Below are 72,089 nucleotides of genomic sequence, written 5' to 3' on the forward strand. Positions count from 1 at the left end.
TCCACAGACATATTTGAATCATAAATGTTGGTGATATTTTGATACCCACGCTTAATATCTTTACGCCACCGGTCCATTATATAATATATTGGTACCTCATTCACCCTCATTTTTTTCAACACAGCCATGATATGCCTACACAAAATACCTCTGAACTCAAACAATCGACATTGACATTTCACATTGCAATCCATTTCGGTGTAATGTACTTTGTAAAAAACATCTCTTACATGTTCTCCATTAACCCCCAAAATAATTTCCTCAACTCTAAATATACAAGCTGACCCTTCCTCTTCAATGACTGAGATGTCGCACAACATCAAACCTATAACTTCTTTTGAACCAATCTAAATATATCTGAAGTGTAGAAGGTTTGATATTGCCTTTCAAAGGCAAATCCACTGACAGTTGGTATTAAAGAATTAAACGATTGGAAATCCAATTTCTTTTCTCTCTCGATATTTCTCAACAGAGCCCTATCATATTGCTCGACGAATTGTTTGAGGGATGTTTTGGACTGCACGTAGTCATCAAAGAAGACGTTCATACTTTCACTCCGTTGAGATGTTGACATCCCGTCCCAAAATTGTCCTTTCACATAAACATGTATCCATTTAGATCTTTCCAAATACAAAGATTTCAACCAAACATTATCTTCCAACTGATAATCTTCAATTAGTCTATTCTAATCATCTTCGCATTGTTGAATATTTATGGAGTTGTATACTATGTTTTTCAGCCTCTTCTTTATTAGATGGTATTCAGTATGGCTTCCAAGTTTTATAGGAAGTTTCTTCATTATATGCCACAAACAAAATCGATTATGAGATTTAGGAAATACCTTCTCAATTGCAATCGCCATGGATCGACATTGGTCTATGATTATGGCATTAGGAGGTCTATCATCCATACATTCCAACCAAGTTCTAAACAACCAAGTGAAAGAATTTGAATATTCACTTGACAATAACCCACATCCAAGAAAAATGGATTGACCATGATGATTAACACCAACAAACGGAGTGAACGACATGTCATAGCGATTTGTCAAATAGGTTGTATCGAAAGAGATAACATCATAAAAATCTTCAAAGGCAGCCCTGCACCTACCATCTGCCCAAAACATGTTTTTAATTCGAGATTTCTCTTCCAAATCAACAAGGTAGAAGAAGTTTGAGTTCCTGGTTTGCATTCTTAAGAAATAATTAGTGAGTGCTTCAGCATCCTCACTCCCTAACCTCAACCTTCGTGCTTCTGTAACGTAATTTCTACATGTTCTCTCATCGAAAGACATGTTTTCATACCCTCCAGCTTCAACTACAAGTGATTGAAATGTTTTGGCCACAGTTATTCCAGCTTCATCGTTTGTATCCAATCTTTTCTTTACATTTCCGTCAATTACTTTGTAGGATCTAACATGACGTATTCTCTTAGGGCTTAATGTATGGTTGTGCTCAAGAGAAATACTTGTTATCACATATTCCCCTTCATTTCGAACAACAACATTAATCTTTGCTTTACAATATGTCTTCGTTATTGGTCTAGGCTGATGAAACTTATTTTTGGCCTTCGATTCTTTCATAAAACTCTTGGCACAACCAACGCTGAAGTATTTCCTCTTACCACCTGCATTTTTGCTCCCTAACTTGGTAATGCCGAATCCGGTTAAGTGGGCATATGATGTGTAGAATTCAAGAAGTTATTCTTCGGAGGAAAATGTCATTCCAACACTAGGAATGTGACTGCAAAAATTAAGTGCAACCGTAAGAAATAAGTCCATAAACCACCTTTTCGGGTCCCTAAACCACCCTTTCAGGTTTCGAAATCACCCTTTCGGGTCTTGAAACCACAATTTCGGGTCCCGAAACCACCTATTTCGGGTCCCAAAACACAACATTTTGGCTCTTGAAACACAACATTTCGGGTCCCGAAACACAACATTTTTTGTCCCGAAACACAATATTTTTTGTCTCGAAACCATTTTGGGACAAGGAATGACCCTTTCTTGTCCCGAAACCACCCATTTTGGGACAAATTTTGGTCCCGAAACCACTTATTTCGGGTCCCGAAACACAACATTTCGGGTCCCAAAACCAACCATTTCGGGTCCCAAAACCAACCATTTCGGGACAAGGAAGGACCCTTTCTTATCCAGAAACCACTCATTTCGGAACAAGAAAGGGTCCCGAAACTACCTATTTCGGGTCCCGAAACTAACCATTTCGGGACAAGGAAGGACCCTTTCTTGTCCCGAAACCACCCATTTCTGGACAAGGAATGACCCTTTTTTGTCCTGAAACCAACCATTTCGGAACAAGGAAGAACCCTTTCTTGTCCCGAAACCAACCATTTCAGGACAATGAAGGACCCTTTCTTGTCCTGAAACCACCCATTTTGGGACCCGAAATAACCCTCTAAGGTCCCTAAACGACCCTCTTTGGTTCCGAAACCATAATTTCAGGTCTAGAAATGGTAGATTTCGGGACATTTTGACACATTGAAATGTCATTTTTTATACCAATCGAGCAATCGGGTACATTTCGAGTTTAACAGGGGTGGATCTGTTTAGGTTAAGTTCTTCATCTACTAGGTTGTTCAAGTTCGGTGTTTCGGTTTCCTGAAAGTTCAAACAGTTCTGAAATAAATCCATAAACCTTTAGATATGTAAATAAATACATCTATAAAATGTAAACCCTAGATTTGTAAAATCTAAACCCTAGATATATAAAAACAAATAATAAAGATCCTTAAAAAGGATACCATGGAGAAGTAAATGTAGCTGGAAAAAAAAAATGCAGCCGGAGAAAAAAATAAATGCAGCCGGAGAAGAGAAATAAATGGAGCTGGAGAAGAGAAATAACTGATGCTGGATACGTTTCAGAGAGAGAAAGAAATGCAGAAATATGAAGCTATTGAAGAAATAATATTTTTTTTTGGCTTTTTCTCTCTATAGGTAGCAAGAACACTTAGGATTCGTGGCTTTGATTTCGCTAAAGAGTAGAGAATATATATATATATATATATATATATATATATATATATATATATATATGAGGAGTGAAATGATAGGGGGAGGGAATTGAGGGAAGAAATGATGTCACTACATCACTTGTTGGAAAAAAGAAAAAAAAGATAAAATGTGAGGAGAGAGAAGATAGAGAAATTTTGTTATTTTTTTTTGGCTAATCATTGCGCAACATCATTCCTTCTCTATTCCTTCCCTCAAATTCTCTCTTCCAATCATTTCTCTCTATATATTAATAAACTATTATTTTATTTTTTTTATCTAATTTCTCATTAACTTTTTTTTCTTATTTCATAAGATTTATTAAAATTTAATTCAACTAGCACATAATATTATAACTTATATAATATGCTTTTCTTTTTATTTAGGTTGAAAATTAGTAATTTGAGTTCTATGAATTAATTTATAATTTAAGTTGAATAATTTATCTAATCCAATTTCAAATTAAATAAAAAAAATAAAAATTTTATAATAAAAAAAATTTAGAGAGAAAATTATTAATTTTTTTCTCTTAATTTTTGTGTAAAATAATAAAAAGCTGATGAAAGAGAAATTATTACATGTTTTTAGGTGACATATACAATTTAAAATTAAAGAAAGAAAAAATGATACGCGTCCTATTTCTTTGGTGACATGTGCATTGTCACATTATTCACTGCCCAATTTATTTATTTGAGCAATGATAGAGGAGCAAAATTGTTTGTAACGAATGTGGGCAATGGGAGCACTAATTAGACTTGTTGACTCAATATATATATATATATTTTTTTATATTCATTAATAATTTTATCTCTCTTTTATAATATATATATATATATATATAATATATATATATATAATATTTGATTTTTTTTTAATTTTAATTCTTTTTCAAATTTGTTATTGAATGTTATATAACTAATTAGGAGAAATTCTAAATTGGCTCGTTTCAAAGACGTTAGAGCTGGTTATAAATAGGTTTTATAACTATAAGTCATAAGTGAGAAGATTTGAATAGTTAGAGGGAGAAAATTGATAGAATCCCGATTTGCCATTGACAGGTTTGAGTTGATTTCAATGATTGTAAGTTGTCTCTAGGAAGTTTGTAAAGTTGTTAGAATCATTTAGAGACAGTCATTTACCGGTTATTTTGTAAAAATCCAATTGCAATGTAAATTCTCAAATTGTGTGTTGAAAGTTGTTCTTGAATTAATTGATGTTTTGAATATGTTCATCATATGTTAATTTTGGATTGATAAAATTGATTAAAATCATCTAAAACAAAAATGCCTAAATTTGAAAATTCAACTTTTAGTTTTTACATTTATTCTTGATGTTTGGTTGTTGATCTTTAGTTTTTAATAGTGATTTGATCGAGTTTTGAGAATTTAAAGTTTTCAAATATGCATGATGGTTTATTTAGACCACCTGTGATTATTATTATTATTTTTTTAATTTTGTGTATGAATATATTTTATAAATAAAATTTTGAAACACATGTTATTGTGTACTCATTTATATTCAAATAAAGATCCAAATCATTTGAGTGCATGACCAGATAGTTGGGGGAAATTTGAGGAAATGACCCTAAAGAGGGGCCTAATTATGGATGGTGACCCCTAATTTAATAGCGCTGGTGACCCCTAAACTTTTTTCTGACGAAAATGCCCCTATTGCGTCACGCATCCTCCAGTTGCGTGACGCACCCGAGTGCATTGTGAAAAGTCCACAATTCCCTTGCTATATAATTAAAAAATTTCCAATTTTTCCCATTTCTTTCTTTTTTGTTCTCTCTCTTCACTTCCCATTCTTCCATTCTCTTCCTTCTCTCTAAAAAGACGACTCCCGACGACGACCCCCGACGAAGACGTCGGAATCCCAACGAAGGAGATGTCCGCTACTACTGGTATTCTTCCTCCTTCCTTTATTTCTTTCGCATTGTTTTGTTAGGGTTTAGGGATTAGAGATTGATTAGATAAATGCCACCGGCGGCGAAATACGGGTACGTCACGCAGTTTGGATATTTGTTTGGTTTTTCTCCAAAATCAATGGAGCCCAATCTATGATGTAACTGCTATACTTACCTCCATCCAGGTATGGGTTTGTCTGATTTTGAAGTTGGAACTAACTAAACCAAGCTCACACTAAAAAATACAAAAAGTTATACCTAATTAGTTACATTGCTAACAACAACATGAGTCATGGATAGCATCTGATCAGGATTACATCGAAACTTATAAGGGTTCTATTTTTTCTGCAGTCGTTGCTTTGTGACCCGAACCCAAACTCACTTGGCAACTCAGAAGCTGCAAGGATGTTCAGCGAAAACAAATGCGAGTACAATATGAAAGTAAGGGAGGTTGTTGAGCAGAGTTGGACTGCAGACTAATTCTTTCCGAGGTGGTAGGGTGGTTGGTCCCTATAATAGAGATACTGGGATTTTATTAGAACTTGAAAAATGTTTTCAACACTTTGTGAACTCTTGAATGGTGAACTACCAACAACATCACATATTTTCTTGGGTTCATTTTGGGGTATTCAGTTTCAGACAAATCTTGTGCATATATTGTTGATGATCCCCTCTGCCTATTAAGGTTGATTGCTTCAATTCTGCTACTCATTATTGTACTGAATTATGCTTATATCAGTTTTAGTGTTTGTGTCTTTTATATTTGAATGAGATATTCTACTACATATTTTAACTTTAAATAATAACAATTTAACTATCTTGGAACTCTGTTACAATTTATTTGTAAACTTTTATATTGTAAAGCATTACATTTACCTCAAATCATAACTTCTGGTTCACAAATCACAATTTATTTGTAACTATCCAGACTTGTTTAACCCTCTATAACTTGAAACTAAACCATTAAATCATTTCGTTCAAAATTCAAAGATTTACCTCAATCACACTTCTCTTATCAAATAACAAAAAAAAAATTAATTTACTTTTCTGCTATTTCTCCAATTATCGTGACTATGATTGTGACCGAGATAAATAAATTAAATGCTTGAGCCAACTTAAATGAAGAAGAATCTATAGCAAAGGTGTTGTATATATACAAAGTACAGAGTTTACAACAAAACTCAAATTGGCACAACATATAAGACAATTCTAACAAAAAAAAAAGATTTGTTCATCGTACTCGAGGCTGCTGCCGGTGGGCTGCTAATGGAGAGGCAGCAGAAGGTGTCGTATTCATGGGCGAGCGATGATGCGTTTTTGGTGGTAAGTTACTTTTCGAGTCATTAGCAGTTCGAGTTTTGGATGTGTTTTTCAAGGACTGGATCTCTTCTAAGGTGGCTAAAACCAGTGACATTTTTGGGCGTGCTTTAGGCTCTGATTTTAGACATTGCAGAGCAAGGTTAGCAGCCATAAAAGCTCCCTTTTGAGGATATTGTCCTTCTAATTTTGTGTCCATAATCCTGAATAGTTTTCGTTTGTCCCCTAAATAAAGAATAGCCCACTCCACTAGATTCTGTTCTACACCCATTCTTGACTTGTCAACAGCTAGACGACCAGATAGCAATTCGAGTAACACTACTCCAAAACTATACACATCACTTTTTGTCGTCAACCCGACCTGTTTGTTGATTGACAAAATTACAAAATAATGTATGAAAGTTGATTCTATATATAAGAAAAAAACAGAATCTTGCAAAAGTTCTAATCTATACCCGTGGCAACATATTCCGGTGCTGCATAACTGTGGGTACCCATCACTTTAGTCGATACGTGTGTCCTATCTCTAGTTGGTCCTGCCTTGGCCAATCCAAAATCCGACAATTTTGCATTGAAATCCTACACAACACATTCTCTAAGTAATAATTTTCTAAGTGAAAAGTAAAAAATTCAAAATTTTATTGGCATATGTTGAAAACTAACTCACTTTTGAAAAGATGATTCTCCAAACTCCCTTTTGGCAAAAACTCATAAACCAAGAGCTTATCCTTATCACCTATCACCTTCTGAACAATACCCAATAAGCTTAACCAGATTCGGATGAAGAAGTTGGCCAAGATAGTTAACTTCCGTCTGTATATAATAATACTTAGAAGAAGTCAAAAACAGATCAAAATAATTACAACCTGAAAAAAAACATACCAACCACTCCTTGTGACCTTGGAAGCCTTCAGGTTTAAGTTTCTTGACAGCAACAACGATGCCAGAACCTGGCCTGAAGTAGTGAACAATTGTTCATCAATCCAACCTTTGAATACATAACCGAATCCACCTTCGCCAAAAAGACTGTCAGGGCGAAAGTTTCTAGTGGCGTTCCTTAGCTCGTTATATGAGAATGCCTTGGCATGAGTTGATGAAAGGATTTCACTCTCTAATCTTGGAGATGGGATAATCATATCATTGTTTTCTCTACAACAAGATGGGACTGTAATATTATTCATAAAAACAAACAAACAAACAAACCAATTGATTAAACCTCAAAAACAAATTATTATTATTATTTGGATCCTAAAAACAAACAAACAAACAAATAAATAAATTTCCTTTCTTGGACGCTGTTAGAGGTTATACCAAATCAGGAAACTACATAAAAGATTTCTAGATAACTAAAGATATCAAATCGAACAGAATGGATTAACTAACTCTACAAGAAACACATTTGTTTGTTACCTGAATTGTTGGAAGGGATTTGAGCTGAATCCTGCGTGACGCATCCTGCGTGACGCATCCAACCAACCAACCAACCAACCTGCATTCAACGAATAAGGGCGAATCAATAATGTTCTGTAAAGGAAATCAACACAAACAATCACATATAAAGGAAATCAACACAAACAATCATATGTAAACGAAATCAACACAAAATATAAACGAATATAGTGGAAATTTTATCTTCGGTCATCGTCGTTCGCCGTTGGAAGTTCTTCGCAGCTATAGGCCATTGAATATGGTGGAATGGTCCACGGTGCCTCTTCGATTGGTTCTTCAGCGATGAAAAAGAGAGAAAGTCTTCTCCGCCACCGTTAGGGTTCACGGCGGAGAAGAAATGGAAGAATGGATGAGAGAGAAAATGAATCGAAAATGAAAAAAAAAATTATGACCTTATAGGGTTTAGGGTGCGTCACGCATCTGGAGGTGCGTGACGCAGGGGTATAATGGTCATTAAAAAATTTGGAGGTCACCAGCGCTATTAAAATTATGGGCCCGCACCCTCGGCTATTTGACCCCTCTTTAGGGTCATTTCCTCAAATTCCCCGATAGTTGGCCATTAACCCATTAATAATATAAGTTATAACATCACTTATATGTTGGTGTACACCAATATTTCAACTTTTCAGCTTAGACATGTCATGTTTGTTTGTAAGTAAATGCCAAGATTTATGATTAAAATTTTGATATAATTCTCGAATAACACTTTAGTATATATATAGTCTATAAATATGTTGAAACTCCTTTTAAGTAGATAAAAAAAACAATAAATAAAGATTCTTAAATTTGCACTAGTTGGAATTCGAAGCATGTCCCCTTACATATCATTTTCTTAAATTTGCACCCACATATATCACAATTATTCTTATTTAAATTTTTATAACCCTTTCAAATTTGTAGAGCTCAAACCTTAATTTTGAATTTTAAACACTTTAATAATTAATTAAATTACTTGCAATTCTTGAATTTCTTTTATAATTTGTGTACAAATATATTTTTTTAAGTAAGTTTTTCACCTGTGAGTTGATCGATATATTAACTAATGAGTTACACAACAATTCGATGGTCTTTCGTTAACAAATAATAATATAACATGACTTTTATGCATGTGTAAATCAATGTATATATTTCAAATATTCAATTTAGACTTACTAAATTTATTTCTAAATAAAATATCAAGATTTTGAAAAATAACTTGATATATTTTACGAATAACATTTCACTCTCTATATATACTTTCAAGTATTAAAATAAATTTATTAATTCCTTATTATTTAAAATTCGCATTGAAAAATGATATATACCAATTCAAAATAAACTCCTCAATTCACGTCGTCCTTCATTTAATTCCTTATAATTTTTAAGTATTCCCTTAAATTCGCACTAATATATACTAGAAGAGTTACTTAGATTTGCATTAACGGTGGCCAGCATTGTATTTTTCTGAGCATCAGAAACAGAGGCCATTTTCCCTCTTAACTATAGATCAGATCCACTATACAAGAAAGTAAATTCCGCACTGCTGCTGAGTCGTCGAACTTATCCACCAAGGAATTCGAGGAATTTTTGTGGATTGCGTTGAGGAAATCTACCAAACCTAGACAAATAAATAGACTCCCTTCCTGTTTCTAATGGAATACATATTTATACTCACATTAAAATCTAAATTGGTGGAGTACAAGACCCGTTAGCCTTCTATAACCATTAACAGTATAATATAAATATGATTTATATGTACTTGTCAACCAATGTAAAATTTTGACATTTTAGATTTATTTGTAAATAAAATACCAAGATTTTGAAAAGAAATTTGATATACTTAACAAATAATATTTCACTGTATATGAAAATATTAAACTATTTTTTAAGTATAAAAGAAATTAGGAATCCTCTATCATATCAAATTTACATTTAAAACAGATATATAACAATTCCAAATAAATTCATCAACTCAATATCCCACTATCACTCCTCATTTAATTCTTTATAATTTTCCTAATAACCACCTCAAATTTATAACATTTGAGATTCGCACCATAGTCTCCGCACATATAATTTCTTCAAATTCGCTGATATTTGAATTATGACATCAATTATAAAATATGAACACTTTAACTATTAAATCACTTTTAATTGCTCAATTACCTCTATAATATATCTTCAAAATCAATACATTTCTTTGACCAAACCCTTTAACAACAAACTTGTCTTGTATCTTGGTTGTGAATTGTTATTTTCGGTCTTAATATTGTAAATTCATCTACTCTTGATTGTCTTCTTGCCTTGTGACAACTTTACCAAGTCATAAGTGTAGTTATCATTAGTGGTTGCATTTCTTCTTCCATAGCTTTCAACCATGACTTTTTCTCATCAATAGAAATAGTCTTTTGGTATGTTTATGGCTCCCCTATATCTGTGAGCATCACATACTCACCTGAAGGATACCTTGTGGAGGAACGACGCTCTTTCATAAATCTTCTCGAAAAAGGTTTAACTAGTTTCTTTTGAACTTTTTCATCATTTTTTTCAGTTGGATCAACATTATTGGTCAGTGAAATTTCATCATTAGTGATACCATCAGAAACAGTGCAGAATATATTATAAGTCAACTTTTAATTTATAGGTTGATCCTCATATTGATCAACGAGTTATCCATACTCATATGCACTAACACTTACGAGTGTGTAAACCCCGGAAAATCCCTTTTTGTAAAGGATTTGCGGAAAAGCTCGAAGTTCAATAATATCAACCTCGATTTGCGTGTTATGATTTTTTTAAAATAAATTATTATTTAAAAGATTTTTAATGATTCCTGATAGCTTTTGAAATTAATAAAAATAATTAATTTCGGGGTTCAATTTTAAATAATCCGAGAATTTGTAATAATCAAATCACAATTTGATTTTTTAAGAAATCATTTAGTTTAAATTAATTAAACATAATTAATTTAAAAAATTATTTATTTTGAAACAGAGTCGCCAATTAATTTTTGAAAATCAATAAAAGTTGGCATACGTATTGACTAGAGTTTTCTTTTAGTTCGCAGTTTGATGATACTTGGGAAATGGTCTTCGTGCTTCATCCTCTGTACCTGTTTTAGAAATGGTGTTTACTTATAAAGTTGACTTTTGAAAATCGGTTTTTTAACGTTTAAGTTTTAACCAATTACTTTCTGGTCCTAGTCATGTTTCTAAATTTTAGCGTTATTTAAATTATTGAAACAACAATATTTAAATACTAGTACATGTTGCTGATAATAACTATGGAGGATTATACTTGAAAAATATTAGTCATTTTTAAGGGTGTTAGAGTTTAGAAATAAACACAAAATATGTCTTAGTCAAAATATGTTTTTGAGAAAATATCCCAAAAATATTTTGAAATCATTTTCTAATTTTTCGAGATTTTTAAAAAATGGTTAGGGGGTCCAATATTACAAAAATAATTTTAGGTTTTTGAAAAGTGGAACCAAATAGGCCTTAGGACCGGAGCCTTAGGCCCTTCATCCGTTTTTATAGGTTGGGGTTCGGAGACCCCTAGTCTGGGTCGAGGAGCCTCTTGGTCGAGGTTCGGGATTTTCGGTTGGAGTGTCGAAGTCCCTCAGTCTAGGTGTAAAGGACTCTCGATTAGGAATGACAACGGGTACCCTACCCGTCGGGTAGTGAAGTACCCATCCCTGAACCCAGTTTTTATTTTATTACCCATCCCCGACCCCGAACCCGATGGATATATCTATTTGTATCCCCATCCCCGATTCGTCGGGTACCCAATACCCGACGGGTACCCCATTACCCGATTTAAATATGAATTTTTATTTATTATATTCTAAATATACTAAGTACTACATATTAAAAATACATATAAAAATATTACTTACTTGTATAGTTATATTGTAGAAATTGAACAATATACATACATGAACTTGAACAAGAATTAGAAGAAGTTATGTTGGGTGTGAATGTGATTGGAGTTTGACTCAGTCCTCTTGTTTATCGATTTCGTTGCACCACTATCTCACACAAAAGAGGCAACCCTCTCTCTAGCATCCAAACACCACAAAAGAATTTGACCTCTGTCTCCCATCAATAGAGTAATATCTATTTATATTATTAAGTCAAGTCCAATAAGCGGGTTACTAGAGATTGGGCCACAATGTTGGGCCAACCAATACCCAACAATCTCCACCTTTAGCCCAAAACAGTGCAAAACAAAATCACGGAATCACAAGACACATCATCGCCAATTTATTACCACCGAGGCAACAAAGCGAATACCCAAGGTAAACTCGTGTCAGAAAAACCAGGGGCAAAGGCACAAAGTATGCGAAAATCACAAAGATTAGACGCAAGAGCACAAAGCATGAGAAAATCACAAAGATCTAACGCAAGAGCACAAAGCATACGAAAATCACAAAGATCAAATGCAAGAGCACAAAGCATGCGAAAATCACAAAGATCAAACGCAAGAGCACAAAGCATGTGAAAATTACAAAGATTGGAGGCAAAATCACAAAGCATGCCATGTCCACAAAGGACGAACCTCAAAGAGTTTTCTCTAAGTCAAAGTTTAAAATCCGTTGACACGAAATAAATTTTTCAGCAGGTAGACACTTAGTACCCATATCAGTAGGATTAAATTCTAAAGGAATTTTCTCTAACTTAACAATGCCCTTTTCAACAATATCCCGAATGTAATGAAACCTAACATCAATATGTTTAGTTCTATCATGAAAAACAGGATTTTTACATAGTTGAATAGTAGATTGATTATCATAAAATACAACCACATTTTTGTCAAGAAAACCAATTTCAGACAAAACAACCCTAAGCCAAATTGCTTCCTTAAAAGCTTCAGTGGCAGCTACATACTCAGATTTTGTAGTAGATAAAGTAACGATGTGTTGAAGTTGAGACTTCCAACTTATGCAAGAGCCACACAAAGTAAACACATAGGAAGTAGTAAACTTTCTATTATCCCTATCATTAGCATAATTGGAATCTACAAAACCAACCAACTTTGTACCTACAAAACACTTAGAGAAAGTCAAGCCAACATCAACAGTGGTTTTTAGATATCTCAAAAGTCATTTCAAAGCATTCCAATGAGGCATACCAGTATTGGACATAAATCTACTCAATCAACTAATTGTATATGCAATAGCAGGCCTAATACTAATCATGAGATACATAACATATCCTATAACATTGGAATAAGGAACATTCTTCATTTCAGTTATTTTAGTTTCAGTCTTAGTAGACTGATCCTTACTTAACACAAAGTGGGAAGCAAGAGGCACATTCACATATTTAGCATCAGACATAGAAAATTTACTCTAAATTTTAGCAACATATGCACTTTGATTCAACACAGGAGAAAATTTTGTTCTATCTCTAATGATATTCATGCCCAAAATCTTCTTAGCATCACCTAAGTCTTTCATGTCAAAATTTTTACAAAGCAATTTTTGCACATGCATAACAGACTTCAAACATGGGCTAACAATCAATATGTCATCCACATACAATAAAAGAAATACAGGCACATAGTCTATATTCTTGAAGTACAGGCAATGATCAAGAGAACTTCTTTTAAACATCAAAGATTGCATGCACATATCGAACTTGATATTCCATTGCCTAGGAGATTGTTTTAAACCATACAAGGCTTTTTTTAACAAAAAAAAAACATGATCAGGCAACCGGGGGTCAATAAACCCCTCAAGTTGATGCATATAAATATTCTTATCAAGTTCACCATGTAAGAAAAGTAGTAACATCCATTTGCTTCAATTCCCAATCAAAGTGAGCAACTAAAGCAAGCATAATTCTAACAGTAGTGAATTTGACAACATGAGCGAAAATTTCAGTATAATCTATTCCCTCCTTTTAAGTAAATCCCTTGGCTACTAACCTGGCCTTAAATCTAACTTTTTTAGACTCTTTCTTCACCTTATACAACCACTTGCAATCCACTAAGTAGCAATTATGAGGTTTAGGAACAAGTTTCCAAGTATCATTGATTCTTAGGGAATTCATCTCATTATTCATAGCAACAATCCATTCAATAGAAAACTTAGACCTCAAAGCTTCTTTGTAAGAGTTAGACTCATTACAGTCTAGGGATTCAAACATGTTAAAAGAAAATTCAGACATATTGCAATCATTCAAATTATCATCCCTAAATCTAGTAGGCATTCTAACATTTCTTCTCCTTCTATCCCTAACAAGTTGATAGTCATGCAAATCATCAGATAAATCACGTGAATCAGACAACACATTTGAATCATTCAAATTATCAAGAAAATCATGTGAATCAGACAAAACATTTGAATCGTGCAAATCATCAATATCATGCACATTATCATGTTCCACCTCATTGAGAACATTCACATCATGTTCAGCAGGTTGATCAAAAACTACAGGTACATGCTCCACCTCATTAGGAGCATCATTAACAGGAGTGGGGGACATAGACAAGCAAGGGAAATCATTCTCATTAAAGACAACATCTCTACTTATCACAATCCTAAGCCCAAGTTCACTCCTATCCCAAAGCCTATAACCTTTTATCCCTTCAGGGTAGCCTAAAAACACACATTTCTTGGACCTAGGCTCCAACTTGTCAACCTTCTGATGCACATAGCCAACACAACCAAAAACTTGAAGTTGCTCAAATCAAAAGGTTTACCTGAAAACACAGATTCAGGACATTTCCCTCATAAGGGAACACTAGGGGACCTATTTATTAAATAAGCAGTAGTATGCAAAGCATCCCCCTAAAACTTCTTAGACAACCCAGATGATGCTAACATAGCTCTCACCCTCTCTAGAAGTGTCCTATTCATTCTCTCAGCAACATCATTCTACTGTGGTATGTACGGCACAAACCTATGTCTTTTAATACCACAGGTAGTACATAAATCATTCATCTATTTATTACAGAACTTAAGACCATTATCTGTTCTAAGATTTTTGATTCTCTTACCTGTTTGATTCTCAATCAAAATCTTCCACTCTTTAAACTTTTCAAAAATATCATTCTTATGTTTCAATAGTAACACCCAAACATTCATAGAATAATCATCAATGATGGACATAAAATATTGGTTCCCTCCATGTGTAGCAACACTAAAGGGACCCCACACATCATTATGTAAATATTCAAGGATATCAGTACACTTAGACACATTTGAGTAAAAGGAGATGGGAAAACTCACCTTATGTTGTTTTCCTAGCACACATGATTCATAGAAGGGGATGAGGGACAATTTATCACTACCAAAGTGACCACCTTTATGCAAAATTTCTAGACCTTTGTTACTCATGTGACCTAATCTATTATGCCAAAGAACAGATTTATCATCAATCACAGAGTTCAAAGAGTCACAAGTAGTCTTAGCATGACACACATATAGATTGTTCATTTTTTTAGCAGTAAAGTTAACAAGAGACCCACGTAAAATTTTCATAACACCCTTCCCCCACTTTCCCTCCAAACCATCATTCTCAAGAGATGCACAAGACAATAAATTATAACGCAAATCAGAAACATGCCTCACATTCTTCAAAGTAAACACAGAACCACAAGAAAACCTTAGGCATACATCACCTATTCCTAACACACTGCAATTTTTCAAATTTGCCATAGACACAAAACCATGTTCAATCTCTTTATAGTTCGAAAACAAATCTCTAAATGGAGTCACATAGAAAGTACAATCAGAGTCAACTAGCCAATCAGATTTGCACAAAGAATCAGATAACACAGAGTTCAAGCTAGCATAATCACATAGATTATTAAACAAATTAGTTTTTTCGTCAAACGGAACCATACCATATTGATTAACACCATACATGCTATCAAACAAATTAAAAGCAATCAACAATCAATTGACAGAAATTAATAGGAGGGTTCAAGCTATGATACCTTGCGAAACTCAAAGAAAGTTTCGACTTACCCACCCCGCTCGGGGATTTGCTGCTTCGTCTTCTCAGAAGCGGCACGGCAGCGGCACGGCGACAACTTTGATTTTCAACGGTCGCGACAAACGCTACACCGACAACGGTTAAACAGGACAACAACGACTTCTTCTCTAGAGGCGGCAGTGACTTTCTTCTTCCTCCAGTAGCAGCAGAAGCAGAGAATAAAAGCAAAAGGATTAAAGAAAAAACAGAGGATAGATCTATGCTTATTGGTGAAGATAACTTATATCCTCCAACCTAATCTCAAACTTCAATTACAAACCCTAAACCCTAGCTTTGATATCACTGTTGGGTGTGAATGCGATTGGAGTTTGGCTCAGTCCTCTTATTTATCGATTATGTTGCACCACTATCTCACACAAAGGAGACAACCCTCTCTCTAGCATCCAAACACCACAAATGAATTTGACCTCTGCCTCCCACCAAGAGAGTAGTATCTATTTATATTATTAGGTCAAGTCCAATAAGCGGGTTACTAGAGATTGGGTCACAATGTTGGGCCAATCAATACCTAACAAGTTCAACAAAAGTTAGAGAATATATAAACAAAAGAGAGATAAGAGATGTTAATCTTGAAAATAAGAAATGAATAGAGGGAAAATTTTTATTATTAAAGAAATGGAAGATTAAGAGTAATGGAGAATATAAATTAAATTAATTATGACTTAGTGAAGTGGGTGGTTAAGTGTTGGTATAACTAATTAATTAATATATTTAATGTAAATTTATAATGATGGTATTGATTTGAAATTTGAGAAGTCAATTTAATTTTTAATATATATATATATATTTAATATTAATATTTCGGGTATCGGGTATTGGATTTGGGTTTTGCACACTCCCCATCCCCGAACCCGATCGGGTAATCATTTCCAATCCCCATCCCCGACCCCGACCCTTATTTAAAATACCCGAATTCGAAACCAACCATCGGGTACCCATGGGTATCGGGTATACGGGTAACCATTGACATCTCTACTCTCGGTCCTTGGCTAAAATTAACGGTCTAGGTGTATAAACCTATCGGTCCTAGGTTAGCCCTAGGCTAAGTTCTTCGGTCTAGGTGTATAAACCCACTAGTCCTAGGTTATCTCTAGGCTATGTTCTTCGGTCATAGGTTCGGGGATGTTTGGTCCTAGGTTGAACCTCTCGGTCCTAGATTAAAATCATCGGTCGGACCTCTCGGTCCTAGCTCAAGAACATTGGTCGGACCTCTCGGTCCTAGGTCTCGGTCACAGGTTCAAATTTCTCAGTTTTTAATTTTAAAGTTGTTTTGAGGGGAAATGAGTTACTCAATAGCTTCCTTATATCCCATATACTTGATTGGTACCAAAACACGAACATTAATTTTTCGTTTTGACCAAATCAAGAACTCAAAACTTTAATTTATTTTGATCAAAATGATCAGGATGGATCAAAATGATCCAAACAGTTGTCCAACATCATTACAATCATGTTCAGATGATTTATGGGCTGTGATTCAACAGAATTAGCCCATGAACAACAAACCCGATTTTTGGATTTTAAAATTTCAAATTTTGGTTTTTGTTTTTAAGATCGATTGCTCAGTTATATCTTATCCATATAGTTTCTAAATGATCATAGGATCAATATTCAACTTTAAAACACCATAAACGGTAAGCATATAAGCTTATGAAATTTGAAATATAAAAATTTCAATTCAGGCTATAAATATGAATTAGAGGGTGATTGAATCCTTACCAAGGATTGGAGAACACTCTTTAGACCCTAGGAAAGTTATTAGGATAGTGATGGTATCACTAATGATGAAATTTCACTGACCAATGATGTTGATCCAACTGAAAAAAAATGATGAAAAAGTTCAAAAGAAACTAGTTAAACCTTTTTCGAGAAGATTTATTAAAGAGCGTCGTTTCTCGAGAAGGTATCCTTCAGGTGAGTATGTGATGCTCACAGATATAGGGAAGGCATAAACTTACCAAGAGACAATTTATATTGATGAGAAAAAATCATGGTTGAAAGCTATGGAAGAAGAAATGCAACCACTAATGATAACTACACTTATGACTTGGTAAAATTGTCACAAGGCAAGAAGACAATCAAGAGTAGATGGATTTACAATATTAAGACCGAAAATAACAATTCACAACCAAGATACAAGACAAGTTTGTTGTTAAAGGGTTTGGTCAAAGAAATGTATTGATTTTGAAGATATATTATCTCCGGTTGTGAAGATGTCGTCGATCCGAGTTTTTCTTGGTATATTAGCCTGCTTAAACTTGGAGATTGAACAACTTGATGTGAAACTGCATTTTTTCATGTTGACTTAGAAGAAGAAATTTATATGGAGTAACTAAAGGGATTCAAATTCAAGGAAAAAAAAGCATATTGTGTGCAAATTGAAAAGGACCTTATATGGTCTCAAACAAACTCCAAGGCAATGATACAATAAGTTTGAGTCTTTTATGGTGAGTCATGTGTACAACAAAATATTATCAGATCATTGAGTGTTTGTTAAAAGTTACTCAAAAGATGACTTCATTATTCTTCTTTTATATGTTGACGAAATTTTATCATCAACAATGATACTAGAAAGATTTATATACTAAAGAGAGAGTTGAACAAATCTTTTGCAATAAAAGATTTGGGACCGACGAAGAAGATATTCGACATGAATATTTCTTTTGATAGAATGAATGGAAGGTGGTCTCAAAAATACTACATAGAGAAATGAATGTTCAACATGAATAATCCATACAATTTGTTCTCCATTTGCAAGTCATTTCAAGAACTTCTAAGCAATATTTTAAGAGTGAGAAAGAAGAAGCATAAATGAGTAGAATTCCTCTAATATCAGTAGTTTGATGTACGTCATGGTTTGTATTCAACATGATATTGCTTATTATTTTGGAGTATTCAATTAGTTTCTCTCAAATCTTGGTAAAGATGTGTCACCCACAAGATGATCAACATCTAATGGGGGTACATCGATGAAAGTTAGAGGGCAGACTAAACGAGTACTAGAAAACTGTGAAATATTTATTAAGATATTTGAGAGATACTTTCAGAGTGTGTTTGTATTTTGGCAGTAATGATCATATGCTATTTGGGTATACATATTCATATATGACAGGTGATGTTAATTCCAGAAAATCTATTTTAAGGATTTTCTGATGACTTTTGTAAGGGGGAATGGGGACTGTTTCATAGCAATCAAAGCTACAAAAATATGTTGCATTGTTCATCACAGAAACTGACTACATTACAATCATTGAGGGTTGCAAAGAAGTTTTGTGGATGAGGAAATTTCTCGAAGAGTTGAATTGGAATCAAGAGAAAATTGTTGTGTTTAGCGATAGTCATAGTGTTATATCTCTCTCCAAGAACTCGTCATTTCATTACATGTGTAAACATATTGATGTGAGATATCACTGGATTTAAGACATGCTTGAAACAAAAAAATTGCATTTGGAAAAAGTTCACACTGTGAGAACATATCGAAAATGTTGATGAAGACTTTGTCAAGTGAAAACTTGAGGCTTGTCGGCGAATAGCGGGCCTGTTGGATCTCACCATCTGAGCCATATGGGGAGTTTGTTGGGGTGTCTTACCCATTGGGCTTAAACTAATAATATATTATATATTATATATTATTATACTCTATCTAGATAATAGATAACAAGGGTTTTCTGTCTCCAAAATAAGAGAAACAAAGGAAACTAGAGTTATTTCCCTACGTTGTAGGGTCATTTTACACATGATAAATAATTTTTTGAAGATAAATATTGTTGATTAAAATTTAGAATAAGATAAAAGATAAGTGTAAATTTATTATATTATTACGTTAAAATTATAATATTATATAAATCACACCACCATTCATGAATATTATTAACAAAATTGAGTGAGTTTAAAAAAAATGACATACTTTTATACTAATAAATTATATTTTAAATATTTCTTCTCATTTTTATAATATTAAGTACTTTAAAAGATAAATAGATCTTATTTTAAACTTTTAAGAGAAGACTCATAAATTACCTTTAAATATGACAAATTATAGATATAAAAAATGTTTAATAAAAAATTAACTGAAATTAATCATTAATAAATAATCAAAAAAAATTTAACAATATAATAAAAAAAATCTTATAAATAAAATAAACAAATAACAATTACAAAATTAAAGGAGAGGAGAGGAGAGCACATGGAGTCGCTCCGGGTGATGTGAGACCCAATTTTTACTATCTATGAGCTGTTTTTATGACTTTACATTTTAGAAGGTTAGCAGGACATGGGAGCCTTTCAAGATAGATTGGTCCAGTTCCTATTGTAATTCATAAGAATATATCCGAGCTTTCCCTGGCATTTTCTCTCTTGCTTATCTGCTTTTTTATATTTAATCATTCCACCTCATTATCAGGATCAATTTCAGATATAAAAACTTTATTATTAACCTAAAAATATTATAATTTGACATATTATAATAAATAAATATATTTATTAAACAAATTTTAGAATTAATAAAAAAAATTAATATAAAATTTAAATAACACAATTATATTATATTACTCAACTTTTAGGTGGTACAATTTAGCTTCACAATTACTTCTTATCCTTAGAATAATTTGTCAACTATAAATTTTGAAAATATTTGCATTGTTTTTATTATAAAAAAAATAAAAATATATTTTTAAATATCTTAAATCAAAGATTATAATATAGAAAATATCAATATAAAAAAATATGATCTTTAAGCACTTTTTTATATAAAAAAATAAAACAATAAAAATTAACTAATAAGTTTTGCTTACAAAATACAAACTACATCATCAAACTATTTGAAAAAAAATAAGTTCTTTTAAAAGGTTAATCTAAATATTTTTAGAAAAATAAAATAAAGTTATAAAAATTTCAAAATTAATGTAATTTTCTAATTAACTTTTAATGATATGATATTTATTTTAGATTCATTATCTACTTATTTATTATTCAATTTCAAATTCAAGAAAAATAATAAAAGAAAAAATATAATTCATATATTTATATACATAATCAATCAAAAGATATAATTAAATTATAAGATAGAAAACAAAAAGTGAATAAAAAAATAAATTAAACTTCAAATAATATTTAAAAAATTTTGATAAAAATAAAAAAAAATACAAATTTGGTACATCAAATTTAAAATTACATTATTATTATTATTATTATTTTTATTATTATTATTATTATATAATAAATGTTTGAAAATATTTAAACTTAATTTAGATATAATCAAATAAAAGTTATATTATATTATGTCATTTTTTTAAATCATATAATTTTTTTGATTTTTTTTATATTAAATATTATTTTATATGAGATAATAACATTTAAATTTAATATATATATATATAATTAAATAAATAAATAATATTATGAGTTTATAACTATAATTTTAAAAATAATTTATTTTTATTTGAGTTATTTAAACTTAAAATAAAAATTGAGAAAAATTGATTTAAGAAGAAAGATAAAATTTAAAATTACATTATTATTATTATTATATAAATAAAGGTTATATCATTTCATATCATTTTTTTATATTATATAAATTTTTTAAATAAAAAATATTTTATAAATTTGTAATTTTAATTATAAAAATTATTATACCCATATAAAAATGTACTATTAACAAAAACATAAAAAAATAAATCTTACTCTAAAAAAAATTAATATTTTTTTTTTGATGTAGGGTAAATAAAGTATATATTATTATTTTTCTTATATTAAATTAAATCTCTAAACTCTAATTTAATTTATAGACATTTATAGATTTACAGATTTACTGGATGGTTCTTAATTCTTAAAGATGAGATTATTGACTCTAATTTTTAGTTATTTTTTTTTGTCTTAATTTCTTGTGTCATGCTATGCGAATCCTTTGAATTTTTATATAATTTTGTTGATTGTTTTTTAAAAAAATATTTTATTTTATGAATTATTGTTATACAATAATAAAACAAATTCATAATCAAATGAAGATAACATTACTCTTCATTTTACGAACTTCATAAAAAACGAAATTAGAATTCATTTTATAAAAAAAAACTAACATAATTCAATAGTCAATACCCGATTTTAACTTAAAAAATGAATAAATATAAATAAATTATATTGGCTTAAAACTTAATTTATCTTTTGAATGATGTTTGAAAAAAGAGGATTGTTATTAGACTTCTAAACTATTTTATTAAATATATTTTTTATTTTTATATATTTCTAAATGTAATTAAAAAATTAGAATCCTCTTTTTTATAGAAGGTAAATTTTTGTTAGAAAATTTTTCATCACAAAAGAAACGAAGTAATTTACTCGAAGATAAAAGAGGGGATAAACTCATGCGGGATGAATGATATAATAGTATATAACACATTTTACCTATCATTGATATAGTTTGATATTATAGTTCAACATTTAAATAAGTATTTATAACCAATTTTCAAAAAATCTCTTTTTTCTAATACCAACATAGTCCAAAAAATTTGAAAGTAGGTCATGAAAAATTTAGATTAATAAAACTCCTTCACTAAATTATAAAAAAAATTCTCTTAAATAGTAACTTGTAAAAAAGAAGATTAACCAAATGATACAAATTCTATATTTATAATCAAAGATTAAGTGAGTATTAATATATTTTGTTCAATAAAAAATATATCACTACTAATAGTAACTTAATTCTAATAATAATATTAACTTAAAAGTAAGATATATGTTTATATAATATAAAAATATGTTTCGATCATATGTATATTAATTATTTTCGATCATATGTATATTAATTATTTTTAGTTCTTAAGGTTGACTGCATCAATTTTTTGCAATGAGTTTCAATAAATTTAGTAAAAGAATTTGAGACCTTTGTATTTTTCATAAAGTTAGAAGGTGTAGATATACAAGAATCAAGACAAAAAAAATATATATATTTTAGAGATAGATCACACTCGGTCACTGTGAAGATGAAACTACGCTGTAGTAGGGCAAATACCAGTATTGATAACCTTCAAGAAAAATGCAGAAAAATTATCAAATAATAAAAAACTGTAATAAAAAAATATTGTCCGCCAATAAATAGTTTTTTGAACAACCAAATTAAGAAAATTCTCTTAAAAAAATTCAAACTAAAAAAATAGTATTATTTAAAGAAAAAATAAGTTGGCTCAATCAAATTTTCTTGAGACCTTTGTATTTTTTATAAAGTGAGATAGTATTGATATACAAGAGTCATGACAAAAAAAAGAATATTTTAGAGATAGAACTTTGTTTGAAAGTTTAAATCACACTGTCATTGTGGAGATGAAATCACTGTAGTAGTGTAGTAGAGTGATTACCGGTATTAATAACATTAAAAAAAATGCAGAAAATTACTAAATAATAAAAGATGTGATATAAAAAAAATATTGTCTCAAATAAATAGTTTCTTGAACAATCAAATTAAGAAAATTCTTAATTTAAACAATTCAAACTAAAATAATAGTATTATTTAAAGAAAAAATAAGTTTGCTCAATCATATTCTCTTTAGACCTTTGTATTTTTAATAAAGTGAGATAATGTAGATATACAAGAGTCAAGATAAAAATAAGAATATTTTAGAGATAAAACTTTGTTAAAAAGTTTACATCACACTCGGTCATTTTAGAGATGAAACCACGCTTTAGTAGAGTGATCACCATAACATTAAGAAAAAGACAGAAAATTATCAAATAATAAAAACTGTGATATAAAAAAATAATATTGTCCACAAATAAATGATTTCTTGAACAACCAAATTAAAAAAATTCTCTTAAGCAAAATATATATATATATATATAAAGATTAGAGATAAAAAAAATTAGGTACAAAATTAATATATATATAGATTTTAGTTGAGAGAAATATTTAATATTGTTATTTAAAATATTTATTTATATATAACCACCTATTTAAAATAAATAGTCTTAACTTACCTAATATATATATATATATATATATATATATATATATATATAATTTTAAATTTTTATATATTATGATAAGTAGAAAGTGAAAAAAAAAATAATTAAAAAAAAGAGTAATATTATGAATTAATTAGAAAGATAAATTATGAAATGAAAAAATTCTTGAATATAAGATAATGAATTGAGATAGAAATCATAATGAATTTGTGTATAAAACTTCATATTCATCTATTAAACATTATTATATATTGTTATTATATATATATATATAAATAAAAATGTTATGTAATATTATATATTTTAATATAAAAAATATTTTATATTATTAGTTTGAAAACATATAAATATCTATATAGTAAGAGTAAGAAAAAAAATACTTAATAATTAGATTAAGAAAGATAGTCAAATATATATAAAAAATTAATTTAAAAAGTAGAATAATTTATAGAGTTAATTAAGAGAGAGAATTGAGATAAAAATAATTTATGTATAAACCTTCATATTCATCTGTTAAACATTATTATATATATTGTTATTATATATATAAAAATAAATATGTTAGGTAATATTATATATCTTTATGTAAAAAATATTAATAAAAAAATATTTTATATTATTAGTGTGAAAAAATATAAAAATTTATATAGTAAGTAGAAAAAAATACTTAATAATTAGATTAAGAAAGAGAAATATATATATTATGAAAGATATTTATTCTCATACTTAAAATGCAGTAAACATCTTAGTAATTTATCCCAACCCAAAAACTCAAACTCAAAAGAATATTCTATTCATTTTTATAATAAATTTTAATTTTTTCAATATTATCTATATATTTATCTAAAATTACAAATTAAACTCATAACTTTATAACAACTTATTAATTACTTTTAAATTCTCATTCAATTATTTATAGAACTGCATAAAATAAATTAAATATTATTACATAAACACAAATTATATCTCAAAAACAAAAAAAAAAATACAACAAAACAAACCTTGTTAAAATTATCATATATATATATATATATATATATATATATATATATATATATATATATATATATATATATATATATATATATATATATATATATATATATATATATATATATATATATTAGAGATAAAAAAAATTAAATATAATATATAGATTTTAGTTGAGAGAAATATTTAATATTGTTATTTAAAATATTTATTTATAACCACCTATTTAAAATAAATAGTCATAACTTACCTAATATATATATATATATATATATAATTTTAAATTTTTATATATTAGGAAAGTGAAAAAAAATTAAATTAGAAAAAAGAGTAATATTAAGAATTAATTAGAAAAAAAAATTATGAAATGAAAAAAATCTTGAATATAAAATAAAGAAATTACCTACATAAAATAAACATAAATTACTTCTCACAAACAAAAAAAAAAAATACAACAAAACAAACCTTATTAAAATTATCATGAATTAAACATATAAATAAATTAAAATATAAATAAATAAAATATATAAACAAATTAAAATATAAATAAATTATATAAATTAATTAAAAACAAACTAAAATGACTAAAATGAAAGTTTTGAAAACCTTTTGAGTATGTGAACAGTGTCCCTGCATATTTGGGTTTGGAGGAGAAAGATTTTGTAAAAAAACTTAAAATGCAGTTGAGTGACCTATAATGAAGTTGTTTGCTGGTGGGTTGGAGATGAACTTATATTATGAGAGAGAAAATAAGTAAGATATATATAAATTAGGAAAGAGAAATTACCTGAATTTTGTGAATGATTGTAGAGTTAGAAGCTACAAAAAGAGATCGATGATGTTTTTTTGCAGCGACCTGAAATGATCAAATTCCTGGAAAAAAAATACAAATCAGTGAAAACGGATTATTGAAACATAACATAATTCAAATTCAATTATTGAAAGCATGATATTGTTTCATATGATAGATTAGTTGTAGTTATATATATTGATATAATCAATATTTATTGCTAGTTGATATAATCAATATTTATTGCTAAATTCAATTAATAAATAATTATAATATGATAACTAATTATAATATGATAACTGAAATTTTTTATTTTTACATATTTTCATTAATTATAATATGATAACTGAAATTTTTATTCTTACATATTTTCATTAATTATAATATAATAACTGAAATTTTTTATTTTTACATATTTTCATATTTAATATTTAATACTAAACTGAATTAATATAAATAAAATAATTTTATAATGAATATAATATAATAATTTAAACTCTTATTATTTTTGCAATTTTTTATAATTAATATTAATGCTAAATTTAATTAATAAAAAATATTAATATATATATATATATATATAAAAGAGTAACGGACATAAATAATTATGAAACTTAGTTAATAGAATTGATGAAAAAATATATATTTTATATTATTAGTGAGAAAATATATATATGGTAAAGAAAATAAAAAAATTAATTAATAAAAATAAATGAAGAGAGAGAAATATATATATTTAACACATAAAAATATCTATGATGATGTAAATCATTTTGGAAAGAGCGTGATGTACACCTCCTACCATTCAAAATTAAGCGTTATTATATATATATATATATATATATATATATATATATATATATATTAGAGATAAAAAAAAATTAAGTACGAAATTAATATATATAGATTTTAGTTGAGAGAAATATTTAATATTGTTATTTAAAATATTTATTTATAACCACCTATTTAAAATAAATAGTCATAACTTACCTAATATATATATATATATATATATATATATAATTTTAAATTTTTATATATTAGGAAAGTGAAAAAAAATTAAATTAGAAAAAAGAGTAATATTAAGAATTAATTAGAAAAAAAAATTATGAAATGAAAAAAATCTTGAATATAAAATAAAGAAATTAATTTAGAAAGTAAAGTAATTACATAGAGTTAATTAATAGAGAGAAATTATGAAATGAGATAGAAATCCTAATGAATTTGTGTATAAACTTTCATATTCATCCATTATTATATATATTGTTATTATATATAAAAATAAATATGTTAGGTAATATTATATATTTTAATATAAAAAATATTTTATATTATTAGTGTGAAAAAATATTAATATTTATATAGTGAAAGTAAAAAAAAAATTAATAATTAGATTAAGAAAAAAAGTAAAATATATAAAGAAATTAATTTAGAAAGTAAACTAATTTATAGAATTAATAATTTGTTGTAAACCTTCGTATTCGTCTATTAAACATTATTATATACATTGTTATTATATATATATATATATATATATATTAATAAAAAAAATATTTTATATAATTAGTGTGAAATATATAAAAATTTATATAGTAAACAGAAAAAAAAAAATACTTTTAATAATTAGATTAAGAAAGAGAAATATATATATTATGAAAGAATAATTTATCTCCAACCCAAAAACTCAAACTCAAAAGAATATTTTCAGAATATTCATTTTTATAATAAATTTTAATTTTTTCAATACTATTTATATATTTATTTAAAATTACAAATTGAACCCATAACATTACAACAACTTATTAATTCTTTTAAAATTCACATTCAATTATTTATACAACTACATAAAATAAATTAAACATTATTACATAAACATAAGTTACTTCTCACAAACAAAAAAAAATACAACAAAACAAACCTTATTAAAATTATCATGAATTAAACATATAAATAAATTAAAATATAAATAAATAAAATATGTAAACAAATTAAAATATAAATAAATTATATAAATTAATTAAAAACAAACTAAAATGACTAAAATGAAAGTTTTGAAAAGCTTTTGAGTATGTGAACAGTGTCCCTGCATATTTGGGTTTGGAGGAGAAAGATTTTGTAAAAAAACTTAAAATGCAGTTGAGTGACCTATAATGAAGTTGTTTGCTGGTGGGTTGGAAATGAACTTATATTATGAGAGAGAAAATAAGTAAGATATATATAAATTAGGAAAGAGAAATTACCTGAATTTTGTGAATGATTGTAGAGTTAGAAGCTACAAAAAGAGATCGATGATGTTTTTTTGCAGCGACCTGAAATGATCAAATTCCTGGAAAAAAAATACAAATCAGTGAAAAAGGATTATTGAAACATAACATAATTCAAATTCAATTATTGAAAACATGATATTGTTTCATATGATAGTTTAGTTGTAGTTATATATATTGATATAATCAATATTTATTGCTAGTTGATATAATCAATATTTATTGCTAAATTCAATTAATAGATAATTATAATATGATAACTGAAATTTTTTATTTTTACATATTTTCATTAATTATAATATGATAACTGAAATTTTTATTCTTACATATTTTCATTAATTATAATATAATAACTGAAATTTTTTATTTTTACATATTTTCATATTTAATATTTAATACTAAACTGAATTAATATAAATAAAATAATTTTATAATGAATATAATATAATAATTTAAACTCTTATTATTTTTGCAATTTTTTATAATTAATATTAATGCTAAATTTAATTAATAAAAAATATTAATATATATATATATATATATATATATATATATATATATAAAAGAGTAACGGACATAAATAATTATGAAACTTAGTTAATAGAATTGATGAAAAAATATATATTTTATATTATTAGTGAGAAAATATATATATGGTAAAGAAAATAAAAAAATTAATTAATAAAAATAAATGAAGAGAGAGAAATATATATATTTAACACATAAAAATATCTATGATGATGTAAATCATTTTGGAAAGAGCGTGATGTACACCTCCTACCTTTCAAAATTAAGCGTTATTAGATATATATAGATAAGAAACAAGATAGAGAGAGGAAGACGAAGACAACTATGAGGAAGAAAAATTTATTTTTCTTCAATTATTTTCTCTTTTCTCCCTAGATATCTAGGTTTAGGTATTTGCACAATTAGTAAAAATACATTATATATGTATGGACCATTTTTATTGATGATAATGTTTTTTAAAATTTAGGTAATCTGTTAGATTGTAAACTTAATTTGTAAGAATATTATGTAACTCATTATAATTAATATAATAAATAGTTTAAGTGCCATAAGGATCCTGTGGTTGTACTATTGTTGAAGAGTTTCCACCCTAAAGTTCATATTTTTTTTATATATGTCACGTGAATGGTTGATTGATTATTGATAGGTTTATAAATAGGAACCAAAATAGAAAGAATTTTGTTCGCATTACTATTTATGAAGTTGTTTTTATCAACCATACACTTAGGAACATTTTGAAAGACACTTAAGGATGCTATATGTTTACGAGCACTCTATGAGACATCAACTTTAATTTAAAGAAAAATCAACACCAAAAGAGTGCATCTCAGATTCTGTGAAGAGTTTTTATCTCTTATTAAACTTTTAATAAACAAGCTAAAAATAAGTGCGAAGAAATATTATAAATTATAAATAGTGAGAGTTTAAATATTCGTGCCTATTCTCAAATAGGGGTCTAAATTTTCCTAAAACTTTGCAATTTGTCTCCAAACATAGATCCAATTAGGGTTTAACTCCTCATTTATAATTTTAAAAACTTCAAAATCAAATAATTTTATTTTACGGGCTCATTAGACATTTTGTGATTGTATCACTCCAAATTCAAAATAATTATTAAAAATACCAAACAAATTAAATAAAATTAGTATCCAATAATTAATAAAATTTTGAGGATTAATTATTTTGTAAAATTTTCAGGACATCCCAATCTAAATATTAAGCACACCCCAAAGTTGACTGCCGAAATTAAAGTAAAGAAGAAGTGGGAGATGAATATGAAAGGAAGATAAAAGGAATAATAATAATAATAAGAGGACTAAAGAAACAATACGTTCAAATCAAATCCCCTCGAAAAAGGGCGGACCGCGAATTGATGAGAGAAGGAGAAATGGGAACAAAAGAAACTTGCAGAATCGAACTCCGAACTGCAATTCGCCAGCTTTCTGATCGTTGTCTCTACTCTGCATCCAAATGGTAGTAACAATCTAAAACCCTAATCTCATCTCGCTTCAACATCGCTAACTTAATTTTCTGCTTCTTCTTTCGATGTATTATTATTATTATTATTAGGGCTGCCGAGCAGTTAGTTGGGATCGAACAAGATCCGGCAAAGGCCACGCCTTCAGTCACCCGATTCCAACGAGGGAGCTCCAGCATTCGGAGGCGCTTCAGAACCGGTGATGTAACCTCAACTCCGGTTGCCGGAGTGTCTTACGTTTCCACTCCGGCGCTACAGGAAGACCATGAAGTTTTCGACAATGATTTTTACCTTCTGGCTAAGTCTTACTTCGATTGCCGAGAATACAGGCGAGCTGCTCATGTTCTTCGGGATCAGACCAACAAGAAAGCTGTGTTCTTGCGTTGTTATGCCCTGTACTTGGTTTGTTCTCTTTATGGATTCTTTACATCTTTTTGCTAGTTTCATTTCATCTTCAGTCTCACTCAGCTGTCTTCATTAGATTATATTAGATTACTAATGATCCCTCAGTACTTGAACATCTTAAATTCCTCATACAAATGCTGATGCAATTTTTCATGATATTGCTGAAGATTGACATGATCAATAACCTTCATTTTGGTGGATTTTATTGATGCTACAGAGAGAAGAAGGATATATGTGTTTTCTTTAAGTTGGATTCATTTTTCATTTGCTTTCTAATAAATTGGCCCTATGAAGAATTTATTGCAAACCATCATTCCTTTACTTTCCACATAAGGAATTGATCCTATGAAGGATTAATTGAATGAAAGTTCCTGTCATTTACATGGCTGTTCCTTTTTGAAGTTATACATTTCTAATCCATTTGACCTAAATTTCTGAACAATTATAGAAAACTTTCAATTCTAAGACTTATTTGGCATGTCTTGCTTTTCATTTTTACCTATGTTGTCTATTTGCTTCATGAAGGCTGGAGAAAAGAGAAAAGATGAAGAAACAATAGAACTTGAAGGAACCCTAGGAAAGAGTGAAGCTGTGAATCGCGAATTGGTTTCCATCGAGAGCGAACTGTCAGCTCTCCGTAACAATGGTTCAATCGATCCTTTTGGGCTTTACTTGTACGGTCTTGTTCTGAAGGAGAAAGGTAGTGAAGTTCTCTCCCGCACAGTGCTTGTAGAATCTGTTAATAGCTATCCATGGAATTGGAGTGCTTGGGTAGAACTCCAATGCCTGTGCACTAACATGGAGACACTAAATAGCCTGAATCTGAATAACAACTGGATGAGAGATTTCTTTCTCGCCAGTACTTACCATGAACTTCGAATGCATAATGAATCCTTAGCAAAGTTGGAACAAATTCAGGGAACATTCGGTCTTAGTAATTACATACAAGCCCAAATCGCAAAAGCCCAGTATTCTCTTCGGGAATTCGAACAAGTCGAAGTTATATTTGAAGAACTTCTGAGAAACGACCCTTACAGAGTAGAAGACATGGATATGTATTCAAATGTACTATATGCAAAAGAATGCTCCTCTGCTCTAAGTTATCTTGCTCACAGAGTAATCTTAACTGACAAATACAGACCGGAGTCTTGTTGCATTGTCGGAAACTATTACAGCTTGAAAGGGCAACACGAGAAGTCGGTTATGTATTTCAGGAGAGCTTTAAAACTGAATAAGAAGTTCTTGACAGCTTGGACTTTAATGGGTCATGAGTATTTAGAGATGAAGAATACTCCAGCAGCCGTGGATGCCTATCGACGGGCTGTGGATATAAATTCTTGCGATTATCGAGCTTGGTATGGTTTAGGTCAAGCTTATGAGATGATGGGTATGCCTTTATATGCTCTTCATTACTTTAGGAAGTCGGTTTTCTTGCAGCCGAGTGATTCGCGTCTGTGGATTGCGATGGCTCAGTGTTATGAGACAGATCAGTTGAATATGCTGGAGGAGGCAATCAAATGCTATAGGAGAGCTGCGAATTGTAACGATAGAGAAGCAATCGCGCTAGGGCAGCTGGCGAAGCTGCATGATCAGCTTGGACATCAGGAAGAGGCTGCGTTTTTTTATAAGAAGGATTTAGAAAGAATGGAAGCTGAAGAAAGAGAAGGTCCTAATATGGTTCAAGCTTTGATATTTCTTGCTACTTATTGTAGGTCTAAGAAGAGATTTGAAGAATCCGAGATTTATTGTACCCGCTTACTGGATTACACTGGGCCGGTAAGTAATAGTTTAACAATGGACCTATTTGAAAATACTTGGGCCTTTTTCGATCTTATTTGGTATATGTTATTGAAAATTGAGTTATTTGGATAATAAATGTTTCAATAATCTCATTCTGATAAGTTTCTGAATCGAGAATTTTCATATGAAAGTGTTTTTTTTTTTCCAAATGGGGACTTTCTCTTCAACGAGTTTTGTTGATGTTTGTTTCGCAGGAAAAGGAAGCAGCGAAGAGCTTGCTTCGAGGGATGAGATTAGCCCAACAATCAGGGTATCCTTCTGCGGATGATGAACATTTTCCTCTCTAATATTAGTTAGACAGGTAAAAGATGCACAGTTGTTTCTTCCTTCAGGTTTTGGTGACAATAGAAAATCCATAATATTTATATTTTCTCAAAAATATTTGAGTTGTTTGGGGTTAGTATTATTTATAAGAATTAGTGCATTATTAGAGTGTTGTTAGAATATATGTTGTCTTGCTACAATTTTGTTCATTTAAAAAACCCTCTCAATTCAAGTATGACTATGAACCAACAGCCTCGAAGGTATATTAGCATGTATTGGGTTTGCTCTTCTATCATTTACCTTTACTAACTGTTGTCCCAATTAGGCCTTGTTTGATATTATTTTGAATAACCATCTTAGCTCTGTTCAAATAATATTGTTTAATATAGATTATAAAATATCATTTTTTATATTTTTTTTAGTGAAATAACATTAGAATCAATTTCACCTTTGTCTATTTGTTATATTTTAAAAGTAGCACACTTTTTTTTTGCTTGATCCTTCTAGTAGTTTTATTCATTCTTCCACAAAAAATCAATTTGTCTCAGTGTTAAAAATGTTTTCCATGTTTAATTTTTGTTGCAAGAAATGACACCTCCTTGCTCCTTTTTTTCCCGAATTATTTTCTTGACACAAATTGAAACATCTTTATTTTTGTTTTTATATTTTTAATAATTAATTTATCATAGTAGTTTGTTTATAATGAAATTATTGGTTCAAAATTTTAAAAATTATATATCGAGAATGAGTGTCTATCTTACCAAATTAAATTTCATCTAATAAAATCACAATTGTACAAATCAACAAAAAATCACTTTTATTTTTATTTGACAATTATAATAATAATTGTATAATTGTGACAAAAAAAAAAAACTCACAAATAACCCAATAATATCTCTTAAAGTTATACATAATAAAACTCTAATTTATTAATTTGACATTGAACAAAAATGTAAAGTTAAACTCTAGTATTCATACAATAATTTTTTCTGTTTTTTTAAAAAACTACCATTTCAACTCACTTAGATTGTTCTCATGTGTAGAAACACACCTAACAAATCTCAAATTCATCCAAACCAAGATATTCTCACTTTTCATCCAATAAGATTGATTGGTTCTTACGACCGTCTGGGGGCACGATCACGCCAGGATCCTTGTTGCATTACAAGTACCTACAAACAAGATTATCATATTAATTGATAGCCAGCCAATGGGTGGTGTTTGTTCTTCGTTATTAAATGAAAAGTAGTGAATATGAAGATTTAGGAAATGGAGTTGAAAGAAAGAGAGTTGGGTGTTTGCATGTATATTGAGCCTATTTAGTTACCCAATTTTGTCATCACAATCAAGATTTCATTGCAAGTGAAGTCAATTTTGTATAAAGATTATTTTTGGTGTGATTTTTGGCTTCACTTAGTATAAAGAAAGACCATTGTATAGATCAATATGATTCAAAATCACTAGTCTCAATAAAAAAAAATACTTACTCTTTCGTTGACAAGACTTGCGGCGGCAGGTATGGCGTCTGTATTGTCATCTTCTTCCGCATCATCTTCTATTATTCTAACAGAAGAAGAGGTTCCAAATATAGCTTCATCATGAGCCATCTTAATTTGTTCCTCCCTTTTTGCCTTCAAACAATAATAAATTATTAATTAAAAAAGAGCGAAACTATTTTGGCAACATATTTCAAAGAAGCGAGAAGTTGTCAGAGAAAAGAGACCTTGACTGCAGAGAGCCGGAAACTTTGCCCTATCCTCTTCACTATTGCTGCATCATCTTCAACAGCTGCTGCAAGAGTTGCAACCAAATCGTAACTGGTCATCGAATTTTACACATGTTATTGATACATTTGAATCATTTGCTATTTGCTACTTGATGAACTTCAATTCATTTACAATTTATTTTCTTTATAATTTTCATTCGTTTAATTTAGGTCTTGTTTGATATGGATCCAATTAACAATCTATCTACTCATCAATCACATCATTCAAATTATCAACTAAAATATCCTCTATTTTTAGTTAAATAATCTCCTTTTACCCAAACAATCTAATTTTCAATAACTTACATGAAACAATGTTATTTGTAAATAACCACTTAATTATTTAAATCCCTTGATCAAACAAGACCTTATTTTATTCTGGGTTAACATTTCCAATACTAAAGATTTGTCTTTTTATGATGTTTGATTCATCTCTACATATACCTAAGGCACCTAGTAAATACATACAGTCAGCAACTAACCTTCAATTTCCTCATCGTCAAGTGGGGCATCTTTGTTGAACTCAAATCGCTCCCATCCAGGACCCATGCCCTTATTAATTGTATCTGTCTCAGCTGCAAATAAAACAGAACAATATGAATCCCATTATCTTTTTTCCAGTGTTTTTTTTTGAGTTTCATTAGTAGTGCTGTTTTTTGTTTCCCACCCACCCACAACCCATAAACAAGAGACAAACTAGAAAATGTATCACTCCAAAGGGAATATAAACCAATTACCGTACAATGTGTGCACAATAAAGTTTTTTACCATGTTACACACATAAATAAAATTCTATTTAGCTTAAGGCTATGTTTGGTTTGGGCAGAATTGTAATTATAATTGGAATTCGAGGTTTCAATTCCAACTCCTTTGTTTTTGTTTGTTTGATGGCTTACAAGGAATTGGATTTAAAACTATAATTCCAATGGAATTGAATATATACGATTATTTTTCATCATTACCACTTCGAATTGCAATTCTATGAATTTTCCAAACATGAGAACTCAATTGTAATCTTATAAAGTTGTAATTCTAATTATAATTCCAATTATAAACAACCTAATCGAAAGTTTAGGCAAAACATTTACTAGTTCAAAGCACCTTTTGGTGCATGTCAGTAATGATAAACCGGTAAACTAGGTTATGTTTGGTTAAAGCTTAATTGGAATTGGAATCTAAATCGAAATCGGGGGTCCAATTCCATATTTGTTTTATATATAAGGATTTAAAAGAGGAATTGGAATTCTCATGGAATTAAAATGTGTATAATTTTGTAGGTGCAATTCCACTCAATTAACATCTGAATTCCAATTATAGTCTATTATTGCACAATTCAAGCCAATGCCATTTTTTCAACTATTTGTTAAATAACAATTAGATGCTTGTAGGCAGTTGAAAGAGAAAGAAAGTAAGAAAATACTCTTAAGAATTACAATTCAATTATTTCTTGAAACAAAAAATTGAATTATAACTCAATGCAATTCTTATAGAATTAGAATTGAAATTATAATTCCAATTTCAGTCATCCAAACATTAATAGTATTAATACAAGTATGAAACCAAACTGAATATTCTTAGGAAATAGTAGACTGGAAAAGCTCAACAAAGAAGTGAGATTAGTTAATGTTTGCATGAAAGTAGATTAGAAGAACTTAGTTTGATTTCATTGAGAAATGTAACTAGGAATAGTTTCAATTTCATGTGTTCATAACAATTGTCTCTTATCTTTATTTAATAAAAGGTTCATCCTCTTCTCGAAAAAATAAACAGAGAAGTGAGAAAACACTATGGACAAGAAGAGTTGATGTAAACTTACTAGACGAATCTTTGTTTTTATTCTCTAATTTATGTTTTAGAACAAGTTATGTGAGAAATTTAAAAGATTCTAATTAATCCTAATGGAGGAAAAGCAGCTATAATATTCAACCTATTATGAGAATAATATAAAAAAAAAAATCTCTTTTTTCTATCCAATTGAAAATCCAACAAAGATTAAATAGGTTGAGCAATTATCCACACCAAATTATTATCAGCTAACATATATAGGGTAGTAATGGTTGGGAAATATCCAACCTAAAATTAAGATGGGTAATTTGGGGGTGGTTACACCCATTTCTCAACCTACAATCAACCTCTAAATATAAAGTAAGCTAGAGCACTAAAATCAATTATACTTAATTCTATTTTATGTGACACAATCTCGTTCTTATCAAACCTAATTCCCATAATGAAACTGCATCATTTCACAACTAACTACTCTTAAATCAATGAGATGCATTTATCTCACATAAAATGGAACGAAGGAGTAGTTTAGAAACTTACCAAATGGTCAATAGGGTGGTCAACTATTGGAACCATCATGGATGATAGACCACACATTTCATAAGGATAGATGCTTAGCCAACAATAAATAGAAATAAAAATAACACATTTGGGCCCTTAGACGTACTTATCAATTATAAACTCTTAATTGCTTGTTCAAAACCTTTCTATGCCATGGGAGGTCTTCACTGTATACAACATAAAAATCCATCTAGCTTTCATACTAGACGACACTTTACAGCAACTATTGTTGAGAACTTCGATGGAAAAGAATGGTGATGGAATCAAGAACCCCTAAATAGATTGAAGAGAATGTTGAAATTCTTTCTGGTGGATAGACAAGTTAGCATCATATGTTATTTATGGCAACTGGTTCTAAACTAACTTTTCCAAAAATATAAAAGATCACACACAATGGTCTTAAACGAAGATTGCATGGTTTAAACAAAAGATGCCCATGATATTCTTTCTTTGTATAATATGCTTTAAATATACACAGGATAATATAAAGTTGTTCAAGTTCTAACTTGATCATACATGCAGCATGTGAGGTGAAAACGAAACTTGTATCACTTATTTCTAAATGACCTTTTTGAAGTAAATATTGAGCCCTTTAGAAACAACGTTTTTAATAAATTTGTATGTGTGGTTGAGTCTCACCTTGAAACGGAAAATTTATTTTGAGAAACACATAAATTTTTTTAGTATAAAAGTGTGACCGATTGAGATAACAATCTCATGTGGCAAATGAACTGGTACAGGATGATCAATAATTTTTCTAATGGTAAAATTTCAACTTTATCTTTACCTATTGTTTCTGTAAGTATGTGAAGAAAATATTCAAGGGCAATATGGCCTTAAAACATCAAACAGTTATCAGTATAATTTTTTTTCAAATAACGTGGTGGTCCAAAGACCTCACTAATGAGTTGGATCACCTCATACTTTACTGGGAGCTTTTTTAGAGTTCCAAATGGTGTCTCATATGGGTATATTTTTCAGATGAGACCATTAATTTTAACACAAATTAAATCACCCATCATCTAAAATTTTACAGACACTGAAAATTGAGAGGATAGATTATTTTTATACAGTTCTTGAATTATGGAAAGAGAAGAAATCTGCAAGAGAGACTTTTGAAATTTGTACACTTTTTCTATCTACTAGGATTGTCAAGGTAAGGAACCAAAGATTTTTTTTTTTTTTTGGGAAAAAAACCAAAAACCAAAGATTTTTTTAATACAAGTGATCTCAGCAAGAAAATGAATTATATTCAATAGATAATTTAACATGGAGAGACATTCTAATTTCCTTGACTGATGAGCTGGAATAGATGCATGAACCATTATGAAGAATTATATGTGGAAGTTGCAAAGTTGTTAAAATGATTTTGATGTTTTTTGCTATCATTTGTTACATTTTGACTCAGAAGTAATGTAACATTAACTCTTATATTTTAGTAGTTCACTGATAAAAAAACAACTTAGCTTGAGCCAACAAAGAAAAAAAAGAAGACATGGACATATATACTAAGATATTAACCTGTTTTCCATATATAAGCAACTCGTGTATGTAAATTTTACCAACAGTAAAGACTCCAATTTCTAAGCCAGAATCAAGATAGTAATGACATGGCATAGATCCTTGAAATGAACACCAAAATAAAAGATAAATTGAGCATGACAATCAAATTACTTACCTGCTTCAGAAAGCTGAAACTTCATCTTGGCTTTGAGTCTTTCAACTGCAGACTGTTGAAGAAATAAACATAGTTAATAGAAAGTTGTCATACATTGACATTTAAGTGGATCAAGAAAGATAAATGCATGCCAATCCAAATCAAAAGTTACAACCCTATCCATCATAACTAATATCATATCAATGAATAATAACTTAGCGTTGATAAATCTAATATAATATTCTAGTCCCAACAAAAAGGAAACCCCTTGTAAATGATTCAAATCACCCACTTAAGAGTTTATATGACTAGTATTTTGTTTCCTTAAGTTTCATTTAAGGATAGGAAACACATACATAAACATACAACAGCTATTTAAGACCAAAATCTCTCTTATTATTCATTTTTCAAATGAGATTGACAATTGCTTCATCACACAGCCCGACAAGCAGACAAACAAAACAATGCTTAATAAAATTGTAGAAATGATAACAACATTGATTGTTTATCGAGTTGAATGAGAATATTTGGCATTCCAAGCTTACCTATCATGCATATAAAGCTTATCTTTGAACAATTAGAAAGTTTGAAGCATACCATATTGTCATAGCCATCAATCATCTTTGCATAACCAACCACACCAATCTTGTCCTTTACAGTACTAGTTGCTGCTCTCTCTTTACTATCATGCTTCGTATTCTTCACTCCATTTCTACGAGGAGAGTCACTTCTACTTCTCCTCCTTTCTCTAGACCGGCTTCTCCTTCTCCGTCTATCTCTATCTCTATCTCTATCTCTATCTCTATCTCTATTCCTATCTCTATTCCTATCTCTGCTGGAAGACCGTCGTCGGTGCGGGCTCAAACTCCGGCTCCTCTGCCTAGAATGTCTATCTCGGTCTCTATACTTAACATTGTCCCTCTCTCTTTCAGTCGACCGTCTCCTGTCACGACTACGATCATCCAAAACCCTAGAGGATTTCTGGTTGTCAGAGGCGTGTGTTTTCTTCTTGAGCTTGTTCTGGATTGTCTCAATCTGTACTTTCTTATGGATATCTTCTGTCTTAGATGGACTCGAAGCCCTAACGAAGCTGCTGAGAAAAGATGAGGAAGAAGAGAGGAGTGACGATCCTCTGGTAGGGACATCATCGTGGTTACTTCCTTCGGCGCCGGAGGAGAAACCAAGACCTTGCTTGAATCTTGCTGCTCCGGAACCTTTCCTAGTGAGCTCGTCATAGTATGCAGCTGCTTTCTCTTCCTCCATTGATGAACTTTGAACTCGAAATAAGATTCAGGAAAAAAGAGTAAGGGAGAGACATCTCAATTTCTCGTTATTTTATTTTTTCCATTTTTATTATTATTATTATTATTTATTTATTTTTGAATTAAAGTAAATTAGCCTAACAACCTCCCTATAATGTCCCTCTTTAACTCATAGATTTCATCAACCGTTTAAGCCAACTCTAAATGTGACAATTTGAAAACTACTCAATGTGACAACCGAATTGAATTGTCCTTTGCACAATTTTTTCAGTTTGATCGGTGGTAGTTGACTGCGAATGTGACGAAAATGATATTTGTGTTCAATGTCCGAATACTATAAACACAATTAAATATATAAAATTATCAATATATTTATTTATTTATTATAATAATTTATTTTTATAATATTATAAAATTTTAATATATTACAATATATATTATATTAAAAAATCAGTTTATAAAATTTTATTATATAAATTTATTTATTTTAGAGAATATGGTATGAACGGTGGGCTGTGGAAATTCCCCGAAACCGAACGGAATGATAGCAAAAAGTTCTCTAAAGTAAAAATGGAACGGAGATGATAAATGCATTTTTCTTTGCTCTGAACCGTTCCATTCTCGTCTCTAACCAAGTCTTACCACGAGAGTACCTTTGTATATATATAAAAGTTAGATAACTTCATGAACTATTGGTTCACTTTGGAAATCAACAAATAAGTTGTATTTCAAAGTGGATAAGTCTTAGCATTCCTTGCATATAGGAGATCTTAATTGATGTGAAAATGAAATCCTATATAAAATGTAAACAATATCTTTATTTATATTTTGACATTGAACAATCAATCATTTAGCAATATAATCTTTTGTCCATGGACCTATATGTAATATTTTTATAATCATTTTTCACCATTAATAATTGATTCGAAAATAGACATAAAGAGAATTATGCTCTATGAAATAGTAAATACAAAATATAACTAAAGGAGGTCTACATTTTTTTCAAATTTGGTTTATTTTATAAATATTTTATGAAATAATCGTTTAAGTAACTTACAACGTCTTTATTATAATTGTGGTGAAGACTATCACTCTAAGAATGAAAATGGTAGTGGAATGCAGAACAATAACGTAAAAATAAAAAAGAACGAAATAACGGCACAAAAATCTTACCTAGGTTCGAAGTTCGGATCAACAATATCATACGTCATACTTTCATAGAATCGATTAAATAGAGTTATAATAAGAATTACAAACTCTAACTCTCTCTATTTTTTCGAGGTTTAGTCTCACACACACTTCTTATTTACAATGTATATATATAGGCTTTTAGAATTCAATTCATAATTAAGGTAAAGATAATGTGATATATTTGGAATCTCCATCATGATATGATCTCGTGACTGTTAGATTTATTGGACTAATATATATAAATAATGTGTTTGGGCTATTGTTTATTCAGAACCCAATTGATATAGTGATCCACTAAAGTATTTTGGTTATTGGGCTAAGTCATGTTTGGTTATTAGTATGGTACGGTTTATTATGTGTAGAAACCGAATATTTATTTAATATTTATGATGTATTAAATAATAAATAAATGACAATATAAATAGGGTTGTGGTCCCCGATTCATAGATGCCAATTTTATTTCTCATAACCTCCATCGTTAGAGAGAAGCAAGAGAGACGGTCTATAGAATTGGAAGATCCAACCTGTGGTAACTCAAAAGCTTTGGGCAATGACATCAGGTACGTTTCCGCTTAATTTATCATATCGACTTATTAACATAGAGAATAATTAATCTTGTTTTGTCTAGTTAAACACTAATATAATGTTAAAGATTATAGATCATGACTAAAGAAAACTATTAGATAATTCGGACTAAAACAAGATAAGAATAAATATATCTAACAGTGACGATTTAGTTGAAATTTCCATAATAATACGATTTGATTGACATCTTCATCAAAATGTGATTTCATACATTTTTTAATCCAACAAATTCACAATATCTTCCTTCCCTTTTTTTACCTAACATTGATGCACACAAAATTGGACCTCAAAATCTTAAGCTTAATTCCACAACGAGAATATATCAAAAGTTATTAAGACCAAATTGCTGTAATTCTAATCTGAGTAAAAATTAAGTTCATTGTAATATAAACTATAAAAATCCAAAACCCAAGCATGTCCTAAAGCATGTCCTATTGATGACTTTCATATCTCTTAAGTGATACACCAGCTATTTCCACTCTAACAAATACCAAGCCACCAACAAATATATTAGTTGAATACTTCAATATTCACATTCGTCGTTCAAGAGATAAATCGTCATACATGCTTTCGCTCAAGAAACTCTTAAAATACTAGTACAATTTCCACATTCATCATCCCCTCCTCTAGTCTAACGGAAAAAAAGGTGGATACTCACCCTAAGGTCCTGAGTTTGAGCCCGTCAGGCGGTAAGTTCTGTGCCTAATTAAATGGTTAAGTGCGTTTACGGACTACATACTTAATCCGTTGTCCCATTTTTCGAGTTTTCCCAAAAAAATCTTCACATTCATCCACATTCGCTCAAGAGACTCTTGAAATACTAAGAATCTCTATATTCAAGTATGTCACTAGTCACCTGTCATTTGTTTCATCCATTTAAGAGATAAATCTTCGTACCTTCATTTTCTCTTAAAATTTATTTTAAAAGATAAAATTATAGAGTTTATAACACCAAGTGAATTTGGACAACCACGCGTACACCAACACTTCCCAATTTTTGTTTATATAGGTCAGGTTAAAATATAAAAAAAATAAAATCTAAATTAACAATTATTTATTACATCAAAATAATACTTACTCTTGTTTGTCACAACATAATGTGTTCTTCTTCAATACTAACGATTGACTTAAGAAGACGCAAAATGAATATCATCTTCAACTTCCTCAAAACCGTCTATGATAATAATTAATTGAGCTCAAGACGAACTTTCATTGTTTACTTACGTAAAATGAGATATCGACCGAAAAATCGAGGAGACCTAAGATAATCATTAATCATCTACTTTCTAACACAAAAAATAAGGCAGCTCTCAGCATCTTTTTTCAAGCTCAATATCTAGCAAACACTTGTCACACATCTTGTTTTGAACCTCGCATACTCAAGCACCTTGTTTTGAACCTCGCATACTCAAACACCTTGAATCTCATACTTCTCTTCGAACCCTTCAAACATACAATTTTTTAGTTTTCAATTATGTCTAAAATCACTAGCGTTTCAAGGATTTTATATTAAGACTCGTTTATACAATTGTCTTTATCAATTTCTTCACACAATCATCCATACTTTCTCGAAAGAAATTTATTTTTCCAAAATAATAATAATAATATATAAGAGCAAGTACCATATTTTCATAAATTTGGTTGTGTTTTAAGTTTATTGAATAATTTAATTATCTATATTTAGCTCAAATTAAACTAAATAAGTAAACCATGAAAGATAGTAAAAATGCACCAAAAGACAAACGTATTCCTCAAAGATAATTAAATTAGGTCCTTACAAAAATAAATTAGTTAGGTTTCAACATTTGAATCCTCAACGATGGTTTCACTCTTCCTTCCGAGTGCCACTAATCATCGCGGGTTAAACACGTATCCCGCAAACATATTCAATCAATTTAATTAGATAAGCGGAACTTGTCGTCTGACGAGCTCGAATCTAAGACCTCAAAGAGGCTAGGGTATTCACATATTGTTGCCTCTAGGCTAGGCTAGAAGAAGGGATTCAAAGTTTAGTTTTACATTTGATTAAACTAAGTTATATATGAATTAGATCATTTTATGAACATATCAACTTAATTAACTAATCAATTTGTAATATTTACTAAAATCTTAAGAGAAAAACAAGATGTAACTACACATAAGTTTGGCTTGTGAACAAGCATAATAACCATCATGTGGTGGTTCCATCAATTTGTATTTGGAAGGAACACGGACATTCTTAATGTTGGTTAATTAGATGTTCGCAGCGGAATAATTTATAGATCTAATCTAAATATCTAATCATATGATCATGCATAATTGATAGAATCATGATATATAGTTTATAGAAATATACCTTTGATGCGTGAACCGGATCAGATCTGGTAGTAATGAATAGTCGAGAGCCCCACGTGTTGCTCCTCTACTTGGTCCACACGAGCCCAACTAGATCTCTTTTTACTTTCGACTGCTAGGACGAAAAAGACAAAGGGGAAGCAATCCAATTGCTAGATTAAAAGATGATTTCTTCCTCTTGGAGTTCTCACCGTAATATAACAAAAGCCGTTTTAAAAGAGGAACAATTCTCTCTCTATTCACTTCCATTTTCTTGCAAATAAGTGAATCATTTTGTATTAAATAAAATTCCATAATTAACTATTAATTATATATTATTTTATTTCACAAATAAATAATATTTCTTATTATTAATAATATCTAATATGTATTAATTATATATTATTTTATTTCACAATCTTAACTCCATAATTAACCATTAATTATATATTATTTTATTTCACAAATAAATAATATTTCTTATTATTAATAATATCTAATATGTATTAATTATATATTATTTTATTTCACAAATAAATAATATTTCTTATTATTAATAATATCTAATATGTATTAATAATTAACCATCTTTTTCGTTTATCTAGTCGGTCAACTCTAAGTGTGTGACCTCATAGAACCCGATTATAATAGTCATAGGTTTAACCTCATTAATCGTAGTTGGCTTCTAGCAAAGCACTACGATTCCTAAAATAATCGGATTAAATTATATCTGTTAATTTGTCCTATCCAAGTTTACTCATTGCACATTAAATTAAAGGACACAATTCCTTCAATCTCCCACTTGTCCTTAAACAAGTGTGTAATATAAGATACCTTTGTCTCTTAATGTCTTATTTGATGATATGGTAACATTCATACCTTTCTATCAAATATGTTTCTTGAACTCTGAGTTTGAACTGTCAATTAAACGGATGATTCATATTAATCCATCCGAGCATGGCCATGCATTTTCAGTTCTCGTTCTTCAAGTGGCCAAGACACCATTCTTGTACACCATTCCTATTCAATTCCTTCAATCTCCCACTTGTCCTTAAACAAGTATTTAATATAAGATACCTTTGTCTCTTAATGTCTTATTTGATGATATGGTAACATTCATACCTTTCTATCAAATATGTTTCTTGAACTCTGAGTTTGAACTGTCAATTAAACGGATGATTCATATTAATCCATCTGAGCATGGCCATGCATTTTCAGTTCTCGTTCTTCAAGTGGCCGAGACACCATTCATGTTCAATGTATCACAGTATACATGAAGTAGGAGGACTTCTCCATTCTTGTATGACTATGGCTCCCACTCAATTTTTAGCAATCTCAACTACTGCCTTTATAACTCCCTTTTACGGAAAGCGTTTAACAGTGTCAAAGAAACACCAATCATCAAGTGAGGCCACAACATACTCATGTCTGAGGAATCTACTAAACATGGTTTAACTTAAAACTCTACAATCTCTTTTGGAGAGTCTTAAGGTGGGTCAGTCTTACATGTATCATCCATACACATATATGTAATTGACTAGACATCTCCATGTCCTTATAGCCCATGAAACCTGACGCTATCAGTCAGCTTACAATATAGTAACTTATAAAATCATCTATGTCCATTTGATGATTTTAAACTATAGACTTTTAATAATTCAAAACTTCATTTCATTTAATGGGGTTTCATTCATCAGAACACTTAAGATGATCCCATTTGTTAATAATGAATTATTTGGACATATTATTTAATATCGATAAAAACAATATAAATAAGGATGAAATATCATAAAATCATCAAGTCAAACATAAAACTGGTGTCTAACACTCATAAATACATAATGTAATACAAAAGCAAACTCAAAGCCATTCTCCAATGTTCTTGAGACCCTTAGCCCTAGTGTGACTCTCATGCTTGGGCCTAGGCATAGGTTTGGTTAATGGATCTGCAATGTTGTCATCAGTATGCACCTTACACATCCTAATATCACCAATAGTGATGATGTGTTGAATAAGGTGATACTTTCTCATAACGTGTCTGGATTTGGAGCTCGAACTCGGTTCCTTTGCCTGAGCTATGGCACCATTGTTGTCACAATAGATGTCGATAGGCATTGAAATGCTAGGAACAACACTGAGTTTATCTAAGACCTTCCTCATCCAAACGGCCTCCTTTGCTGCTTCACTAGCAGCAATGTACTCAGCCACTGTTGTAGAATCTTCTATAGTACCTTGCTTGGAGCTCTTCCATCTCACAGCTCCTCCGTTAAGGATAAAGACATAACCCGATTGAGACTCAAAGCCATCTCGGTCAGTCTGAAAGCTTGCATTAGTACAGCCTTGTACGATCAATTTTTCATCTCCCCCATATACTAAGAAATTATCCTTTGTTCTTCTTAAGTACTTCAGGATATTCTTAGCTGCACTCCAGTGTGCTTCTCCAGGACTTGATTGGTATCTGCTACACATGCTCAAAGCATATGCAACATATGGACGTGTACATACCATGGCATACATGATAGATCCTATAGCAGAAGCATATGGGATCTTGTTCATCTTCTCAAGCTCAGCAGGTGTTTTAGGACACTGCGTCTTGCTGAGATATACACCTTATTGAATGGGTAAAAATCCCTTCTTGAAATCTTGCATCTTGAATCTATTAAGAATCTTATCAATATAAGTTCCTTGACTTAATCCAAGAAGCCTCTTAGATCTATCTCTATAGATCTTAATTCCAAGTATGTACTCGGCCTTTCCTAAGTCTTTCATTGAGAAACATTTCTTCAGCCATTATTTTACGGATTCTAGCATCGGAATGTCATTCCCAATAAGTAGTATGTCATCCACATACAAGACTAAGAAGGCTGCCTTACTCCCACTAAACTTCTTGTAAACACAAGGATCCTCTTCGCATCTAATGAATTCAAACTCTTTGATCTTTTCATCAAATCGAAAGTTACAACTCCTGGATGCTTGCTTAAGTCCATAAATGGACTTTTTAAGCTTGCATACCTTCCCAGCATGATTTGGATCTTCAAAACCTTCAGGTTGTGTCATGTACACATCCTCTTCCAAAAAACCATTTAGAAAAGCGGTTTTGACATCCATTTGCCATATCTCATAGTCATAATATGCAGCAATAGCTAGGATTATCCTAATGGATCTAATCATGACAACTGGTGAAAATGTCTCGTCATAGTATATACCATGAATTTGTCTAGAACCTTTGGCAACTAGTCTTGCCTTGTAAACAGATGCATTTCCATCCTTGTCATTTTTTAGTTTGAAAATTCATTTGCTTCCTATGGGTTTTACCCCCATCTGGCAAATCTATCAAGTCCCATACTTGATTTTCAAACATCGAATCCATTTCAAACCTTATGGCGTCAAGCCATTTATTGGAGTCTGAACCCGTCACTACTTGCTTATAGGTCGAAGGCTCACTATGTTCTAGCATAAGAACATCAAGGCTTACATTTAAGATGAAATCATCATAACGTCTTGGTTGTACCCTTGGCCTTTCCGATCTACGAGTGGGTTCAACTTGTTCAACAACTAAATCCGGAACATGATCTACAACTGTTTGTAGATCCTCTTGTTCTAGTTCTTGGATGTTCTGAGGCCCTGAGCCTTCAAAAGTAATCATCTCTGCATCGACATCATCCATGTCATTTTGTTGTTGAGTTTGTTGCTCTTCATCATCTTGAACTGTTTCAAGATGAATATTTCTCCCACTTGACTTGTTGGAAAGGAACTCTCTTTCCAAAAAGACACTATCCCTTGCAACAAACACCTTTTGCTGAGTTGGATTGTTGAAGTAATATCCAAAACTTCCTTTTGGATACCCTATAAAAAAAACATTTATCTGATTTTGGGGCAAGCTTCTCTGTTTGTAAACGCTTTACATAAGCTTCACATCCCCATATTTTCAGAAAAGACAACTTTGGAACCTTTCCAGTCCATATCTCATATGGAGTTTTGTTTACAGTTCTTAACGGAGTCCTATTTAGTGTAAGTACATCGGTAGTGAGAGCATATCCCCAGAAGGATACCGGAAGATTAACAAAACTCATCATTGATCGGACCATGTCTAACAAAGTCTTGTTTCTCCTTTCAAACACTCCATTTAACTGAGGTGTTCCTGGGGTAGACAACTGTGTGACTATCCCACAGTTTTTCAAATGATGATCAAATTCGTGGCTCAAGTACTCACCACCACGATCAGATCGAAGTGCTTTTATTTTCTTGCCACTTTGAGTCTCTACTTCGTTTTGAAATTCCTTGAACTTTTCAAAGGACTCTGATTTATGTGACATAAGGTAGATATACCCATATCTACTCATGTCATCAGTAAATGTGATGAAGTATCTAGAGCCACCTCTAGCTTCAGTGCTCATTGGACCACATACATCAGTATGTATTACGCCCAGTAGTTCAGTAGCCCTTTCAAACGTTCCTTTGAAAGGTGACTTTGTCATCTTGCCCATCAGACATGATTCACATGTATCAATGGATTCAAAATCCATGTCTTTTAGAAGCCCATCTTTGTGGATCTTCTTCATGCGATTCGCACTAATGTGACCCAATCGACAATTCCATGGTAGGCCTCACTCAAACTATTTAATTTTTGTCTTTTGTTATTTATGTTATACAATTCTGATTTGAGATCCAATACAAAGAGTCCATTACTCATTGGAGCAGTCGCATAGAAAATATCATTCTTAAAAACAGAAATATTTCCATTTTTAATGCTAAATTCAAAACCTTTAGAATGTAATACAGCAACCGAAACAAGGTTCTTAGTAATGTAAGGAACATAATAACAATTATTCAGTTCTAATATTAAACCAGAAGGTAAAGATAAACTTAAATCTCCTACGGTAAGTGCAGCAACACTTGCTCCATTTCCAACGCGCAGGTCTATCTCTCCTTTCTTCATTTCTAAGTCCCTGCACATATGAAATAATGTGAGCACCACATGCAGTATCTAATACCCAAGTAGGACCATTATTTAATGTGAGAACATCTGTTGTCATAATCTCAATAACATAAATACCTGAAGTGGAACTCACAGTCCCATTCTTCTTGTCTTCTAGGTACTTGAGACAATTTCTTTTCCAGTGTCCCTTGGCCTTGCAGTAAAAACAATCATGATCAGCAACCATCTTTGGCTTCTCACCACCCTTGGGTTTGGCAACTTGCTTGCCTTTCCCTTGGTTATTGTTCTTTTTCTTAGCCACCTTCTTAAACCCCTTCCCATTGTTGACATTTAGAACTTCCTTCTTCTTGTCATCAATAATATTGCCTTCAGCATTTTTAAGCATGTTATGGAGCTCATTAAGATCATGCTTTAGACCATTCATATGGTATTGGATTCTAAATGGTGCAAAACCATCATGTAAGGATCTAAGAACAATATCAGTGGCCAACTCTTGGTCATATGGGGTCCCCAGATTTTCCATCCTCTTGAAAAGCCCAGTCAGGCTAATAACATGAGGACTCACTGTTTTCCCTTCACAAGCTTGCTATCAAGTATAGCCTTGTGAGTCTCATATCGCTCTATCCTTGCCTGATCCTGAAACAGCGTTTTCAGTTCAGTTATGATAGTATAAGCATCAGAATGCAAAAACCTCTTTTGCAATTCAGGCTCCATTACAGTTAGCATGATGCAAGTAACAGGTAATGCTTCAGTTTTCACCCGAGTTGATGTTGCCTTCTCCTCATCTGATGAGGTTCCGGTCACAGTAGGGATAGGGGTAGTTAGGACGTCCTCACGTCCCTCAGACCTGAGAATAATTCTCAGATTCCTTTCCTAATCAAGGAAGTTCGTTTCATTGAGCTTGTTTTTCTCAACAATTGAGCGCAGAGAGAATTTCAAATTATCGTTCGACATATTCTACAGAATATAAATGACATACAAATCAGTTTATGTTTTGAAATTTGCAAAATACTTATAATTGAACAATTTAAAACAAGTGAATGCACATTTTATTCAAGTTTTTATAGTCCCTTATGAATAAAATGATTCCAAGATCCCATTACAGACAATCCCCAACATACTTTTGTACTGCCTTAGGTCTTGTGTGTTCAAGGTAAGTAACAATTACTAATTATAACTTCTTATAATTCTTAGTTGATGATCCACATCTAATGTAGGATTCATCCCCATGCCTCAAGATCCAAAACTTTGCCTTTTGGTCTCTTGTTGGGTACAACCGTATCAAGGTTTATGAATCCCCGTATAGATTCATCCTTAGAAGCCTAAGGTTGAGGAAAGACACCATCGCTTTTGCGAAACCTATCCAACCAAAACCATAAACTTCATGGGTCATGACACGGAAAGACATTGCCCCAATTTTCTTAAGGAACTTAAGTTTCAATTGTCTTTTATTTATTAGTGAAAATTATTATAAATAAAAACAATGCAATGAAAATTGTGATCCTAGTATGGCCTCTAAAATGCAAAAAAAATATATATATATAAAGAACTAAACTTCTTTGGTCTCCATACTTGCACCCTTCATGAATCTCCATCCTTGAACTTCATGATTCTTATTTGTATTATATAATTATTTATAATAATCTAATTATCAAAATAAATTATAAAATACATAAGTGTTATAAGAAAACATAATGATGCTCAGATCGTATTTCTGGGCCATACTAAAAAATATTAATATTTAATAAGTGGGATTTCCTAACTTTTAGAAAACATATATATCATATTTATTTGATTCAAATATTTATATAATCCAATTAAAATAAATATTTCTTTTATTTTCTTAAAGATAGTTTTACATCTTAATCTATATAAAATTATATCATCGATATAGATCCGCATCAAAATTAACAGTTAATTTATTAATCCTTTCAATATATGCAACCTTGCGCTCTGATACCACTGTTGGTTAATTAGATGTTCGCAGCGGAATAATTTATAGATCTAATATAAACATCTAATCATATTATCATGCATAATTGATAGAATCATGATATATATTTTATAGAAATATACCTTTGATGCGTGAACCGGATCAGATCTAGTAGTAATGAATAGTCGAGAGCCCCACGTGTTGCTCCTCTACTTGGTCCACACGAGCCCGACTAGATCTCTTTACTTTCGACTGCTAGGAACGAAAAAGACAAAGAGGAAGCAATCAAATTGCTAGATTAAAAGATGATTTCTTCCTCTTAGAGTTCTCACCGTAATATAGCAAAAGTCGTTTTAAAAGAAGAACAATTCTCTCTCTATTCACTTCCGTTTTCTTGCAAATAAGTGAATCATTTTGTATTAAATAAAATTCCATAATTAACCATTAATTATATATTATTTTATTTCACAAATAAATAATATTTCTTATTATTAATAATATCTAATATGTATTAATTTTATATTATTTTATTTCACAATCTTAACTCCATAATTAACCATTAATTATATATTATTTTATTTCACAATCTTAACTCCATAATTAACCATTAATTATATATTATTTTATTTCACAAATAAATAATATTTCTTATTATTAATAATATCTAATATGTATTAATTATATATTATTTTATTTCACAAATAAATAATATTTCTTATTATTAATAATATCTAATATGTATTAATAATTAATCATCTTTCTTGTTTATCTAGTCGGTCAACTTTAAGTGTGTGACCTCATAGGACCTGATTATAATAGTTATAGGTTTAACCCCATTAATCGTAGTTGGCTTCTAGCAAAGCACTACGATTCCTAAAATAATCGGATTAAATTATATATGTTAATTTGTCCTATCCAAGTTTAATCATTGCACATTAAATTAAAGGACACAATTCCTTTAACAAGGATATTCTTAATGTTTTTCCCCGAGCTGTTCTTCAATTTACATCATACAAGTATTATTAATTCAATCTTTCTTCATCTTTATGTATGCAAAATCCACTGAACGACAACAAGTAAGTGTATAAAGTTTGTTTATATTATTGACAATGAACAATCAACCATCAATAAAGAGTGAAGCTAAAATTTGAAATCTACCTGAACTAAGGTAGCGAGATTTGGAGAAAAGAGAAGTGAGGACGTGAATAACGTGGCTAAGTCGGAACAAGTCACTATTATACATATAACATTTAGGTTATTCGGACTATAGCCCATAATTGATTAGAATGAAGACGTAAAATGAATTATATCATGACATGCTAGTCCATGAGAAAAGTGTAATTCTGTCTCCCCATTTCCTGAACCATTATCCAGCAAATCTTGAAAATATCTCAATAATATTATATATATATATATATATATATATATATATATATATATATATATATATATATATATATTGATCATGTCTTTCTGAATAAGGGCCACAATTTCTGCTCCTAGTTGAATTTAAATATAAAAACCCACCATCTAGAGTAATTTTATTGATAAGAGTGTTATAAGAAAATAAAAGATTTGAATTTGATTTCTACTATAAAAAAATGCTTTGGTTTAATAAAGAATAATGATTTTCAAGAATAAACCGAGTCACAATAAAAAATAGTGAATATGCAAACATCACAACTAAGATTGAAAAGATTATGCCTTTAGTGAAAGAAAGATGTTTATCTATTTCATTCAATCCAGTTATAAATTAGCTTAGAAGTGGCAGATGGAAGAGGAGACAAGGGAACAAAAGATGTCGTCCCTTGGGAATTGAAGAATCTCTAAAGAAAATGAAAGAAATGGGGAAGAGAATTGTAATTAGTAAGCATTGCCACATTTCACATGCAATTAATTGGATTTGGAATTTTGCACTATGTATTCTATCTCTATATATAAATATTATGATTCCCATGTTAGGCTTTTGGTCTTTATTTTAATTCATGCATGTTATGTTATTATAAGAAAATTGAGCCTTTTATAAAATTCTTCTTTTTTTTTATTTTTTGAAAAATATTAAGACAAATGTATTTGACAGCATTATTTAAGATTTCATCAAAATTTATTTTTGTATCCACGTCTTACCAATTTTTTTTTTATTAAATCACATTTTTAATACAATATCACTTTATTTTATATTTTGATAATTTTAGAAAAGAGACAAATAACATTTTTATAAAAATTCCTAGAAAAGGAAAGTAGAAGATAATTTTTATTTCTATCTTTCTCTCTCTTTTTCTTTTCCAAGGTGTTTTTATCAAATTTGATATTGATTTTTTTTTTTATGAAATTGTGTGATTTTTTTAAAAAAAAAGTGTGAAGAGTATGTTCTTGTTTTATCTTAATATTGCGCTTACAAATTGATTAAAATATCTCAAATTATGAACAAAAATGGAGGAAAATTCAACTGATAAAAAGAAAACATTAAAGCAAAAAGACAAAATCGACAAGTTCATTAACATAATAGATGTCGACTGTCCATATGCGTAGAAGAGGTTGAATATCTTGAACACATTTTTGGCATTGTCATGTTCTCTCACAGATTTGATAGAATCTCGCTAAATATCATTTTTAGAAAACGTGGCCACAAAGGGTTACGCACATAGCTCGCAATCACTTAACCATTTAACCAGGCATAAAACTTGTCACTTGACGGGTTCGAATCCAAGACTTCTCAAGGAGAGATTGAGGATATCTACCTCTGGTAAAATGTGATCACAAGTGGTTCAACACATAGTCCGCAAACACACATAATCATTTAGCTATGCGTAAAATTTTCCGTTTGACGGGCTCGAACCCAGGACCTCTCAAGGAGGCTGGGGATATCCACCTTTTATAAAATGTGACCAGAGGGTTTAAGCACATAGCCCGTAAATACACTTAACCATTTAACCAGACGCAAAACTTACTGCCTAACGGGCTCAAACCTAAGATCTCTGAAGGAGGTTGAGGATATCTCACTAAATATCTAACCCAATACGTAATTAGAAATTTCATGATAAAAAATAGAAGACAAATAATTTCTACTATAATGTACTAAATTGTTTTTTTGGAAAGAAATGAAGACAATAACTCAGAGTCAGAATATGAGATTTTACCCACTTATTCCCAAATTGAAGAAGGATTTTCAATACCTTCAACAACTCGATCATTTGTTAGGAATGACACTTTGATATCAATCTTATCACCAAGCTACAAGACTGTAGACAGAGTTAGTATTTTAGAGTAACTTTTATTGATTTCTACCCTTATTTGAAAAATTGTAAGCCATTGTTGACATTTTGATTTAGTTTTTCTTTATTTCACTATTGTAGGAGTACATATTTGTTTTTCTATCTATCACTTTTTTCCCTTTTGTGATTTATTTGTATAACGACTTGCGTCGTTTTTCTAAAAAATATATATATATGCATAGTAAGTTTTTCGGGTTGTTAAAGTTATTTACACATAGTAATTATAATGACGATAGTTCTATATCGTCGACAAAGTCTTCAACAACGATTTTAAATTACCCTTATCAAATGATTTAATGATGATATTAAATTATCATTGTTATAGCTCCAATTTTAATACTTTTTCGGTGAAACAATAATTACTCTCTAAATTTCCTGTTGGTATTACTCCCTTTTTTTACAAGTGTAATCGACTTTCACACAAGTGTAGTCGACCTTGATGTAATCACGAGGATTGACATTGAATATATGTGTAACGATTTGCCTTAGTATAAGAATTAATATCAACCATTAATTATTTGCGGTTTATATTAATTTCCTTTATATCACCGTTATTTTACGGTTACACTTATTTAAGTTAGGTGTTTACGTTTTTCTGTAATTTACATATTAATAGTTATAGTCTTTTTCATTTGATGTATGTTTTTCATCTTTGATAATTAAAATAAATTTCTTCATTTGTTTTTTCATACGTCATTGATCATCACTTTCTTACATTCTGCACAACAATTGATATCAGAGCGAGTTAAATTCGATCAGTTTATCAATAATTATTATCTGGCGAGAAGATGTCTTTAATGAATTTGAAAATCAAAAAGTTCACAAGGCGAAACAGTTTTGGTCTATGGCAGATCAAAATGCGAGCCTTGCTTAAACAACAAGGTGTCTGGGAACCATTGTCGAAGGACAAGGTGAAAATTGTTGTAGGTCCTGCAAAGGAGTCTACCTCTGGTAAAATTATTGTTGAGCTTGAGGCCTTGGAAGAGAAGGCACACTCAACGATTTTACTCTGTCTAGCTGATGAAGTAATTACTGAGGTATCCGATGAAGATATCACAATCGGTCTGTTGTCGAAGTTAGAGACTTTGTACATGACAAAGTTATTAACTAACAAATTGTTATTAAAACAACGTTTTTTCAGTCTTCATATGTTTGAAGGTAAGTCTCTTCGTGAACATCTCGATAAGTTAAACAATATTACTTGAATTGAGAAATATAGATGTTAAGATCGAAGAAGGAACATTGTGCATTAGTAAAGGTTCAAAAGTAATACTGAAAGGTATCAAAATAGAATGCCTTATATATATATATATATATAAGATAAGATAAGACGTTAACAGGTTCCACTGCGGTCGCATCCAAATCTGTGAATCGACACCCTAATATAACCAAGTTGTGGCATATACGACTTGGACATATGGGGGGAGAGGAGATGCAAATTATGTACAACCAAGATATTCTATCTGGCCACAAGGTTACCAACCTTGAGTTGTGTGAACAATGCATTGTCGGGAAAAAGCATCGCAATAAGTTCGGTAAGGGAGTTCACAAAACTAAGGGCACACTAGATTATATCCACTCTAATTGTTGGGCACATTTATAAATGATTACTCAAGGAAGACTTGGTTGTATCTTCTGAGACATAAGAGCGAAATATTTAAGACTTTCAAACATTGGAAGACACCGGTGGAGAATCAAAATAGAAAGAAGATTAAGAGGCTGCAAACTAATAATGGGCTTAAATTATATTAATCCGATTTTAATGAGTTTTGTAGGGATATGGGGATTGTAAGACATCACACTTTCCTAGGTACACCACAACAGAATGGTGTAGTAGAGAGGGTGAATCAAACACTACTAGTGAGAGTTAAAAGCATGCTCTCTAATGCTAGATTGACTAAAAAGTACTAGAGTGAGGTTGTCTTAACGACTTGCTATATAATAAATCGTGCACCTCATACTGGGATTGATTGCAGAATCCCTTATGAGGTATGGTCTGGTAAAGTCGTTGATTATTCTCACTTACAGATTTTTGGGTGCATATCTTACTATCATGTTAGTGAAGGGAAGTTGGAACCAAGGGCAAAATAGGGTATCTTCATGGAATATGGAGATGGAGTCAAGGGATATAGAATTTGGTCATCTTCTAAAGGTAGAGTAATCTTCAATAGGGATGTCACATTTAATGAGATGTTTATATTTAACTCCTCTATCAAGCCATCACTTTTTGGAGAAAATGATAGTACCGAGAAATAAGTGGAGCTTGAGGTGGCTCTAGTTCAATGGACAACTGACATGACATGTGATACTAATAAACTATCTGAGGAGTTTATCAATTTGGAGTACCTAAAAGTCAATCTTACATTGTTACATGACCTAAAAGGAAAATTAAAGTTCATGACATGTTAATTCATTCAACCAATATAAAACATATCTCAATTGGTCTTGGAAGTAGGATAGTCAGTCCCTCTATGAATAATACTGAAGAAATGGTAAGTTGTGCACTTCAGGTAGCTGAAGATGTCATACATAATAAGTCATCTTCTTATAGTGAAGTTGTTAATGATGGTGATTCTGCGCAATCAATTGTTACCATGTGTGAGGAAGTTGAATCACTTCACAAGAATAATACATGTGATCTAGTTAATTTACTTAAGGGGAGAAGGTCATTGGGTGCAAATAGATTTTCAAAAGGAAATATGGAACCTCTAGTGCTGAAGGGACTAGATATAAAGCATGACTAGTTGCAAATGAATTCAGTCAAAAGGAAGGTGTAAACTACAACGAGATATTCTCACCTGAAGTCCAACACACTTCTATCAGGGTACTACTAGATATAGTAGCACATCAGGATCTAAAACTCGAGTAATTAGACGTGAAGACGACTTTGTTACATTGTGAGATTTAGGAGGATATATTGGTGAGCCAGCCTGAAGGGTTTCTTGTTCCTGGTAAAGAAACATATGTTTGTAGTCTAAACAAGTCCTTGTATGGACTTAAATAGTCTCCTCGACGGTGGTATAAGCGGTTCGACAATTTTATGATTGAACATGGTTACAATAGGAGTGCATATGATTGTTGTGTTTATCACAACAAAATCGGTGATGGTTATTTGATTTATTTTTATCTTTGATAATTAAAGTCTCTCTTAATTTTTTTTCATACGTTGTGGAATTGGGCTTAGGGTTTTGAGGTCCAATTTAGTGTGCCTCAATGTTAAGTACAAAAGAATGAAAGAATCCATATATATATTATATTATATAGAGATATAATGATATATTCTAAAAGGGAAAGAATATATATATATATATAATATAATATATAGAGATAATGATTCTTTTCTAATTATGAATTCTAAAAACCTATATATATTTATATTGTAACGAGTTGTAGATTGTGGTGAGACTAAAACCTAGAACATATAGAGAGTTAGAATTTATAATTATAACTCTATTGAATTAATTCTCTGAAAGTAGGATGTAGGACATTGTTGGTCCGAACCTGGGTAAACTTTTGTGTCGTTATTATGTCTATTCTTTTCTTTTACGTTATTGTTCTATATTCATTACGGTTGCTATATTTCCACTTTTCATTCTTCGGGTGATAGTATTTACAACAAACTGGTATCATAGCAAGGTTGGTCTAAGGCGGTCGTGGTTCGATTTCTTTGACTTAAGATGGGGTCGACTTCTAGGGTGGATATCGAGAAGTTCGATGGGACGAAGGATTTTGGGTTATGGAAGATGAAGATGATGGCACACCTAGGCAACATGGGAGTCGCTAAAGCACTCGACGGGGAATCATTTTTTTCAAGTCTCAATGGACGCGGAGAAAAAGATGGAGGTGTTAGAAAGGGTCTATAACACCTTGATTCTTAGTTTTGGTGATAAGGTACTGCGAGAGGTTGTTTCCATGACGGCAAAAGAGGTGTGACTTCAGTTGGAATCTTTGTATATGACTAAGACACTATCGTCTCGGATCTACATCAAGCAGAGATTCTTTAAGTTTAGAATGATTGAGGGAAAGGATTTGTAGACGCGTCTCGACGATTATGTCAAGATTCTTCTTGATTTAGAATACATCGGGGAGAAGTACAAAGATAAGGCGTTGAAGCTTTTGAATTCTTTACTGAAGTCGTATGAGACGTTCGTAGACATACTTGAGCATGGGAGGAAGGAACTTACGAACGTTTCATACGACTTCAGTAAAGAATTCAAAAGTATCAGCGCCTTATCCTCATCCTTGTACTTTTACCCGATGTTTTATAAATCAAGGAGAATATTGACATAATCGTCGAGATGCGTTTGCAAATCCTTCCCCCAGTCATTCTAAATTTGAAGAATATTTGCTTAATGTATATTCGAGACGACAGTGTCTTAGTCATATACAAAGTTTCTAACTGAAGTCACACCTCTATTGTCGTCATGGCACTAGCAACCTCTCGTAGTACCTTTTCACTAAGACTAAGAATTTAAGGTGCTATAGGCCCTTTCCAACACCTCCATCTTTTTTTCCATGTCCATCGATGCTGGTAATTTTGATCCCCCCTCGAGTGCTTTAGTGACTCTCATGTTTTCTAGGTGTGCCCTCATCTTCACCTTCATCTTCTATAACCCAGAATCCTTTTTCAAATCGAACTTCTAGATATCCACCCTAGAAGTCAACCCCATCTCAAGTCAAAGAAATCGAACCACGACCGCCTTAGACCAACCTCGCTCTGATACCAATTTGTTGTGAAAACTATCACTCGAAAAATGAAAAGCGGAAATATAACAATCATAATGGATGTATAACAATAACGTAAAAGCAAATAATAAGTAAAATAATGACACAAGAGTTTTACCCAGGTTCGGACCAACAATGTCTCACGTCCTACTTTGGGAGAATTGATTCAATAGAGTTATAATTACAAATTATAACTCTCTATATGTTCTAGGTTTTAGTCTCACCACACTCTACAACTCGTTTACAATGTAAATATATATAGTTTTTTAAAATTCATAATTATGAAAGAATCGTTATCTCTATATATATTATATATAATGTAAATATATCATTCTCTCTCCATATAATATAATATATATGAATTCTTTTCTTCTTTTGTACCTAACATTGAGGGACAATAAATTGGGCCTCAAAACCCTAGGCCCAATTCCACATACATCATTCATCATCACTTTTTTTTTATTTCGTACAATAATATGACTAGTCGGACAATTAGTTTTATCTGTCCTTATCGAATATTGATCCATTGAAATCACACCATAGGTTTTGCTCTTTTAATAAATCAATTTAGGGATTTTATTGCATTTAAGAAAAAGAGAGAAAGGAGGTCTCTTTACCGCAACCCACAATCAGTTTTAAACTTTCTAGAGATTCCTCACTTGATTCATAGTTTCCATATGTTACCAAATCAAGATGAGTTAAGATGAGTCGGTCCAAAAGGAAAAAAATGACAAGAGAAGCTAGCGAAGACGAAAAACTGGAACTCTATCCAGAAATATCTCCTCAAAAGACTTAAGGGTGACAAGAAAGAAGGAAAGAAAGAACAAGGGCAAAGACAAGATCAAGACGAGTCCGAGGAAATCAACCCCTGTCGTCTTGTTTTAGTTGATTGATTGTTAGTTTTATTCTTTATTCACTTTTGTACTTTGATTTCACGTCCGTGTGCGTTTCTTAGGCCAACTGTAGATTTCTCATGGCTATCGTGTGTTGACTTTGAACAAATTGTTGTGAGCTCAATTTCAACTCTTGTACTCCTTTTACCCTTTTGAGTCTTTTAATTAATGGCGTAAGACATTTCTCAAACAAAAACAAAAACAAAAACAAAAAGAATGAGTCAAGAACTTGCAACAAAAGTATCATTCAATTTTATTCTATTTTTTTCATGTTAACCTAACGGAAAATATAAAAATTTAATATATATATATACACGAATCTATAAAAGAATTATATTGTGCTTAAATCCAACCAAAAAAAATATAATAATTACCAAGTTTGTACGTGTCTCAATTTAAAAAATAATAATATTAATGTACTAATTGTCTATTGATTAGTTTGTTAAACTATAATCATTTATTTTTCAAACATTAAGTTGCAACCCTAAACTCTATTTTTTTAGATCCATTAATATAATATATATACAATGGACAATGTCTAACCTAGTTAATTATTTATTTAAATTGCATGTCATGATAGAGATTGGAGTCTGGACACCACAAAACAATATTATTAGTTAGGAACAAACATGTCTTTTTATCATTGCCATTAAGACTAATCTTTATTAATTATGCAAGCAAATTATTATCTTATTAGGCTTTGTCTGCCCGTACAATATCAATAATCTAGCTATTGATCTGTCTGGTGAAAAGGCCGTAATCAGTGCCAAATGATTGGGTTTGACTTTGGCAGGCTATCTGTATGTTTAAACTAATTAATACGAGGTTAAACTAGATTTCCAATGATCATTAAGAATAATTCATACTGTTCTTGATTCATTAACTACATTTTGATCATTCAATGTATTTGAGATGCACAAACATCTAAATTCTCAATAATATTCAATGAGTTGTTAAAATATTCAAAAGAGAAACTCTTCTCCTAATCAAACATCTAAAGAAACCATTGATGCCTTCCTCAAGGCCTTGAATCCCATCATCAAGTGACTTTAATCTCATCATCAATTTTCCTTCACCATCTTCAAATCTCCCATGGCAAAAGCAATCAAGAGCAAAATCAACGTTTTCTATCTCATTCATCACCAAATCTCCCCCATTTTTACTTCTTCGATTGTAGACTTTCTTCTTCGAAAGAAAGAATGACCACCCTCTTGTCGAATCCAAACCAACAGCCAAAAACAAGAACAGTCTTTGAGAAACAGATATGGCCAAGCAAGTCACTTCACTCAAAACCCGTGTTTCTTTTGAGATTAATAACCCATGATTAAGTTTCCTTTCCATTTTCTCCAATGCCTTTAAGCATTTCAAACTTTCTCTTCTTGCCTTCTTTCTAAATCCAATATAAGCATAAATGGCATTTTCCAAGCTGTTTGATCCTCTTCCCTTTCTTCGAAACGCGGATTGAATATCCATGACATGCTGTCTCATTGTCATGAGCAATTCATGGGATCGAGAAGACAAGTCCAACAAAATGACAGAGTCTTCGAGGGTGTTTTCGACAAGAGTCGAATGGCGTAGAAGGTCTTGTTGGTTGCCTAAGGATTGGAGAAGCTCGTTAACAGAGTGAACCAGATGGAGAAGTTCATTTCGGAGAGCTTCTGCATTCAAGGGAACTGTTTCAGGGGACAAACATGGTGATTTCACTTCGGTGAATTGAGAAGGCAAGCTGATGGATCTGATATGGTACTGTGATGATGAGCCTATTATTGAAGACATGTTTGAATTGGAAGATGGAGATGAAAAGAGAATGCAGATTTGAAAAGATATTTATAAGAAGAAGAAGAAGAAGAAGAATGTGGAATCTGCATGGGGATTGGTAGTATGATGCATGTGCTGTCAAATTTAGGGGTGGGTCATTGTGTTTCTTTGTTGATCTTTGTACCCATTACAAGTTGACAACCAACCAACATCCAACCAAAAAAAATAAAAAATCAAATCCAGCATTGCCCTAATCATTATTTTCAACTTTTTTAAAAGAAAATCATATCGATATAATGAAATAGGACAATTTAATCACAATATTGTACAAACAATAAATGAAATTCCCCCACGATAAGAGCAAGAATACATACATGAAACAAACCCTGAGATTCTCAAGAAAAACAATCTGATATCGGTCCGTAAAAAGCATTTTATGGACCAACTAAAGTGATCACTAATAGGATTGTGAATCGGCCTAATAGGACTGCTAGAGTTATTAGGGTAGCTCAAATGACAACAATCGTTGCTAAGACACAAAGTCAAAGGTCTAATTAGGGTAGCTCAAGTGACAATAATCGGTGCCTAAGAGATAAAATCATGGGTCTAATTAGGTAGCTCAAGTGACAATAATAAGTGCCTAAGAGATAAAGTCACGAGTTTGATTTCAAATAAAACGTTTTAAATTAAAGTGAAAATCATGCATAACAATATATGCTAAAGTTATTGAAAATCTGAAAATCCGACCATTATGAGTTCGAGTCAAATAAGATTGTTGTTTTCGCAGACATATCTATTATTATTATTAATAATATGAGATGGGCAGTGATTAATATAGGCAAATTTGGGATCAATAAGTAGCATATTTTAAAGGAATGGTATTCACTTTTGATAATCAACTTGCATTGGTTAAATGATGAGGATATCCATAGCTAGCAAGGATTTTGAATTTGAATATAACAACAATGATGAGTAACCATTACAAGACTATGATGAAACATTCATATAAAAACAAAGTCAATTACATAATTTGTTTATAAATATGAATTATTCAAGAATTCCTTTAAAAATTGACAACTTTCACTCATTTCTATAAAGAATTCCTGAGTGAATGATTACAGAAAAGGAATGGATGGATGGGCCTAAAACATTTAGGTGTGGCAGTGGGGGGACAAAGAATCAACTCCAAAACTATATTTTATCTCAAGGAAGTTGATACAAAAGGCTTAGATTGCTTGGAATCACACCAAAAACAAAATAAAACATAAACAAAACAGGACAAGAGCTGTTGTCTGAAGGTAGAAAATATCATTATAGATGGGGAAATGCCCATATTTCTGCTTCACATCACATGCTCAACTCAAATTTAATGTTTTTGCCAAAAGAAAACTTACAATTTCAGTAATAGTCATTTCTTTCATCACATTAGCTTAAGCTTGATAAAGGAGAAATAATGTACAATATTGACCTATGAAATGTTGATACAAATATCAAAATATTTTTACAAATACAAATTAAATTATAGAAGGTTATATATCTTTTAACTTTGATGACATTTTTCATATAATTAAATGTACACTCTTTTATCATAGATTTTCAAGAGAATAAGAGAGTGAATGAGACTATTTTGATGTCTTTTATGGTGAAGAAGTTGGTTGTGATCTAAAATGGTACCATTCATGAACTTGTCTTTCTCTCTATTATGTAATATAAAAATTAAAATAATTCCATTCAAGTTACTCTTGCATCCAAGTTGAGAGCCATCAACACAACCGCCTTTTTTTTTTAAAAAAAATTGGCAGAGACCATAACCGTTTGATTTGTCTTTCTATCATTGTATCTAGAGGTACTTCATAAATTTGCATATGAAATTTTGTATCTGGTTATTCATTTTGTTTCCTCAACTAGGGTTGACGCTGATTCATCGGCTTGTGGTGACCACCGAAAAGTGCATATGAAATTTTGTATCTATTTGTACATCTCTCTAAATCAGAAAATAACATAACATAAGGTTCACCGAATTTATTATTAGTTTTTTTTATCGTCATATCATTAATGTCCTTTAACATTATACTGTAACACAGGTGTATTATTATATTATTAATTATGTGGTATGAGATTGGACACAAACCTTATAAATTATTTTTAAATATTAATCACTATAATTTTTTAACATTTTTCTTTTATAAATTATCAATAATAAATAATTCAATATTCAATTATATATTTATAATTTTATTTAAAATAATTTAATTTTTTTATTAACTTAATTTTAAATATTAATAAACTTCTTAAATTAATTATTTGTATATAAATAGATTTTTTTTTTTTAAATTTATTAATAAATAATTTTAAAATTTAATAAAAATAAAAATAAAGAATAGATAATTAGATAAATAAAAGAACATTATTTATTAGTAAAACAATATGATATATAGATGTAAATATTTTATTATTTAATTCACTACATACAGTTATTTATATTAAAATATATATTATTATAATAATTTTATATAATTAATTAAATTATATATAAAAAAAAAATAGAGAAAATGAAGAACAAAATACAGAAAAAAAATAAAAAAATGTTAATTTAGAAAATAATAGTTTTGAAAATTATAAGTTGAAATGAAAGATAAATGTATAAAGAAAATTCTATTTTAAACACATATTTTGTTATAATATTTTGGGATAGCTTATTATCATCAGGGTTGGTCGGCCTAGCCTAAGCCGCTCGGGCAATGGCAGCCCACCCAGGGCAATAAAAACTAAGATAAGATAGTTATTAATATTACTATATATTTAAACAAAAAATTTGTTTAGCACAATAGTTATTAATATTACTATATATTTAAACCAAATATTGTTTAACACAATAGTTCAAGATAAAAACTAATAATTTTTATTTGTTTATAGTCAAATCTTACTTAAAAGCCATTTTTTTTATTAATTTTTTAAATTAGATATAGGACAAAAAAAAAAAAAAAAAAGTCAAATTCACAGTTTATCAACCGAGAGCTGGGTAGCCCAAAACTCGGAGCCATCTCTGATTATTAATTAACACGTTTAAACATTATAATATTTTGATCTCTGATTATTAATTAACACGTTTAAACATTATAATATTTTGAGATAACTTATTAGTTAAAATTAATGGAATAGATCAAATTATCCTAACTTTTAAGCTGAATCAGTATAATCCTAAATTAGGGGTTAGGAAATCAGTGTGTGGAGGGTTTATTTGCAGCCCAACCATTTAGCATATTTTCTTCTTTCATTAATTAGCCAGAGCTTGCTTAAGCTTCATGATCATATTTTCAGCATCTTCACTTAAAGTTACCTGCCATGATTGTAGAGCCTTCAATGTAAATTCTGCAAGCCCTCCTCCTCTTGTTGTAACAGCTATTTTTATTGAATTTCAGCCGCCAACATGATACAAGGACCAATGTCATTCTTTGGATTTTGATTGGTTTTAATAGGGATAACAATAGTAGGGGAAGATGTACTTGCAGTTTTGCTCAAGGAAATAATATAATATAACTATAGTAATTGGTATGAGTGGAGGCAGAGAATTAGTTTTTTTAATTAAAAATCCTCTCTTCAAATTTCTTTACAGAAAATGAAAAGATTTAGCATCCTAAATAAGGTCAGATATGTTTTTACAAGAATCATGATGATTGATTGAATTCTATAAGTGAGTTGGAGTATCATTCTTTGATGATGTAGAGGCCAGGTACAATTTAACATAGACTATTATCGTCGTCCTCTTAATTTGCAATTTAGAAATAACCATTTGGTTATTCAAATAAACCGAGATAAAAAAAAAAAGGCATCTATTTGGTTGGCAAATATATAATAACTTGTAGGATAACAATGTCAGGCAACATATAAGAGCAGAGATAAGTGTATCATTAATACCTTTCAACAGCGAACTGTAGTAAATAGCAAAATACAGAAGTTAACCTGAGGCATGAATGATAAAGCAGCAGCATTCAGTAACAACAGTTAAAGATAACCATTAGCTGCAAACTTGAGATCAAAATATGGAATAGTGTACCTGCCAAGAAAAACTCTACCTGTCTAAAGAACAATTTAAGGTATATCTGTCATCCCTTTTGTAAAAGCCAATCAATCAAATGGAGAAAATGAAGCTTGACATGAAAATGCTTACTTGGACAAACCAACAATTAAGATTTAAGAGCATGTTATCCTCTAATCCTCATCAGAAGCAGTAAACTGCAAAGAGATCTATGAAATCCACATGAAGGAGAAGAAGAGATCGTTAAAGAGATATATGAAATCCTCGTAGAAACAAGAAAAACATAAATCTTTATTAGCAAACAAGCCTCCAAATACATGTGGACCTGTCATAGAGGACAAATAAGACATGGTACAAATCACAATGTAAAATAGCCATATCAGTATTATACTCTTGCATGCAAGCCATATATATTTATTTATAGGACAGAAAGATAATCACAGCAACAGACAATATGAAAATATTGATGTAATATTCAGTTTCAATACAACTATATCTCTATTCACATACTACTGTCCTTTTACACAGCAGCATGCGCCACAATGATGTCGGATCAAACTTATTGGAATACGAGCTAAATCAATGCGCTTCCCAGAAAACACATCTCTATACCGTTCGCTTCATTAGGAGACTAACATTATCAGAGTCTGTGTATAACAAAATACAAGAGATGTGCAAAAAACAAACAAGAAACTCATCCTAACACCTCCTTGTAAACATGCTACGTGTACGAGCCAAGCGATTTTTAGAGCTTCCTCCTTCTTTGCTATTCTCCCCCTCAACACAACATTCATGGTTGTATTTCTTTCTACAGCCTGGACAACGTCCATCCTCCTCGAGAATTCTCTTGTGGCAGAACAGGCAAAGTCTGAACCCACATGAACAAGGGAGAAAGCTTGAATCTGTGAAGTCCAAGTCTTCGCAGCATATAGGGCATGGCGATGGTGCAGAATGAACATGGCGATTGTGTTTCCGAAATGAATTCAAAGGAAGGCTAAGCTGCTTTGACAGGGAAGGAAGACTCTGTGGACGATAAGTATCATCAGGTTTCCATGCCCGACCGTTGTTAGTTGGAGCCTGCTGCACAGTTTCCACAATCTCTGGCTTTTCTTCTGGCTTAACAATGGGTTCCTGAGTTAACAATGGAGCAGAAGAACTCTGCAGCTCCTGCTTGACATCTGTAGCAGCCAAGGCATCAGCAACTGCCTCCCAATCATCCAAGCAATCGTCATCTTGTTCTTCATCTTCCCCATTTATGCTCCCTGCACAACTTCCACTGCTGCTGCTTCTGCTGCTTCCACTGCTGCTCGTGAAATTCGTACCCGACACATTACTTCCTAACATACAACTGCTGAGACTGGTGGGGCTACCGGAAGGAGAATCCATCTCATAATAATGATGGATGGACCTCTCTTCCCCTTCAACTGTACGCTTTAAATCAAATTTCTCTAATGGCTGGTCACTCTCCTTCTGCATATTCATGGCCGGAGGATTGAACCCTTCATGCCCACCACGAGTTTCTTCCTTCGTTCCCTTGTTTCTCACTGCATAAAAGAAAAACCCAACAGAAGATCAACCTTTCTTCGGCGTCAAATGGGCTTAGGGCTCATGAGTTCAATCACAATTACAATTACAATTACAATTTACAACAAAACGTACCTTTAGACAGCCACTGCTCACGACGTGCTTCCAGCTTACACTGCTTTAATTTGGCAGACTTGTTTACCTGAAAACCCAACATGGTTCAAAAACAAAAACAAATACAAGAATAAATTACACCTTGCGAGAGATGGGTTAAAACGAAGGGAGATTTTCAAGATTATAAAAAGAGAAAACAAAGGATTTGCAAGAAGGAAGACGATACAGGGGATGTGGGTTTGAATGTGAGATTGCTCACCCTCTTCTTCTTGGCTAAATCCTTAGGATTTGAGGCGGCCATTGGAATCGAAGCGCTACCAATTGAACCATTCACCATATCTGCTGACATCATCATAAGTCTGGTCCAAAAACCCTAAATCGAATCAGGAAAATATCTAACGACGATTTAGAGAAAGAGATGATTGAAATGGATGCAGAGAGATAGAGAGAAAGCGAATTGCATATACGAGGACGAAAACTGATCTTCTTCGCTCACCCCCCTTTTTTTTTCTTTTTTTTTTTCCAATTCCGTCGGAGAAAAATATAGTTAATAAAATTACAATTATGCCCACGGGCTTCGCCATTAATTATAACGTGGTCCCTTTTTGATCACCCGAATTGTAAGGATAAAAAAGGAAGAGAACCCATTTAACTCCTCCTCTTCATGGTAATTATTATTTGACCCTTAAGCTTTATTTATATTGATTTAAATCTTAAACTTAATTATTTCTTTAAATTTGACCTTAAAAAATTCCAAATTTAATTAATTAATTGGCACGTTAAAAAAATATATTTCCGTCAATATATGAAATTCTAACACCTCATTAAAAAAATATAAAAAGTACAAATACTTTTTTGTTTGAAAAAATGGTTAAAACCATTTTATTAAAATTCTAAAAATAAGAGGGTCAGAAATTAAAGTTAAACAAACCTTAACTATGATTAAGGATGACAATCAAAATACCTAAAAAAAACTGATTAGTAGCATTCATACATTCTAAAAAAACAGAGATTACAAATAAAAAAAACTACGTTCAAACCTAAAACCTAATCATTCCAGCTTGGGATTTTCGTATGTCATCTATCTTCATTGAGAGACTTTCTTCCCCTTCCTCTAACAATAAAAGGAGATTATATTGAAGAGGATGATGAATATTGTTGTTTCTTATTTTGAATTCTCTCTTTGTACGAGCCTATTCAGATTTGATAAAAAAAATTATTTCTGAGAATTTCAGGACTTTTATCTTTGTTATCTTTAACTTGAATTTTTGTATTATTGTCTTCCTTATCTTCAGCTTCAGTTTTAGACTCCACATCGGTTTTAGAATCTTCTTTTATCGGCTTTAGAATTCTCTGTTTCAGTTTTAAAATTCTGGGTGTTTTCATCTTGAGTTTCATCAACAACAACTTGAGGTTCATATTCCATTTTAATCATAATCTTTTACATTACATAAAATTTTCTTTTCTTCTTCACCTTGATTCCCTTTACTTTCTTTCTTTCATTGTTTTCTATTTTCTCAAAATCTTCCTTACTTTCTTCTACAAATGTTTGATCTTTGAGTTTAGCCTTCTTTGTTTCATTTTTTTTCTTTTCTGTTTCCTGACTTTTCTGATATTCTTCTTTAGCTTTATCACATTTATTGTGTAGAAAAGTGTTACAGAAAGCACACCTTTTTGGTTTCCATTCATAAAAGATCTCCATGACATTGTGCTTTATTTTTCTGTCAATAACTGCCATTTTCATTGGTAGGACATTCCTAGGATGCACTTCAATGCTAATTCTAGCAAATGACAAGTGCTCTCCTCCTTCATTTATTGGGTCCATATATAATGGTTTCCCAATTGTACTTGTAAAGTGACTAATCGCTTCAGCATTGTACATGTGGGCTGGAATATTCCAGAGTTCGAACTAAATCTGAGCAATTTCCTTTGGTTTGCTCTATAGATTCATCTCTTCTGACCACTTTTCCAGCTTCATGCAATTTGATCATATGTAAGTATGCCCATTCTCTAAGATTTCTTTCAGATTTGAGCCTTTTTTGAACTGTAGGAAGTAGAGGTCATGTAAGTTTGCAGAAACTTTTTCAAGCCCATTTTCTCTTCATTGTTTAATTAAACCATCTTTGGTAGTTGGGAATGATACTCTATTTTTCTCAATGAAGTTTCCAACCACCACAAACTCCCAGTCTTCAATACATTTCTCCTCTACTTTAGAATACAGTTTGAATTCAAAAGGAGAGTTGAATACCTCTACCTTTGTTTGGATATCCCCCAAGTAGATTTTTCCTTTATAAGCATGATCTTCAAATTTCTTTTCTACTTTATTCTTCCATACATCGTTGACTTTCCATGTTGAATTACTCCTGATAGTATAGGTCTTGGGAGCCTTCATTAACTCCTTCATTGCATCAACTGACCACTTAACTATTTCCTCATATTCTGTTTTCTTCAATAAATTTCAGTCCTGGAGATAATGAATATTGAGTTGGACTGTTATTTGATGAGCTTTCTTTTTATTAATTTTGATTTCTCCCTTCTTAGCATGCATTAGGAGTTTGGTAATTTGGTTTTTAAGATCAAACAGGTTGGCTCTTTCATTATAACCAACCTCCCAAATTCCTTCTTTCTTCCCCTATTTTCGTGCAACATTTTCTTTAGAATTTTTAAGAGAAATGGTTCCTTACCTTTTCTACATTCCTGTTTGTCCAGGATTATTTCTTTATCAATCCTATAAATATTCTTTTCAGCTACCTCCCTTAAACCTTCCATCACAAATTCTTTGATTTCCTTATACTTATTGCTTTTCTTTCTTCCCATTTTAATGAAAAACAGAACAAAGCAACAAATCAACAAAGAAGAACAATTACAGAATATGGTACACCAGAAACCCTAACTTTCCAACCAAGCTTGTAGATGAATGAATGACCTAGAATTATTGTCGATACCGTACTGTTCGTGCCGATTGTGTCAATTGTGCCAATTGTGCCGATCGTGCGCACGTTTGACAAGCGACACTGAACAACTACCAACGTGATCACAATAAGAGAACCACGACCTTGATACCGTGCAAATCATGCCGATTGTGCTGATTGTGCCGATCGTATCGTTCGTGACGATCGTGTTATTCGTGATGAAAAAATTTGCTGCCGAAATTTTCACCAAAAATCTCTAGAGTTTTTCTCTCTCTTCCTTGAATTGACTGTGTTGATATTGAGTAATAAGTTTTTAAATAAGTACAAATATTTTTCCTATATACTACACATCAACTGTTTTGGTGTAAAACTTTATTTTTTATAATTATAATTATTATTATTACTTTTTTTTTGTGAGCAATCTATATTCATTGTGGGGATAATTCTTCAATTATATTTTAGGACGACATTTGATGTACTGTCAAAAGTCTAGCTACGACGTATCATGAGCTTGCTTCCATTGTTATATGTAAAAATAACACAGTTAAGGACATGTTTGATCCTCGGTCTAGTGGTTTCGTTAGCCGAATTAAATATAAAAGGAAATTAAACATTATGGAGACTTCGTCCCATAATAGAGTTTTACTTTTGGTAGGACGCAAACAAATGTCACCGTCTGAACAAGACATTATGTGTTGAAAATATATGAATAGGTTCCATATGAGGCATTGTCACAAGTTGTTCACTAAGATGATTCCATATAATTTTTATTGGGAAAATTTTTGGGAGTCAAAGATTCCATTCAAGATCTCGTTCTTTGGATGAAGCGTTATTCATGGTGGAATTCTAACAGATGATATGTGCATAAAAAAAGTTATATTATGGCTAGTCGTTGTCGTATGTGTCAAGAAGATGTTGAATCAGCAATTCACTTACTTTTGCATTGTCGAGGGGTGACTAGTATTTGAAGCCTTTTGTGGAGTATTACTAGGATTTATTGGGAGATGCCCGAGTCTTTAGGTAGTTCCTGAGAAGTTTGGATTGGTGCGGTTGATATGTCAGGACTAATATATGGGTTACCATTATAATTTGGTGGATTATCTAGTTGAAGAGAAATCGTCAAACTTTCAATGATCGTAGTCGTCTGATGCGTATCATTCATAATACTATTATTATGATGTGTTCTGAGATTCATTTAGGAAAATCAGTAGAGTCTATCGGGGAGTTAATCATTCTTTCTAAGGATTTACGAGTTTAATAACTTTTTATGTATTGTTTTTTCTTATTTTTTATTTGTTATTTTCATTTCATGCTTTTTCGTTGTGTTTAAACGACTTTTTTCATTTTTAATATACATGAACCTTTAAAAAAAATGTTAACGACTTTCATTAATTAAATGACACTGACTTCAACTTAAGACGTTTAAAGTGGAAATCGAACTTATGATTTGGTCTTAAAAAGCCACTTATATATTACAATTACATATATTTGTAAAAATGGATAAATTAAATTAATCACATGAAAATTTAATTATTTTATCGTTACTTTGTCAACTTCTTTATATATATTTTGATCATTTTATTTTTACTTATTTTATTTTTATATTTATTTAGTAATCAATTTTTAAAATACAAATGCATACAAAATATAGAAATTAATTATAATAATTTAAAAAAAATTAAAATAATGTAATAAATATAGTTTTAAGTAATAAAATAATACAATTTATTCAAAATATATATCATTAAGAAACATTTTTTTACTGATAATATCAATAAATTAATATATTTTTGTTAATACATGAATTATCATTGATTAATTGACATATAGTCTTCACAACTAATAAATTTATCTATCTATATATACTAACTTTAATTTCCCGGGGTGGAGAGTTGTAGTTAATTTAGATATAATAGATACTTGGGTCGGATCGTCGGTTTACCCATCAATAAACTTGAAATGGTTAAAAATAAAATTTAAAATGTTATAGATATGTTTTGAACTTGCAACATAACAAAAACAAGTATAACACTTTAACCAACTAAGCTAATATGACTTTACATTTTAAATTCTACACAAAGTTTGATGAACGCGCGACATTTATAACAATATAATATATATAATACTTGATTTGAATTTTCCAAGTTGAGAGTTATGGTTAATTTGGATATATATGTGAGAATAAATAGGTATTTGGGCTGAATCGTGGTTCATCCACCCATAAATTTGAAACGGTTAAAAATAAAATTAAAAATGCTATATGTATCGAATGTTTGGATGCACACGAAAAACATAATAAACAAAATAAATTCAACAACAAAAAATTACTATAATTTTAAAATATGTAATCAATGTGTCTTATACTTAATAAATAAAATTAGGTTAACAATTCATTTTATTATATATAATTTTATATATATTATTAACAAAAAAAAATTATTTTTATTTAATATTAGGAAAAAAGATATAATTGTTTTTATTATATTTTTTTATATGAGTATGAAAAATTTATATAATATATATAATTATTCAAAATGTATCTTACAAAATATATATATATATATATATACACACACAAAATTATAAAATTATTTCAACAATTATAAGTGTAAATTATTTCAAAACATTGGTGAGAGAACCTAAGATTTCCTCACGGAGGATGATTTATAGCATAAGTTCATGCCGAAAAGTGCAATCGAATGCTGAAAATTTCGGTGGGGTTA

At 30.7% G+C, this 72,089-nt stretch overlaps 4 protein-coding genes and 1 pseudogene across 6 annotated transcripts; 1 reads left to right on the forward strand and 4 right to left on the reverse strand.

Annotated features, from left to right (window-relative positions):
- Window positions 1–6,144: 6,144 nt before the first annotated feature.
- LOC124921875 lies at window positions 6,145–7,380 on the reverse strand (annotated as a pseudogene).
- Window positions 7,381–29,522: 22,142 nt separating this feature from the next.
- On the forward strand, window positions 29,523–32,427 carry LOC124914733 (anaphase-promoting complex subunit 8-like). Its single transcript, XM_047455338.1, has 4 exons — window positions 29,523–29,665; window positions 29,762–30,071; window positions 30,600–31,850; window positions 32,069–32,427. Exons 1-4 carry the CDS (start codon window positions 29,565–29,567, stop codon window positions 32,159–32,161), a joined length of 1,755 nt encoding a protein of 584 aa, XP_047311294.1. The 5' UTR covers window positions 29,523–29,564; the 3' UTR covers window positions 32,162–32,427.
- A 562-nt stretch (window positions 32,428–32,989) lies between these two features.
- On the reverse strand, window positions 32,990–39,212 carry LOC124914744 (zinc finger CCCH domain-containing protein 13). 3 transcript variants are annotated; one of them, XM_047455365.1, is made up of 7 exons: window positions 38,728–39,211; window positions 38,501–38,697; window positions 37,925–37,976; window positions 34,386–34,478; window positions 33,862–33,929; window positions 33,626–33,769; window positions 32,990–33,310 (listed from the first exon to the last, which is right to left on the reverse strand). In XM_047455365.1, the coding sequence occupies exons 1-7, from the start codon at window positions 39,164–39,166 to the stop codon at window positions 33,257–33,259; spliced, it is 1,047 nt and encodes a 348-aa protein (XP_047311321.1). In that variant the 5' UTR covers window positions 39,167–39,211; the 3' UTR covers window positions 32,990–33,256. The 3 variants fall into 3 exon arrangements, with proteins under 3 accessions (XP_047311321.1, XP_047311314.1, XP_047311306.1); XM_047455358.1 differs by having other exon boundaries at window positions 33,862–33,926; window positions 38,501–39,212; XM_047455350.1 differs by having other exon boundaries at window positions 38,501–39,211.
- A 20,749-nt stretch (window positions 39,213–59,961) lies between these two features.
- Window positions 59,962–60,795, reverse strand: LOC124929106. The gene has a single exon (XM_047469383.1). The coding sequence runs from the start codon at window positions 60,793–60,795 to the stop codon at window positions 59,962–59,964; it is 834 nt and encodes a 277-aa protein (XP_047325339.1).
- A 4,414-nt stretch (window positions 60,796–65,209) lies between these two features.
- LOC124914819 lies at window positions 65,210–66,945 on the reverse strand. The gene is made up of 3 exons (XM_047455432.1): window positions 66,714–66,945; window positions 66,476–66,542; window positions 65,210–66,360 (listed from the first exon to the last, which is right to left on the reverse strand). Exons 1-3 carry the CDS (start codon window positions 66,807–66,809, stop codon window positions 65,516–65,518), a joined length of 1,008 nt encoding a protein of 335 aa, XP_047311388.1. The 5' UTR covers window positions 66,810–66,945; the 3' UTR covers window positions 65,210–65,515.
- Between the last annotated feature and the right edge of the window lie 5,144 nt (window positions 66,946–72,089).

This window comes from Impatiens glandulifera, chromosome 1 (assembly GCF_907164915.1).
Source record: "Impatiens glandulifera chromosome 1, dImpGla2.1, whole genome shotgun sequence".
Lineage (NCBI taxonomy): Eukaryota > Viridiplantae > Streptophyta > Magnoliopsida > Ericales > Balsaminaceae > Impatiens > Impatiens glandulifera.

What these genes read in the sequence shown, in the direction of transcription:
- LOC124914733 (XM_047455338.1), top strand. Translation starts at nt 29,565, where the DNA reads ATGAGAGAAGGAGAAATGGGAACAAAAGAAACTTGCAGAATCGAACTC. An exon ending in GTTGTTATGCCCTGTACTTG is followed by an intron (nt 30,072 to 30,599) that starts GTTTGTTCTCTT and finishes TGCTTCATGAAG; the next exon opens with GCTGGAGAAAAGAGAAAAGA. An exon ending in TACTGGATTACACTGGGCCG is followed by an intron (nt 31,851 to 32,068) that starts GTAAGTAATAGT and finishes TTTGTTTCGCAG; the next exon opens with GAAAAGGAAGCAGCGAAGAG.
- LOC124914744 (XM_047455350.1), bottom strand. Translation starts at nt 39,166, where the DNA reads ATGGAGGAAGAGAAAGCAGCTGCATACTATGACGAGCTCACTAGGAAA. An exon ending in TGACGATGAGGAAATTGAAG is followed by an intron (nt 33,930 to 34,385) that starts GTTAGTTGCTGA and finishes CAACTCTTGCAG; the next exon opens with CAGCTGTTGAAGATGATGCA. An exon ending in TCCGGCTCTCTGCAGTCAAG is followed by an intron (nt 33,770 to 33,861) that starts GTCTCTTTTCTC and finishes TATTGTTTGAAG; the next exon opens with GCAAAAAGGGAGGAACAAAT.
- LOC124929106 (XM_047469383.1), bottom strand. Translation starts at nt 60,795, where the DNA reads ATGTCTTCAATAATAGGCTCATCATCACAGTACCATATCAGATCCATC.
- LOC124914819 (XM_047455432.1), bottom strand. Translation starts at nt 66,809, where the DNA reads ATGATGATGTCAGCAGATATGGTGAATGGTTCAATTGGTAGCGCTTCG. An exon ending in ATTTAGCCAAGAAGAAGAGG is followed by an intron (nt 66,543 to 66,713) that starts GTGAGCAATCTC and finishes TTGGGTTTTCAG; the next exon opens with GTAAACAAGTCTGCCAAATT. An exon ending in TGAGCAGTGGCTGTCTAAAG is followed by an intron (nt 66,361 to 66,475) that starts GTACGTTTTGTT and finishes TCTTTTATGCAG; the next exon opens with TGAGAAACAAGGGAACGAAG.